Here is a 62,337-nt window from a genome sequence, read left to right as displayed (position 1 = left end):
ATAAATATAAGAAGAGAATAAATATACACTTAAGACTAATGTAAAAGGATCAATGTGGACTGCGAAAACAGGGGGCAAACCATGACACATTTTAGTCATGTGATGCAGTCATGTGACCAATTAAACTAAGATAGCAGAGGGCATAATACAGCAGTTGTTTTGTTTGTGCTCAATTTTGACAGCCCTATTAAAGATTAATATGCAATGTACATGCTCCAGATAGCTTTTCTTCAGATTCTTTGATAGTCACTCGCTTTTGCAACTTTGTACTTTTGTGTTACTCGCAGCAACAACTCCACCTCAATGTCAGTCCATTTAAAAAACTCGGTGCTTTGCCTCCACATTTTGCTGCCATGTTTCAAAGAGCCAGAAAGTAAATAAACGTCAGACAGAAATGACGCAAGTCGAATCGTCTTATGTTTCACGCATGGCACGTAAGCGTTTTCAGTAGTGATGTGCGATACCACTGATTTCCTTTCCGATCCGAAAAAAAATTCAGGGTGGTATCGACGATACTGATCCGATACCGATACTTTGTACAAAAACTTACTTTATTTATTGTATCTTTTATTGTATCTCAAATTATAGCATCATCATGATTACAGGACATCATATTACTTGCTCTTATCACTTAATAATGCAGAATTCATCATATAGAAATAAAAAAACTGAAGTTGTGCGCTATTTGAGCACGCTGCCTACCTGCAGCACTAAAGGATTCAGTGAGAGACGTCTGTCTCGCCCTAGCAGCACCTGTCCCTGTCCTCCTCTTCAGTTCGCCTCAACATAAGCTCGTCATATTCTGTGATCTGATTTACTGTGAGGTATTTCACGAGGTTAGTGGTGTTGCCACAACACCTCACTGTCTTGCCACATGTATTGCAAACCACATCTCGGCTGTTTGTGGAGGTAAAATACGTCTGCATGTAACTCCAATTACACTCAGCCATTGTTGTGAGTGCACACGCCAAGGGGCTGGACACATTTATACAGCTGTATTTTGCACATGACTATGAAAGGCAGAAGAGGAAGTAGTTCCTTCCAATGTTGACAATCCGAATGATATAGTTTCTTTCCACTGTGTTCCTGTTAATGATAAACTACAAATTTACCCTAAATTACTAAAATATTGATATTTTAATGTGAGAATCGATTATAGAACATAAATGACTGGTATCTGAGGAATCGATATTTCAGTATCGATCCGCACATCACTATTTTTCAGTCGTTTCAGTGTGGATGAACAGCAGGTGGTGTTGGTCATCCAGGCGAGGTCTGTTATGAGCGGCTGTGTGCAGACAGGAATAGGACCCAAGGTGCAGACCCCGGAGACAGATGTGAACTCAAAACAGCTTTAATGTTAAACTCAAATATAACATAACTGGAAAAAATCAAAATAAACTTACACCGGAGGTAAACGGTAGATCGCAACACAGACACAGAGAAACACAGGGCTTAAATACACAGAGGGAGCAATCAGGGAATGAATAACAGGAGGGAAACACAGCTGGGGCAAATCAGGCCTAACGAGACAAGGGGAAGCGAAACCAGATACATTAACCTCAGACAAGGACCTTCAAAATAAAACAGGAAACATGACACTGACTGAACTAAAGACACAGACTCGCATGCACTGCAACAGAGGGAACAGAGACGTGGGACCAGGGCAGACACAGACACTGACTGGACACGGAGATATAGCAACTAAGGATACACAGAGACGCGAACTAGACAAGGGAATACAGCTGACAGGGGAGACAGAGCAACTAGAGAAGACAGAGACATAAACCATAAGACAGAACTCAAAGAAACCAAAGACTAGAAATTATAAATATAATAAACTCAAAAACCCTGGGTCAACGACCCAGGCATCCTAACAGAGGTCATTTGAGATGTTGAGATGCTGAACCTCATCTCTGTATGCCGTTGCTGCTGATGAGTCCAACCCCGGTTGTGTCGTCAGCAAACTTGATGATGTGGTTAGAGCTGTGTAGGGCGGTGCAGTTGTGTGTCTGGAGAGTGAACAACAGTGGGCTGAGAACAGCCCTGAGGAGCTCCTGTGCTCAGTCTGATGGTGCTGGAGATGTCACTGATTCGGACAGACTGAGGCCTCTCTGACAGGAAATCTAGTATCCAGTTGCAGAGAGAGGCGCTCAGTCCCAGCTTGCTGAGTTTCTCAAACAGTTATTGGGGGATAATGGTGTTGAATGCTGAGCTAAGGTCTATGAACAGCATTCTGACATAAGTGTCTTTCTTGTCCAGGTGGGAAAGGCAGAGGTTAAGTGCAGTGGCAATGGCATCCTCAGTCGACCTGTTCAGCCGGTATGCAAACTGCAGCGGATCCAGTGAGCAGGGGACGTTGCTCTTCACATGTGCCTTGACAAGTGTCTCAAAGCACTTCATGATGATGTGGGTCAGGGTGATTCGACGGTAGTCATCAGGCAGGATACTGAGGATTTCCTTGGCACTGGGATGATGGTGGTGGACTTTAAGCATGCTGGGACGATCATCTGGCTCAGCGATGAGTTGAAAATGTCTGTGACGACATCGGCCAGCTGATCAGCGCAGTCGACCTGGGATGTTGTCTGGTCCAGCAGCTTTCCGTGGGTTGACCTTGGTGAAAGTTCTCCTGCAGGCAGAGCTATGGTCTGGTTGGGGGCGTGGCTTTCTTCGTTTGTGTGTTGTTCAGTGCATCAAACTGTGTGTAAATAGGGAAGTTGCAGTCCGTTTGGCCTCTCAGGGCCACCGTATAATAGAGAGAAAAGCCTGTCCTTTTGCTGAACCTCGGCATCAGACAGAACAATATAACTTTTGTTCTGGTTGTGGAACACTGGACCAGCTCTTTATCCTCTCAAGGATCTTTGAAGGTGTATGGGTTTTTGCTCAAACAGTCTACATATTTTTTGCACATTTGTAAAAGGCATTTGATCACGTCCCTTGGGTTGTCCTGTAGATCAGCGGTCCCCAACCTTTTTTGCGCCACGGACCGGTTTATGCCCAACAATATTTTCCCGGACCGGCCTTTAATGTGTCGCGGATAAATACAACAAAATAAAACTAGTACCGGTACCGAAAAAAAGAAGATTTATTCATAACACATGTGAAAGGACCCAGGAAAACCGAGTAAACGATAAAAACGATAACAAAATAACGCTGAAAACCATACATTTCACACCTGAGCCTCAACTCTCGCGACTCACGGACCGGTACCGGTCCGAGGCCCGGGTGTTGGGGACTGCTGCTGTAGATGGCACTTTGGAAGTGTGGGGTATGAGTCGTTTTGAAACCATACTAAGAACTGGGTTCATATTGATAGCAATAAGTCAGACCTGTTCGGTGGAAGTTGGACTTTGCTTGGGCTGACTCAGTGATTATATTCATAAATTTAATGAATTTCAAGGTGAATGGGTCTGATGCGCAGATAAGACTTGCATTCTAGATCATTTCGAGCCAGAATAACAGCAACCACATCCAGTGCTTTTGAGCAATTGGGGTGCCGGTGTAAACTTACCACTGGAGACAAAAGAGGCGAGGGGGAAGGCATGTTCAGAGGAAGTGAGAGAGAAGGAAAGGTAGGCATAGGGACTTTAAATATAGGGACACTGGCTTGGTAAAAAGAGAGATCTGGTATGATATGATATAAGGATATGATATCTTCAACCTTTCCCTCTCTCTGTCTGTAGTCCCAGCCTGCTTCAAAATGGCCACCATCGTCCCTGTACCCAAATCCTCCACCATCTCCTCATTGAACGACTGGCGACCTGTAGCCCTGACCCCCATCGTGAGCAAATGCTTCGAGAAGCTGGTCAGGGACTTCATCCGCTCTGCACTACCCGACTCACTGGACCCTCTACAGTTCGCATACCGCCACAACAGGTCCACCGATGATGCCATAGCCCTGACACTACATACTGCCCTGTCACACCTGGAGAAGAGAGACACGTATGTGAGGATGCTGTTTGTAGATTACAGCTCAGCATTCAATACCATCGTTCCCTCAAAGCTGGACAGGAAACTGCAGGATCTAGGACTGAGCAGCTCCCTCTGCAGCTGGATCCTTAGCTTCCTGTCTGACAGACGCCAAGTGGTCAGACTGGGCAGCATCACCTCATCCCCCATCACACTGAACACTGGTGCTCCACAGGGGTGTGTACTGAGCCCTCTCCTGTACTCACTCTACACCTACGACTGCACAGCCACTAACAACTCCAACATCATTGTGAAGTTTGCGGACAACACTACAGTGGTGGGTCTTATCACCAACAGTGATGAGACAGCTTACAGGGAGGAGGTCAGCGCCCTGACCCACTGGTGTCAAGACAACCATCTCACCCTCAACGTCGCAAAGACAAAGGAGTTGATAGTGGACTTCCGGAGGTGCAGAGAAGTACACACCCCCATCACCATCAACGGCGCTGCTGTGGAGAGAGTGAGCAGCTTCCGGTTCCTTGGCGTACACCTGGCTGAGGATCTTACGTGGTCAGTACACACAAACAAAACAGTGAAGAAGGCGCAGCAGCGCCTCTTCTTTCTCAGGAGACTGAAAAGATTCGGCATGAGCCCCCGCATCCTCAGGACCTTCTATCACTGTGCCATTGAGAGCATCCTCACCTCACCACCTGGTATGGCAACAGCACCGCCTACAACTGCAAAGCTCTCCAGCGAGTAGTGCGGTGCTCTGAACGGATAATTGGAGGTGAGCTTCCCTCCCTCCAAGACATCTACAGGAAGCGCTGCCTGAGGAAAGCGGGGAGGATCATCAAGGACTCCAGTCACCCCAGCCATAAACTGTTCAGACTACTTCCATCAGGAAGGAGGTTCTGCAGCATCCGGTCCCGTACCAGCAGACTGAGAGACAGCTTCTTCCACCAGGCCATCAGACTGCTGAACACGTCATAGACACCTCAGCTTCACTACTGGAACTTTAACATTATGCACTCCATACTGTACAGTAATGCCACTGTTTTGCACATGTCTCACTCTGTATATTTTTATATATTTTATTTATTGTTTACTCTATTTAATTTGTAAAATATGTGTATACACACACACACACACACACACACACGTAGAAAAATATTTAGTATACACATCCAGAAATGCATATACTATTATATATTGTACATATATTTATTAGTTTCAGATGTAGCCATTCTTGTATTTTGCTTGTTTACATTATTGTATTTTGCACAACTCTGTTGCTTGTGAAGCTCGCACACAAGAATTTCACTCACATGTACTGTACCAATGTACCTGCACATGTGATGTGACAATAAAAGTGATTTGATTTGGATGTAGATATATTGTATTTGCAAGAGACCAGGTAGAAGGGAAACAATGCACAGGGGAACATTAGTAAATTCAAACTCTTCTACTATTGCTTCTTACTATAGATAAGAAGAAAATTTGATATGGATTGGATGAAAGAGCGAGAGTGTTCTCAGGGGGAGAGAGTGATACCTTTAGCAGGCATATAATAGAAGAGAGGAGATGAGGAGGTGTGGATTATAATTGTTGTTAAGGAGAGAAATGCAAAAAAACCCCCAAAAAACCACATGGTAGCAGATTTAGCGGAAGGAATCAAAATGACTATGGTGAAAATATATTTCAAGAAGACAAAGGAACATAAATGAAGGGAAGTACACACAGGTGGATTATATGCAGAAGGTTCAGTATGAAAGAGGAGCTGTGGTGACCCTTAAAGGATCGAGGTGTAAGAAGATGAAAAAGAACAAGAAGAAAGGAGATTTATATTGCAGTATATAATAATATTATTATGGACAAATTTTAAATTGCAGGACTGAATTTGTTTCAACAGAGGCAAACACCATGTCTTTGTAATACAAGTGATGTTTTTAATAAGGCACTACATACCCTGTTTCATAGCACCTCAATTTTCAAGTCCCACTGAACTTATTTAGTGTCAAGGTTTGCTGTGTGGCAGGCAGGAAATGGGACCCAATTGCAGGACTCACGAGATGGAAAAATTAAACTCAAAACGCAGCTTCATTTGCTGGCGAACTTGAACATGAAACTAAAACTCAAAGCATGTAGCACTAACCAGAAAAACTGGGGAAACTTGAAACAAAACTGAACAAAGAACTAGACGGTTACCAGAAACACAGAGGGGAAACCACAGCACGACAAGGGTACAACACTGCCAGAGAGAAACACAGGGCTTAAATACACTGAGTGATAAGGAGGAAATAAGCCACAGGAGGACAGCACGGCTGGGAGTGATCAAACATAACAAGACAAGGGGAAGCAAAACTGGATATATTGCACGCAGGACTGAGACTATCAAAATAAATCAGGAAACATGAGACAGTTCACAAAGATGCAGACATGACACTGAGAAACAGGCTAAATATAACATCAAGAGAACTTAAACCATGAATACAATTAACAAGAAATATAAATTAAACACAAAACACTGGGTCACACCCAGGACAATGACACACAGCATAAGAAATCTAACTTGAAACATTGAAAATGAAAGATTTTTATCTTAAGAGATCCTTAAAAGAGCCTGACATGCAGTTTACAGATGTTAAGTGTCTGTTGAAGAGTTTACAGTAGATTAGAAATGTTTTACAGCAGAATAGGAGCCAAAAAGAAACAAATTTAGGATATTGCCTCTTGGGCTATTGAGCCTTATACTGATGTTTGCTTGGTTGGACTATTGTTATTTGTTAAGCTGTCCCAAATGTTATGTTGTGTTAAGGTCCTGGATTTTGGACTCCTGAATCACGTAGTTATTAAGAATTATGAAGTACTCTCTATCTGGTTATGATCTCTATATTCTGGATTTTCCTTACTTAGTCTCATTGTTTTTGGTTCTTGTTTTCTTGCTTATGCGTACGTTTCATTTATTGATTCTAGTTCTATGTAACTTCCAGTTGATTCATGGCCTCCTCTCTTAATCCCTTTCTCTTTTGTTTCTCAGTTTGATTCAGGTCTTTAGGATTCTTAGTCTTTAGTTTCTTCTGTTTTCTCTTTGGTGTTTTTTAGTTGTTACTTGATTCCTTCCTTTAGTTTGGTCTAGACTTTCTGGCATGCCTTTCTGTTTTGTTTCGAGCGTTTGTCACTGTGTTTCATGTTCCTCTGCAATGCTACTCCCTGTTTTATTTAAATAGACATTTGTCTTTTGCGCCTTGGTTTTGGTTTTACTTCCCCTGGCCTCGTCTGGTTCAGCTGTGTCTGGTTTCCCAGGTGTCTCCACTCTGCCTTAATTACCTTTCTGTATTGTCAGTGTGCTTGTTGTCTGTTTATATTCCTACCTTGTATGTGTTCTTGCTTTATGACTGCATGTCATTTTATGTTCTGAATTTACCTCAATAAAAGCTTTTCTGTCTTTTAACTTCAGCCTGATTTTGAGTCCTGCAGTGGGTCTTCTTTTCTACAAATTGTGACAGTTTCCCTGAGGAGCCTTCAACTGATTCAAAAAGTTCCTGTGAGAGTACTGATAGGAACTAGAACAAGAGGTTATACTCTTCCCATATTAGCCTCTCTTCACTGGCTTTCTCGCATACAAAGCCCTGAATGATCAGGCCCCATGATACTTTAAAGAGCACATTAATCCAATAGAGGATCTTGCTCTCAGAGTGGAAGCTTAATTGTGATTTCTGGAGTTTCCAAAAGTAAAATAGGAGGCAGAGCCTTCCACTTTCATTTAGCACTTATTCACAACGCTTTTCTCAAGGCAGTTTTTTTTAAAGGCTCCTATGTTGTGAAACCAGTTTTAATTCAGGCAACAGAAAGACTATGCTTTTAAGATTAAGTGTAAAGCTGTCATCTTTGATGAAACTTAGGCTATGCTCACACAGCAGGTCTTAATGCTCAATTCCGATTTTTTGATCAAATCCGATTTTTTTGTCTGCTTGTTCACACTACAAATAAAACGGGACAGCAAACACACTCTAGTGTGAACCTTCAAAGCGGTGACACTCAGTGTGACCCAGAGCAAACAATATTGTTTGACTGATGGCCCTTAATATAAAGACTTCGGACTTTACGTTTCCTAATTTTTACAGTTTACAGTAGATTATTAATTATTAGGTTATAACCTAATAATTATCCTTATTGCTGTTTTAGAGAGGAGCGGTGCTTCAAAGGATAGTTGCAGATTTCTGTCAGATTATACAGTACAAATAAAATGTTCACGTTGTCTTCCCAACAGTTTCACTGACATCTACACGGGACGGCCAGGAAGCGTTCGCGATGTCTTCTCCGGCGCTGATAATTGGCGTCTGTCTTGTGTCAGTGACGTAAAAGACGGATTTAATGCGACTTGACCGTTCACACAGCAGTCGCTTTCTAAAACATCGGATATGTATCGGATTCAGTACCACATACGAAAATGACCCAGATCGGATTTGTGCCGTTCACACTGTCATACCCTGATCAGATATGGGTCGCATGGGGTAAAAAAAAATCGGATTTGATGCGCTTTCGCCTGCAGTGTGAACGTAGCCTTAGTTATGCTGCATTAGATTCAGGCTGCTAAAGGACCTCATTGTTCCCTAACTGTTTCTCATGAAACGAGATGGGCGTGTTCTTTGATACCTTTATTAATCCAGGATATGCTCTGTGCTATTCTTCCATTTAGGTACTGAAGTCTATCCCGCTGCAATAGTTCCATGGTAAGCGATTGTGTAGTTTCCTTTCATCCACAAGGGGGCGGCATCGTGCTACTAGTTTGCAAAAGCCTTTCCTTGCACAGTCCCAGATTCATTTAAAACTGCACTAATACGAAAAAAAAAATCAAATACAACTAAATAAAATAACAGTACTGCTTTTATCTGCCTTCCCTAACGTTTTTAAACAGTAAGGTGTTGTGTTATTGCTTTCTGGAGAATGTATGTTTATGTGAGCCTAAAATCCATTATTTCATTTTCAAAACAGACACCTAAAGGATATTTGGAGAACAAAGCTTCAAAGAGTCTTAGTCAGGAGAAGTTACGTTTGAAATGATCTTTTCTCAGATGTCATCATCACCCAGGCTGGTAAGGGGCGTTTTATTTAGCGTCCAGGAACTAGGTAAATTGTTTCTGTGAAACAATGAAAATTCCTGAAGTCAAAGGCAGTGTGCTGCTACTTCCTCTCTGGTCACTCCTGTTGTGTTTGCTTTCATGATTTTCTTCAAAGACAGCGTAGACCACCATCCTGATGCCTTTTTGATTAGTTTTTTTTTAAATGCATGAAAGTGCTTGGGAATGACGACAGAGAGGCCTTTAGCATCAAAGTTTGCTTATTAGTTCAAGAATTAGTCAGTTTTCTCCTCATTGTGTCGAAGTTCTCAGATTTGTCGCGCTGCTGTTTACACAGCACAGATGACTATTGTGAGGAAGGATATTTAGTCTGATTCAGTCCCAGCAGACATCCACTCCCTGCTGCACACAAACTTCACAGAAAAGGATTACAAGCATCCTGTAGTTAGCCCTCTGCAACTGGACCCTTAATCATGATGTGGCTGAACTACTATTGTTCGTATTTAAACTTATTATTAAAGAGTGTTGTGCAATAAGAGGAACTCTCAAGTCAGTATGAAACAAGAACATGTAGCAGGTTCACTGTACACTCACCCAGACTTTAAACAACCTCTTGACCTTTACAGTTGTTTTTGTCAATGTATAAAATGATTCATTACTCCTTTCTGGCATTGTGGAATATGTTTAGAAGGATTTTCTTTGTAAAATGTCCTTTTCTGCTCTGTCACCTCCACTTGAGAATAGCTGCATTTATTCTCCCTGTATTGATTTTTCCCCCTCCCCATGGCTCTTTAAAGTGGCATTACTGGACTTACAGAAGCTTAAATTGTCTCTGCAGAAACTGAATGACCAAACACACTCATTACTTCAATTCTCGTGCACCCGATCAGAATAATAGGATTTTTGCCATCAACATTATGACACGCTGGGTTGTGTGCAGCGATGTGTGTGGAAGAACAAGGGTCCAGTGTTTTCCAGGGTTCCTATTGCAAATTAGCGGTCTATCAGCTGTTTGTGAGGCTTGCCTTTTGGCTCAGCTCACTTTCATCATTTTCCCTTGTAGATGAAAACCAGGACTGCCAGTTCCCACAGAAACAGCTAATATTGGGATTGAGCTATGTTAAAAAGAGAAATATAAACCAAAGTAAAAAAACAAAACAACAGTGATTTAATGTGATAAGTTTACTTGCTTGTACTATGATACCATCTATTCTAATAATAGGAATTTCAACATCATGATATTTAATGTGTCACTGCTTCAAGTTTCCTGGATAAATGACAAACAATTACATTAAATCCTGTAAAAGCATTTTCATCCTGGAATTCCACTTAGAGATTAGAGCCCAAAGGCCATTTTTAAGTCAATGTGATCCTGGCATAGGACCTTTCTGTGTGTTAGCATGTTCTTCCCATGTCTGTGTGGGTTCTCTCCAGGTTCTCTGGCTTCCTCCCTCAGTCCAAAAACATGCATTTAGTGGAGTTAGTGAGTCACAGCTTTTGATTCTGGATTGCCCATAAATGTGAGTGAATGGTTGTCTGTCTCTGTGTTAGCACTGTGACAGTCTGCGTGCCCTGCCCCTTACCCAGTGACAGCCCCAGCCTATCCTTTGATAAATAGAAAAACATTTATGGTAAGTAACAAGTGAGCCTTACTCAAGAAATTTTAGTTTTTCTATCTTACAGAAAGTCTTACGAACAAACATTACCACAAGCAATGGAGGAATAAATGTGGAGCCTGATTTAGAGGTCTTGGCTTTTATTATCTAAACTGAGTAAAACAAGAATCTTTTGCAGGGATTATATTAAGGTAACCACAGTGGCATGACTGTCAGTCATTCCTTGCTTCTCAAGATGAAACTTCATGTCTCATTGTGAAAATGGCATGCCAGTCAAAGGCTGCCCAAGACGTCACAGACATAAATCACACCTAAAAAAAGAATCAGTGCCTGAGGAAATGACGCTGAAAGTACGAAAGAGAAACTGCTCATAAACTCAACTTGCTCTGAAGACGTTGAAAACCTTGAAAAGGAAGCCAAAAATACCCCCTTAAACTCAATATCAATGCAAACCTTTATTTCAAATAAAGAAAAATGAAAAAAAAAAGGGGTGAAAAAAGAGGTACATCCTCGACAGGTTACTGTCACGGTCTGGGGGGCAGACCGTGGGGGATGTTGGAGAAAGGACCCAAACGCTGGACTTAATGAAATGAACAGTGGGTTTATTTACAGTGAGGTAAATGTACACCACACATTGAATCTCCAAAAGTGCTCCCTCGACTCCCGTGACGTGTCTTCTCCCAAGTGCTGGTATCCCGTGCTCTCTGCCCCTGTGCCTTCACACACCCCGTGTGTCTTGCAGTCCTGTGTTCCACTCTCCTGAGGAAAAAACACAGACACAGCCGTTATGGCACCAACTCCAGCAGGCATACACTGACCAGCACTACCAACACTGACATGGAGTCTAACTCAACGATCCTGCGCCGGAGGAAGCTCCATCGCTCTGTTAAGTAGCTCCCCCGACGATCCTGATCAGAAGCAGGTGTGTGGTAAGCTAGGCGTGACCAGCAGCTGGCAGGGCCACACCCATCAGGCCTGCAGGTGGCTGTCCTTCATCCTCCAGCCTCACACACGTACACACACCAGCATTGAACACAAGAACACAGTGCAGCAAACATACATCCAATACACTAATAACAATAAAGGTCCACACTGTTCACGAACCCCGAGTCCCCGGAACCGGGTCCGTGACAGTTACTGGACATCTGACATCAGCCTTTTTTTAAACTTAATTAGTTTTCTGACTGCATTTTTTTTAATTGTATTTATTTATTTAATGTTTTAGAAGGATTATAAAAATCAAAATCACAATATTTTTTTTATGATGATGCAAGAAGAGAACAGAAGCAATAAACAAAACTAGTTCCCTTGTAGACTGGCAGAGCATATTAGTTTGAATAAACCCAAATATGGCTGTGAGAATCAGTTTCTCCCTCTTCAAACTAGCCAAACCAAACATGATACTGACTGATTGAAGATTATTATTATCTGCAAAGAACATTGCTTTCTCTTTTCTTGTGTTTTTTGTTTATGTGTGTGTGTCTGTCTAGTTAAGGTTAACTAAGGTGACTTAAAGAGGAAGAGTAGGCGGGGCATGCAAAGAGCCACTGTAAAGCTTGCTGTAGTTTGACCTACATTCAGGCTTGATGGTCTAACAGGAACTAAGTCATGTTAATTGAATAAGGAAACTGACATACTGGTAAAATAGAGTTCACATCTGCTTTATGACATCCACTTCATTTACAGTATAGTTTATTAAAAGCTGCAGGTTACTGACACAGTGTCTGTCTGCACGCACACATTTTCTATTTCCAGTAAGGCAAAAAAAAAAAAAGTGGGTTAAAACCACAGGGGCTTGTGATCTGCACAGAGGTAGATGGTGAAAACAAGTTTCAGCAAGCTGGTAACCACTGAGTGAGTCAGAAAGAAAAAACGTCAGAGTGTAGATGAGCCTGAGTGCACGTATGCCATGAATGGCTGAGAGAATGAGAATTGAAAGAAATGTAAAGAAAAAGGAGTCTCAGTCACTGATGTAATGAATTCAGTGGAACCACTGCAGTTCTTAAGAACTGTAAAATGTCATGTTGCATCGCCATTAACACTCAATGTTTCTTTGGAAACAAAACAAACTGTATCATACTAATATGATAAACCAGACTGAACCTCTCTCATTGGGCAAGAAGTTTGTTGCACAGCTGGTTGGAATACAACTGTAGACTTTTACATTTCAATCAAAACTCAACACACAGATGTAATCCAAAAGAAAATGAAAGGTATTCACAAGCTAGCTGAGCAACTGTTCAGTCTCAGACTATCACAAGTGCTGAATCGATCAATAATGTTTTGCTAACATAAATGTTAGTAACAACAATACTTTTTTTTGTTTTGAGTATATTTAGGCTACACCAGTTTTAATGAATAAAGCTGTTGAGAGAGGAATTAGTAATTAAAGAATCAAAAACCACATCAGAAAAAGAGAAAGAGTCATATGTGTGATTCATGGTCACATGAGAGGAAGGACTAAACCGGTGTAGTCCTGAATTGGCCGGCCAATCCAGCAGTGCTAGTTTACTAATGCTTTAATAATGCATTATTATCCTCAAGCTCATGTGACTTCATACTCTTATCACCAAACCAGATCACAAATTGCAATTAAAGAACAAGATCCCTTCACAGCACCCCAACATGTGCTGTAAAGTTGAGTACAGATAATATGGATGGTTCCTAAAGCATGATTAATTTTGTTCTACACTTAACATTTTACTGTGTTCTGTTTTTGAATTTTTCTTTTTAGCAAGATGAATGTAAAATGTAAAGCAGCACAATATTTTTTATTTTCTTCCTTTAAAAAGATAATTTTTATTAACAGATTTAACAAACTGCCCAATTATGTGTCTTTATACTTCTGTAATGAAAGGTCAAAGTATGAAAATGAGAACCGTGAGGTAATTACCTCTAGAGATGACCGTGAACTAAATCGCTAACTGCGTGATTTGTCAGAAGGTGATAGGGAGAGCAAAACTCCCTTTCCTAGACAAGACTGTGTCCTTCAGGAGGGTCTATTTGAGACTTGATGTGGACTAAACTTCCACTGGAACAATGTCAACATTGTGGAGATACTTTGTAAATAAGGAACAGCATGTGATTGTCACAAATTCAGTTTCCTTAATGATATCCCACCAAACACCAGATGCTATGAACATTGTGTTTTTGGTGAACCGTGGTCTGCCAGTTGTGATTTTTATTTACATTTAATTCACATTTGGCGCAAAGACACACACACACACACACACACACACACACACACACACACACACACACACACACACACACACACACACACACATAAACCTAATTTAATCACACCTAGCATAAAATAATTTAAAAGATGTCAAAAATAACGTCTTAAACTCTAAAAAAGTGAAAAAGAAATATTTTCCAGTTATTGAAAGATGCGCCTTTGTTGTCTGAATTTGGTTGAAACGTAAGACAATGTTTTCTCAGAACATTTAAAGAACAGAAAAAAGCACAGCTGTCCTGTTATCTTGTATCTTGAGTATCAGACTTCGTTCTTAGGCTTGGGCGTCCTGTGATAATGCAGCAGACAATAGCCCAATTTTATTACACAGTAAATGAGCAAAAGAAGATTTCTGAAAGAGACAGCAGACTTGCATGTCCTCCATATTTGGCTTCAGTCCCTTCTTACCTCGTTTGGCTCGAGCTGCAGACCTCAGAGATGCTCCAGTGAATTTTTGTAAACGGGGCAGTACCACGCTAATGCAATTTGACATTCTGTTTTTCCATTTTGCCCAGTTTTGGAGGCAGCAGAAGGAGTGACATTTTTATAATTGAACATAATGATGGAGGGAGTGGAGACTGGATTCCCACTTGAGATTACTGTATGCCCAGTTTCCTTGGGCAGTGTACACATTTGAACGTGTCTTGTGCTGCCACAGAATTGATAGAAGAATAACGATCTCGTATCATTATCCACAGCTTCTTTTGCTCTTCTTGTACGTGTATGTGAGTCTGACTCTTGAAAAATCTGAGCAGGATATATTTCTGGTATTTCTTTTCTTGTGGACCTTGAGAATACAAAGTGGGTGTCCTGACATAAGCACATGCATTAAACCGACAGTAGTGGTTACTGGTATAGGAATCCCTCTTTAACCAGTGAATATAAATTAACTCACACAACAGATACACAGTGGAAACCTAAATGCATTAACCAATAACTCTGGGTAGTGTAAATTTCAGACAAGGTGTTACAATGGTAGAAGGGTCATGGGAAAGTTTACCACTAAACATTCACGACAAAGTGTAATGTTTCACACTGCCCCCCTTTGTTTCTGGCTGCTCAGTCACTCCAGGAGTAGATACATTTAGCATCCTCAGCTCTCAGTCCCCTCTGCGGACCTCACGGGCATCTTATTGGGGCACCAGGGGTGCAGAGTTTCTGAGCACAGCAAAGAATGTAAAGGAGTGTGTCAGCGAATTAGCTGAGCGCTAGAGCCGTGTTTGGCCTCTTGCCTGCCGCATGGTCAACTGACTTTCTGCAGGGGCACTGGGCAAAGTGCCAGAGCCAGTTACAGTGAATCAAGACCTTGTTAGACTTAGGTGTGTTTTCAAAGAGGGAAGCGGTACAATAGAGAGAAAAAGAATGGGTCTTTGGTCCTTGTGTCGGGATTCTGGCTGCTTTTGAGCCAGCCGGTTCATTCTGGTTAGTTTTTGTGTCGTATTCAGCGACCACAGTGCCAAAGACTGAGAAATACTGGAAGCTGGTATTTTTTTGGGCTACTTTACATCTTCTAGTTTGCACAAAACTGGCATGAAGCACTACATTTTTAAGTTAGTAAAACATTATCAAAAATGTATTTGATTAAATAGCAGTTAAACATATTTCTGCATTTTTGTAATGTACCCAATTTAAATCTGACAACATAAGGCAGAAGAATTAAAGTATGAAGTAACAGTGTGACCTATTCCTTATAACAAATACTATGAGGGGCCAATATGTAAAGCTGATAGGATTGAGCATTTTAGTTAAATGCTACGCACTTAACTGTAATGTTTATTTTTTTGCCAGATGCAATCTTTTGTTAGCCAGTCTGCTTTATCTGTCAGTTTCACAACCTCTCAGGCAATGGGTGAGATGAATGGGACTGAGAGATGTTAGAAACATGCCAACTGTTGTAAAGGCAACCGTGCACTTTGGCACACTGCAACACTCTGTTGTCCATAGCCTAGGTGAATGTTAATGCAAGAATCACATTTTTACCACGCCTTGTTTGTGTTAGTGTAGAGACATCTTTTAAAACCAGTTTATCAAGATATTTGTGTTGCTACACAAATGCTGTTAAAATCACATGTAGACATTTATAATTATTTCAGTTATGCTTTTTTCCAGGTCTACATTTACTTCTCTATAGTGCTGTTTGCAATCACAAGACTTTCCAAAAAAAGAAAGAAAGAGTTGAGCAATCTCTGGACTATGGCCATGTTGTTTCGAGATCTGCATCAGTACAAATATGTGCTGCTGAAGTCTTCTCAAATCGATCTTGTAAACTGAGTCACATATATATATACGTACGTGTGTGTGTGTGTGTGTGTGTCAGAGGATTATTTGTAAATTATTATAATGATTTCTTCATAAATGTCATCATTTGGGGTAGACTGTTAGAGAACTGAAAGGTCTCTGGGGTGTTTTACTTGTTTACTTATTTTGAGTCATTTGTTTTGATAATGAATGAAAACAGTTAATCTCCTTGACCCTTGCTCTGCAGAATGTAGCAAATGTTGCATGGTTGTATTATGAAGTGTTTTCAGCAACAAAATAATACATACATCTCTCGAAAATATGGATATTAATGCAGATTTACCCTATGATGTAAATAGCCATCATAAGGCTCTGCAGAGACTCGTCCAAGAAAGTTATTCAGAAATGCTGACAAATGTCTGAAGACAATGCTTTTCTTTGTATTGGTGAAGTAAGAGCTTATCAGTCTTGGAGAAACAATGTGCATGTGTTCTCAGTATGAGCATTTCAATAGTCCACACTGCACTAAACTGAAACACAGGCACTGATATAGAAACTTTTGGAAAAAGTCACTTTAAAACATTGATTTTAGTTTTGACAGTAAATCTTACGCACAAAATTTTGTGCCGCTGCAAAATTCTTTTGGGCGTCATCTTGAAAAAGGTGGTGCCGGAAGCTCGTTGCAGTAAAGATTTACATTTTAGGCAATGTCTATTTATTTATCGTAGCTCTCCCCCCCCCCCCAAGGCACCACAAAGGAGACCTAATTAATCAAACCAGGTGATTTAACAAATGCAACCAGCTTTGTTTTTCATATTTGACAGAAACAAATGTATTTGTTTATCAAAGTAAATGTTTAGCGGTAATGTAAATATCATTAACAGGAAAGTTATATAAAGCATAATGAGCTCTCACTGAGACTGATCTGTATTTGTTGTTAAAATGTTTGCAAAGGATTTCCAGCAGACGGATCCACAAATGATTCAGAAGAGGAAGTGTTACTTTATGATGAAATATCATAAAGAGTGTTGAAACTGAAAATATTTGACGCTAATTCCAGGAACGGGGGACCTGCAAATCTGAGTGCCCTCTTCCCAAATTCACCTCAAATTTTTAGGATTGACAGGAGAAATGCGGGGCCAAAAACAATAGTCTTCACATTTTAGACTTCTTTGATGAACGTAAATCAGTAAGTGAGCAAGGCAAGAATCCATCCATCCCTCCCTCCATCCCTCTCACTTCTTCAGTTCAGGATTGTGTGAGCCCTGGAGTCTATCCCAGCTACTATAGGGTGAGAGGTGAGACATACCCACGTCTGTAGCAGGACTACCACATAGAGACCAACAACCATTTCCCCTAACATTCACAACTTTGGCCAATTTGGAATCACCAACTAATCTAACCTCACTAACTGCATGCCTGTAGGCTGTGGGAGAGAGAGAGAACACACGCAGACGTGGCGTGACCATGTAAATGTTCTGTAAAGTAAATGCCACACAGAAAGGCTCTGTCTAGATGGTGGATTTGAACCCAGGACCTTCTTGCTGTGAGTGCTAACCACTGGCCTTATAAATAAGAGTGTACCACTGGCCGAGTCTACAAAATGATAAAGCAGACCATCTAAACAACCGTGGATAAGATCTGTAATAAATCTCAGTTCTCTGTGATAAACAGTATACAACACATTCATATAAGCACTGAGGAGATACATGCATATAGTTAACCTCACCCTAAGCCAGCACTAACATAAAACTGTGTCTTTTTGTCTCAACCGGCAAACACGACTTGATTCTAAATTTAAAAACAATGTTTCAGTTTGAGTTTCAGCATCAGTATGACTGTTAGGAGCAGAAGGGTCAGTGTAATCTATTATAATACTTACATTGAGACACTAACCCAACCTTAGAGCGTCAGAGTGTGGTAACATGCAAAAGGTTCAGCGGTTTTGATTTAACATTCAAGAAATTCATCAATTTTGTCAGCATATAAAATAAGTTTTAAACCACACAAGCTATAAAAACCCGATCGTAGCTGACAAACAGCCTGTTTAGGAGTGGGTGCAGAGCGGTACATCAAAATGTCATCAGCATAAAAATTAAAGTTTGCTCCTGTGACAGAGATTGACCGATGATCAAAACTGCTTATACATAAAATAAATAGCAGTGGTCCTAGAATTGAACTCTGAGGCAACAGGCTTTACAGCTCTTTGCATCAATGATGCCACAAAGCAATCACCTGACTTGTGTGTTGCCAACTACTTACCAAAGACTTGGCAGTTGTTCTTTACTAAAGTAGAGATGAGAAGCTCTGCCAGAGAGCAGCTCAAGCCAATAAACTGTGGCAATGGCCCAAGCCCTCACAATCAAATGATTTGTTAACTGCTGATAAGTGAATGTAACATTTGTAACAAGATTACTATCTCCTCCTTACACATGTAGCATTTTCAGCTGTTAATATTAATGGAAGATCATTAACGACAGGTAACAAATGAAATTGAATCTAATGATTTTAAACATAAATCAGGGTTTCAGATTTTTTTCCCAGTCATTTGAATTCCATCTTGATTATGTAACATAGTTAGTGTTAATCCCTAAAGTTGTATAATACCAACATGAATACAAACAGTGGAAGCAGGCTTTACAAAACCTATGGTTCTCACTCCTCCTCTCAGCATGTTTGCTCCCACCAAAGTGCTTGCTCATAGGGGGTCATATGATTGTTGGGTTTTTCTCTGTATCTATTATTGTGCAATCTACTGTACAATATAAAGCGCCTTGAGGCGACTTTTGTTGTGATTTGGCGCTATATAAATAAAATTGAATTGAATTGAACTAAAGGTTAGAAGAAAACATCAGTGAATATATGGCAACTTAAACACATTATCGCTGATAAATTGCATGACTTATTTAACATGGAGTTTTAAGACAAAAGAACAAGGCTTTATATTTGTGGCTTTGGCTGATGCTTTAGGAAGCTAAAAAGAAGAATTTGTCACAGAACCTTGGCATTAGGGTTCTTTTTTACAATGCCTCCGGTTTCACTTCATTATTACTCTTTTTAGACATTAGCTGTACTAGCTTGGCTTTAGGGAAGGCTGTGTATATGTTTGACACTTTGGTTCAGACTAAACTACTAAACGCCTTGCAGTTAAACAGCACACACACATTCAAAGTTCCTAAAAGATAAGGTGATAGTGCAACCATACCTTGATCTTACCATTAATCTGAGCATGTCATTTTGGCAGGGGCATATTTTATGGCTTTTTTGGAGAGTAGATGGTAGATAGTAGAGAGTGGCAGGAAACTGCAGGAGAGAGAGGTGGGGAAGGATATGTGACATAAGGGCCCAGCTGGTAGTCCTCACTGTCTGCTGCATTTACAGCTGCATTAACCACCAGACCAAAAAATTGCTTCATTTCCTGTCGTTGTTTCAGTAATGTTCTACAAATAAATTAAAGAAATCATAAACTTTTTATTTTTTGTTATACCAGAAGGACTCATTCTGATCCACACATACTAAACAGCTGCATTTGTATTTTGTATTTCTATTAAGGGACAAATTTGATTGATACTGTGACTTTAGACTCTGTCACGTTGACTGGTTTTGTGTGTCACTTTCCACACTGGAAATTCCCTTACCAGGCTTTACATATTATTAAAATGAAGACTGTTTTTTTACTTAAGATTTTGTGAAGTGAAAAGGCCTCCTAATAGCACTATGAAAACAATCAGTGTGGGATTGTTGTCAAGAAATTTTCCTGCATATGCGAATGTTAGCACCCACCAAAGTTATACAGAATATATATATATATATATATATATATATATATATATATATATATATATATATATATATATATATATATATATCAAATTCAAATTCAAATTCAAAATTCAAATTTTATTTGTCACACACACACAACCATACACAGTATGACATGGGGGTGAAATGCTTGTAGCTGTGCAATGCCCGACCATTAAATGACAGAAAAAAGTTTTACAGTATTTACAATTTACAGGTTACTACAAAAATTTACAAATTAACTTAGAAATTTGCAGTATAAAATGTGCAAATAGCAGAAAGAGATTATAAAGATTATAAATTATAGGAAGTGTGCATAAAGAAAAAACAGAGTGCGTGTGGTGATGTGATGTGTGTGAGAGTCCAGTCTATAGGTCCCTCATCCTATTCATGTAGCCCCTTCCGCCGGGGTTCCGCCACTGACATAAAGACAAGAAAGCTCCTTACCATGCATGGAGGGTTTCACCCCAAGTCCAGCACCCTGAGGCTGTACGCTAAGCGGAAGGAAGGGGGCCGGGGACTGGTGAGTGTCAGCACCACAGTCCAGGATGAGACAACGAACATCCAAGAATACATTGGGAAGATGGCCCCAACTGACCGAGTGCTCAGTGAATACCTCAGGCAGCAGAAACCCAAGAAAGAGGAGGGAGACGAGGAACCATCATGGAAGGACAGGCCGCTGCACGGTATGTACCACCGGCAGATAGAGGAGGTGGCTGATATCCAGAAATCCTACCAGTGGCTGGACAAAGCTGGACTGAAAGACAGCACAGAGGCACTAATCATGGCAGCACAAGAACAAGCTCTGAGCACAAGATCCATAGAGGCTGGGGTCTATCACACCAGGCAAGACCCCAGGTGCAGGCTGTGTAAAGATGCCCCAGAGACAATCCAGCACATAACAGCAGGGTGCAAGATGCTAGCAGGCAAGGCATACATGGAACGCCATAACCAAGTGGCCGGCATAGTGTACAGGAACATCTGTGCCGAGTATAACCTGGAAGTCCCCAGGTCAAAATGGGAGATGCCCCCAAGGGTGGTGGAGAATGACCGAGCTAAGATCCTGTGGGACTTCCAGATACAGACGGACAAAATGGTGGTGGCTAACCAACCGGACATAGTGGTGGTAGACAAACAGAAGAAGACGGCCGTAGTGATCGATGTAGCGGTTCCGAATGACAGCAATATCAGGAAGAAGGAACACGAGAAGCTGGAGAAATACCAAGGGCTCAGAGAAGAGCTCGAGAGGATGTGGAGGGTGAAGGTAACGGTGGTCCCCGTGGTAATCGGAGCACTAGGTGCGGTGACTCCCAAGCTAGGCGAGTGGCTCCAGCAGATCCCGGGAATAACATCGGAGATCTCTGTCCAGAAGAGCGCAGTCCTGGGAACAGCTAAGATACTGCGCAGGACCCTCAAGCTCCCTGGCCTCTGGTAGAGGACCCGAGCTTGAAGGATAAACCGCCCGCAGGGGCGTGCTGGGTGTTTTTATTTATTTATTTATATAAAGAATCTGACTAAAAAAATGATTAAAGAACAATTTTACCCACTTTTGTCCACAAATAAAGGAAACCTAGCTCACTCATTGCTGCATGTGAACGACATCAGCTGTGATTTAGTATGCATACATTACTTTTTCCAGAAATAAATGTACTGATGTGTCTCTCTGTCTTCCTTATCACTTGTGTGTGTGCATAGCTGCACATACTCTGCTCTGATGTTTTGTCTGCGCCACGACACAATTATGTTTTAACACTGTAGTGCAGGGGTCCCCAGTGGCCTCATGAGAAACTGGGACTGTTGTGGTTCACCAATAAGCTTATAAATATAAAAATTATTAAATTAAATTGAGCAGAACTGAGTTCAACTTACTGGTGTGACTTTTCACAGCAGTCCTAATGTCTCGTGGTGCCTTGGGAAAAATAATTGCCCACACCCACAATAGAGGGTGAATAGCACTACCTGAAGTGATCCAATTTAATTGTGTCAAATCACCCCCTCACCTGCTACAACCAAGGAGTCATCCTGTAATGTGCTTCAAAATTCTCCCAAAGAAAGTCTCTTATCCATGGAGCCCAAGGTTATTGATATAGTTGGAGAGCTGTTATTGGCATAATGTGCAGGAGTTTTCTCAGGTGGAGCGGTGGTTGGGCTTAAGGGGTTAAGTATAACCGCTGTTATGAAACAGAGGCTCCATTGGAATGCACTGGAAAAATATAAATCCAGCAGGCATGGCTAAATAACTCAAATGCATGTCCTGTTGACTGTAGATATAACCTACTATGTTTCCTAACAGGCCTGTGACAACACTGTGGATAGGTTTATCTATTTTTCACTGACAGATAGTGTTTCAATGAGAATGACTGAGTGTGTGCTCACAAATAGGTTAGGTTATCAGTCACTGCTGATATGCACAGCACAATGGCGATTAGCCAAATAGATGTCCCAGTTTTAGACGTGCTGCCCTGCAGCTGCTCAGGTTTCAGTGTTTGGGGAAGCGTGATGGAAGTGGCAAGGTACTGAACTGAGGGATCATTGTAGACTCTGGACAGCTGTTATACTTTATGTGTGCAATGTTAGGGTAAAGCCAGCTATTGTGTGACTGAATGACTTTCCTGTTCTGTGCTAACAGGGTGATGTAACTTGCACGTAACTTTGGCTCACATGTCCTGAAACAAATTGTTTCCCACTGTTATGTAATCGATAAAGTGAAGATATGTAAGAAGAAAAGTCCGAATGTGTAGATTAAAAAGTGTGTGTAAAAACTTTCTCTTTATCTGAATAGGGTTATTGCAGCAATGTATAAAAACATGACTGTTGACTAGTGAAAAATCAAGTTGGCTCACAATAAGGAAGCGAACATTTTGATTGGATTATCAGTTTAGTCAGCGTTAATAGGTCACCAAAGTCGGACAGATTTTCGCTCCTCGCAGAGTTTCGTCTCTATAAAATGCCACTGCAGTCTCTTACCAGTCGCTGTTACAACATTTCAGTCTGGAACAAAGGGGCGGACCAATGTTGTTGTCCCTAGAGACATGCTGGTAGCATGGCTAAAATAAGTAGTCCTCTTTGCACCAGTTCCTTTGTACATTTCACTGGACTGGTTGTACCCATGGTTTTGCACGCATCGCCTCAGCGGTTAATGATACCACGTACAGTCTCACTCATGGGATTCAAGGGATCTCTTCCAACTATTTGAACAGAACAGTAATAGGCAGAGCAAAGCATTAGTTGATTACATTCCAAATACTTAGAAAGATGAATGACAGGTCAGCCGGTAGCCATGGCCTAGCAGTGCTTTCAGTGATGAGCCAAGGGAACGGTTCAAAAAAAAAACAAGTCCAAGTCTATAACTCTTTAGCAGCCAAAGAAAAGCAAGGTCAAAAGGAAGGTCACTCCTTTGTAAAAATCACCAAATTGGCCATCAAATCACTGGCCTGTGATGTAAATATCTGGAATTTAAAGTTCATTTAGTTCCTGAAATGTTTAGATGATCTCGTCATTATACAAGATTTAATTCAATCAAAAAATGTATTTTGTTTAATCTGCAAGGCACCAAATTACAACAACAGACATCTCAAGGCACTTTATATTATATATTAATATAAATAAACCCAATGTAACAACAACAAACCCCTCAACGATGCTGTGTGAGCAAATCCTTCCATTTATCTTTCTTCTAACCACTCATCTGTCTAAGGGGTGGAGCCTCGGTTGGGAGGAAGGGTACACCCAGGTCATCTCATCAATTCATCACAGAGCTAACACAGAGAGACAGACAAAAACTCACACTGATATTCACTCCTAAAGGCTGATTTAAAATCACCGGTCAACCTAAGATAAATGTTTTTGGACTGTGGGAAGAAACTGGAGACACACAGAGGCCCCAGCCAACCACGGAGTTTGAACCCAGAACCTTCTTGAATTGAGCGAACAATGCTTACCACTGCACTGCTACTGTAGCAAGGAAGAACTCACCTTTAACAGATCAGCCTCAAGAGGAAAAGTACTTGGGGCGGGCAGCTTTCTGCCAGGTATGGGGAAGCGCAACAGTGAAAATAGAGATTACAAAACAGACAAAAAGACTAAAATTTAATGATACGCAAAAGTGGCTCATGAATAGTTAAAGGAGAAGAAAAACACAGGAGTTCTCCTGGCGGCCTGGGACCAGAGAAGCTGTAATGTTAAACTTTATTATTATTATTATTATTTTTAAAAAGAAGTTTTAAGCTTGTTGTTACAGATGAGAGAGGGTATCTTTTTCCTGAACCCAAACTGGGAGCTGGTTCCACAGGAGAGGTGTCTGATAGCTGAAGGATCTGCATCCCAGTCTACTGTGGAAAGTCTAGGAACCTCAAATAACCCTGCTCTCTTAGAACAAAGGGCTCGGTTGGGATAATATAATATGATGGGTACTGGGACATATAGGAACATTACTCTTGAGGATTTTAAATTTAATTCTGGATTTTATAGGAAGCCAGTAAAGAGAAGCTATTATGGGAGAAATGTTATTGCTCTTTATTGATCTTGTTTGCATGATCGCCTTTAAAGCAGGAACTTCCTAATAACAATATTATTCAGGAGAAAGAAGGCAATTCTTAATTTAATTTTTTAATGTTCAAGTATATGAAATGTAATGGTTATAAAATATTACAATTTTTAAAACTGTTTGTAGTGACCTCAGTGTTCACAATATAACCTTTGTGATGTGATGTACTGCTGTGACCCCACGATGAAAGAAGGCCTTTGAAGCGTTTGTGTTTTGCTTGAGCACAACGCAGGGCGTGCAGATCAGGAAGCAAATCTGTTTTTTGATAGACCTCAGGCCCAGGCTCTGGGGAGTGTTGATATTGCATCTTTTTGTTCTGTTTGCGTAAAAAGCTCCAGCAAGATGCAAAGTTTGCCGGACAGGCAGAGAGTCGTCCTGCTGTCGCATTTCCGCTAATAGGCTGGCCTGCTTATCTTTACGTGTCATCAATAACAGTATTAATACATCAAAACAATAAAGCAGACTTATAAATTAAAATAACATTTAAATGCAAATCACTGCTGATATAAAAGCTGTAATACTTTTATATTTTGTACTAGTCCTACTAAACTGGCCATCTTAGCCCAGACAAGACAAGGCGTGTAGCTGTAGTCTAGTTTTCGAGGTAAGGCCAGCTACCTGCAGTTCTAACATATGGATCAGTCAGGAACATAATATTTTATTAATGATCTTTTAATTATATATTTTACATAATTGCCATTATTCCTATGATAGCTGATAATATCCTCATTTCTAGCACTGGAACAAAACTATATTGCACTATAGCACAGTTCTGAAGTACTTTGCAATTAATAGCTGCTGTTGCATTTCATGTTCTACACAATGATTCATAAAACAAGCTTTTAAGTTACCAGACACTGCTAAATATGTCTTAAAAACACTGTCTTTGAGTTATTAGCAGTTAGTTAGTTAGTTAGTTAGTTAGTTAGTTAGTTAGTTAGTTAGATTAAATCAGGTAAATGTTCATTAAAAAAAGTAACTCGTATCTTCAGGGGTACAGTGGCTTGCAACTGGGATGGTGCTGCTGGTATACAGTTGATATGTGAACAGTGGGCATAGTGGTACCTATTAATGTAATGTATACTGTTATTTACTGTCACTAATTGCCCTAACACTAATACACTACAGAGACAGAATATCCCTTTTGGGAATATATACATACCTTTCTAGCTCTTAAAATGGTACAGTTAATTACCCTGGGGTTCAATAATTAACCCTATGGGGAATATATAGCAAAGGGGCCTTTAATGGTATAATAAGGTAATAAGGTAAGGCTTCAGAAGACAGAAAGTAATATCTCTAGACTAGAAAGAATCATGTTGCTTATCAGAAATTATTAGAACAATCAAAAATAGTAGCTTAAACTACTAATTTCAACATCTACAGTGGCAATACACTGCTTACACATCCAGTGATGTCATTTGTAATAACATACTGGTCAGAGAGACCACACGAGTGATTTGACTTTAAATGCATGTTGCTGCCAAAATGTATGTACTTTTACTTACGTGGGATTTTTAACAGAGGCCTTTAATTTGTAGTGGGGTATTTTTGCATCCCTGTAGTGGTACTTCTTCTACCACAGTGAAAAAAACAAAAAAACAAAAACATAACAGACAGTTTAGCAGAGAATACATTTTAAATTGTACTGTTAGGCACTTTGTTACTAGCAGCCTTATAACCCCTTAACAAACAAACAACTAAACCACATCATTTGTTCTAAATTCTTTAGCTAAATCTATGAAAAATGCAAAAATAGCAGTCTGACAGGTATAAAACAGTATTTTGCACCAACAAAGTGATTCCCAGAGAGCCATTAGCTTAAAACTTGCCATATCTTGGCAAGGTGTGTAGGGTGTCTTAAAAGAAATGTAAGTAAACTGGACAAATGGAGGGCAAAAGAAGAAGTAGCAGACCTATAAAGCTATCTAGAGCAAATAAACAGTATCTGATAAAGTTGAAATTTGTCATCAATATATACAGAAAAGGTCAAGAAAGAGGCAGAAAAGTGACTGTCTATGGTCATCTCTAAAACACGGTAGAGGCACTATCATGGTTTGGGTTTTCATTTCAGCCAGAGGTGTTGGAGGTCTTGTTAAAAATGGGAGTGGATGTGAACTTCCACATACTTCCCCCCCATTACTAGCATAATGTAAAGAAATGAGGGTTGGCTCAAGACTTTTACACATTACTGTAAGTGTAGAGATTAATAAGAATCAAATTGGTTTTATGAGGAAGAAGGGGGTTTGGTCCTGTGTTAATACAGCGAGGACAAAGATTCTCAAAGTGTTTGACAGAAAAACTGTGGGCTGCCATGCAACTGTAGGCTTGTCCTGCGGAGATTAGCACTGGCACAAAGGCTGGTGATGGACACTGACTCGTGAGAATAACAAAGCAGGAGAGCCTACGTGCACAAGGGCACAGGCAAGCTCTCGGGCCTTCATTGCGACCTGGAGAACTTGATCCGCCCATTTATTCAGGTGAAAAATAGCTTCGGTTTCAATAGAGGTGCTGTCAGTTGCATGCAAGGGCAACAAATGGACCAGGCTGCAGGAGAAGACGTGGAAAGAAATGGACCAGATTGGACTTTATTGTATGAAAAGTAATGGTCAGACAGAAAGCTTTCATTTGCTTTCTTGTGGAGAGGAAGATGAGAACACTGATACCCGCTTCATGTTTGTGTGGTAAATACAGAGACAGGGCTGGCAGGCATCTAATAGTTCAGCACCAGTGCTGAAACCAGGCGGAAACAACCAGTCCCAAAACGACCGAAATTTGCCAACATTTTTATGAAGATTAATACAAGTTTCATGGTAATTTATGAAAATAATAGCTGACCTGCTTTTTTAGATTCTGGATGACATAACCTGTTAATTGGGCATGTATTTACAATTGTTGATTTTGACCTTTTCTTTTGTACCTCACTTTTGCCATAAATACATTCGAGCAGCAAGAAAAAAAAACTGGAATATATTTCGAAATGTGATATTTCTTTGAAACTGGTCACTACTTATGCCAAAGTAAGGAAACAATGAGGAAAAAAAGAGGAAACCGATTCTTTTGGCCATAACTTGAGGCTTCAAACCTCAAAGAGAATTCTTGGGAAAAAAAGATTAATAATGTAAAAATTCTTCCAGGAGGTTTATCCTCCTTTATTTTTTTTAATAAGCAGAAACAGGATGACACTCAGACTCCTTGTGACTGGCATCCTGAGCGTTTGATTTAGTGCACAATACCATCCTTCAGAACATTTATTCTTTGTTCCAGAAAAATGTCTGTTATTGTTTTTATTGGGCTTTCAAAGGATTTGCAGGTCAAAACCAAACAATAACAAAACTGTTCCATAACGTGTCATTTTTTTCCCAGCTGTCCCGACAGTGGTCCTTCCTCCTCTACAATCATGATTATTTTTTTTTACATTCAATATACTGGGACAGGATATCGGCGCCAACAACTATAGAAAGAGGCATGTGCATCATATGTGTCTTTGCTTGTACGCTATGCAATAAAGTAATTCTGGACAATGTGCTTTTGGAAAAGGAGTAGGATGTGTATTTGCTCTGCACTTTTATTAAAAATCCATATTTCAGTGTGTTAAAAAGTGGGAAAATGTCTTTGTTGTCATTGTTGAAGTGTTAGTGACAATGACAAGATTGTTTCCTGGATATACTGTTGTGACAATGTGACATTTTGCTTACACATAAACTCTCCTTTGCTTCAGATTCTGTTTGAAAAACTGGGTCAGTTCATTGGGGATCACTCGGCGTTTTCCTCAATATTTCCCTGTTATTGTTTTCCCAAGCTTTCAATGGTTGAAGACAAAATGGAAAGGGAACAAATTTTGACTATTTCTCTTTGCTTTCAAGCACTGTGCAAACACATGCATTTCCCTTTGGTTGCTCCTAATTATTTACTTAATTTTGTGGCGCACACTCAAACCGGACACTTCTCCTCAATCCCAGACAAAAGATAGCACACAGCTTTCCTCTTCAAAAAAAAAAAAAGTTTCAGTCCTTTGACAACAAACATCCAACATCACAGCAGAGGGGTTGAAGAGAGGGCAGCCAAGACATGTCACCAAAGTAGTGGAAGACAAATAAGTCATAGATGATAGACTCATAGTCTAGACATCTAGGCTCATAATACTTTCCAAGAATAAATTACACAATTTCAGTACCACATTGTTTTTCTTTTTTTGTATTTAATTTTCTTAATTTCTTAATCAGTGCAGTGACGCCTTACTGGTCAGGTTTTCAGTTAATCAGATTGTCAAAGAAAAGGCTAAATAAAGAAAAGAAAGTGGTACTTGGCAACTGGTGAGCAACATGAAAATAAGCATTTGATGCCCATGAACTGCAGGCCCTCAAACAACACTGCATTAAAATACGGTCATGGAAATCACTACATAAGCTCAAGGACAGTTTCAGAAATCACTGTCTGTGAACACAGTTCACCATACAATCCACAAATGCAAGTTAAAGCTCTATGATGCATAGAGGTTATTACTGTGTTACTTATGTACCTACAAGGTCACTGACATCTGTTGACCAGCTACTCTGTGTACCACAGACTAAAGAACAAGATAGAGCTTTCTTGCCTGTAAACTGAGGAATAAGGGGCTAGCCACAATAGGCTAGCCCCTCGCCTTTCACAATTCTTATTCTTTGGCTTTCAAACCACAGTGAGAGCTTAGGCAATTAGGCTGTTTCAGTATATATGCATGCATGTTGCAAGTCTTGTTTTATTGTGTAGCCTTTTCCTTTGTGTGCAGCACTTTGCCCATTTTGTTGTTTTTAAATGTTCTTTGTAAATAAATGGAGATTGGATTTGGATCAGAGAAGAAGCCACACGTGAACATGATCCAGAAACTTGGCCCGATCTCTGATCTCGAGTTGCATTAGTTCCTGTGAAACTTCTAGTAGCTTCCACATCTGGAAACAATCTGCTACATCTGGCACAATCAATGCTGAAAGGCATACATACAGGTTTTTGAGTAACATTGCTCGCATCGGATGAGGCCTTACATATTTCAGCAAGACAACCGTCCTACATACTGGATCCACTAATACAGCATAGCTTTGCACTGGAAGAGTTTGGGTGCTGAACTGGCCTGCGTGGCAGTCTGGAGCTTACACCAGCTCAAAACATTTGATCCATCATGAAACAAGGACTGTTGAGCTGCTAGAATCCTATGTCAGACAACAGTGAGACATCTATTCTTCTCTTAAAACCAGTAGCTAATCTCCTCAGTTCCCAGATGTGACAGATTGTTGTTAAATATGAGGGGATGCTACACTGTGGTAAACATGACCCTATTCCTGCTTTTTTTAGACATGTAGCTTTAATCAATGAGTCATCAGAGAGGTTCCTCAAAGAATCAATAATTTATATTAAAATTAGTATTACTAATAGTAACATAGTATTTATGTATGATCAAATGTAAAACCATACAGACTGTGTCTGATTGCTGGGATATCAACACTTAATTAATGTACAGTGAAGCATTTTGTAACCGTTAATAAAGTAAAAGTGCTATCAAAAATACAGTTATTATTAGTATTGACATTTCACACATGTTTCTTTGGGTTTATTATTTTATTTGAACAGAAATCACGAAACAGTGTATTTAAAAAAGTAACTGAATGATATATACAGTATAATAACAAATAAACATCCATAACATGGAACAATACTATTCAAAGTACCAAATAAAGCAATTTGCATGCATGCAAAAAAAATCCCAAAACACAACAACAACACATATGAGTCGCTGTGCCAGGTGTCCCACTTTACACAGGCACAGCATTTTATCCCTCTCAGGTTCAGGTAAAGGCTCAGGTTACTTTATTTTGAACTGCAGGTAGATTTGGTTTGCAGCAGCTCATCCACTCAGAAGCACATTTCCAAAACAAACACAGACAAGAGAAAATGGTAAAGAATAACTGCAGCATTAAAACAAATAATAATACACATTCAACAGCCCCATCTCACAGACTAATACAATGTAATATATGTTCACTGTCTGGTTCCCAAATGTTGATATGTGAGTATAACAAGAAGACTGTGATTTAAAGATTTTAAGATTCATTCCAATTGAACCCCAGATAGATAGAATGGCAGATGAAATAACAATTGACAGTCATTGCAATAGAAAAGAGATTATGTGGGTATCTAAAGAGCAATAAAAACAACTTCAGACTCCATTTATACTTTTTATAATTTCAGGGAAACAACCATCCATCATCTATCCATCCATTTTCTTATGTTTATCCAATTCAGGATTTGTTTCTTTTTTTTCAGGAGATGTGGTGAGCTGGAGCCTACCAGCTGTCACCGGGCGAGACATGTCGGCAATATATTGCAGGGCTAATTCATGAAGACAGACAGCTACTCTGACATTCACACCTGCAGTCAATATGTGCAGTGGTGTGAAAAAGTGTTTACCCCCTTCCTGACTTTCTATTTTTTTGTATGATTGTCTCACTAAAATGATTCAGATCATCAAACAAACAGCCAGACAGCCACGATTTAAGCCAGACATCATGCTACAATCCAAGGAAATTTAGAACAAATGAGAAACAAATTGATAATTGTGAGATCTCTCAGTCTGGAAAAGGTTATAAAGCTATTTCTAAAGCTGTGGGACTCCACAGAACATGGAAGAGTGTAGAACCTTCCCAGGAGTGGCCAGCTGACCAAAATTACCCGAAAAGCGCAGCGACGATCTACCAAAACATCCTGAAGGAGAATGTCCGGCCATCTGTTCGTGACCTCAAGCTGAAGCACACTTGGGTTCTGTTGTAGAACAATGATCCAAAACACACCAGCAAGTCCACCTCTGAAGGCTTAAGAAAAACAAAATGAAGATTTTGGAGTGACCTAGTCAAAGTCTTCACCCTGTTTGGATTCAGTGGCATGACCTTCAAAAGGTTCATGCTCAAAAACCTTCCAGTGCGGCTCAATTACAAGAATTCTGCAAAGAAGAGTGGGCCAAAATTCCTCCACAGCTCTGTAAAACACTTATTGCCAGTTATTGCAAACGCTTGATTGCAGTTGTTGCTGCTAAGGGTGGCCCAACCAGTTATTAGGTTTAGGGGGCAATCACTTTTTCATTTAGAAATCGCATTTTGTGTTTACTTGTGTTATCCTTTTCTAACATTTCAATTTGGGTGATGATCTGAAAAATTTCAGTGTGATGAACATACGGAAAAATAGAAAATCAGGAAGGGGCAGACACTTTTTCACACCACTGTAATCACCAGTTAAACTAACATGCATGTCTTTGGATGGTGAGAGTATTCAAACCCCAGACAGAAACCTGCTTTTAAATATAATGCATTGGTTTATTTTTAATAAATGTCAAAATTTCAGACAACAGTGTGTCCCACATAAGCACACATTTTGTCCCACGTTTAGTTTGTGGGGATCTGATCAACCCAGTATAAGTAATATTGCCAAACTGGTGCTTTAAATTACTGCAAAACATTTTTACTTTTACATATAGAGACAATATTTCACATCTTGATTGGCTCTAGTTTCCAAAGGTCAACATCATAGGATGTCACTTTTCTTAAGTTTGTTTTTTATTGAACGGGTGTCATCATGCAACCATCAGCTACGTCTTGATGCATTCTCAAGTTTTGTCACTCATCCAAGTGACTTCTTCAGTCTCAGCTGACAGACTGAAGAAGTCACTTGGATGAGTGACGAAACGTTTCTCCCACAAAACGCTACGTCCAGATTAACAGAATCAACTTTTGGAAACCATCAGCTACGCTACAACTAAGGCTGAAAATTATAAGTCACTAAAAAGTCACAATTTATGAAGATTTTTGTGGACTATGATAAAAATGACCACAAATAAAAATAAATGTAGCTACAATCAAGTCTAGACTGGAAGTCTCCTAATCTAGCATCAGGTAACCATCAGGTTACCATCACCATTTAAAGGCTACTGTAAAAAAAAGTAAAAATACTGCTGCATTAGACTAAACTTTAACTTTCTTATATTTGTCTCTTTACAAAGCAAAGGAGTTCACATTAGCAAGGAAGGTCACATTTTGGCTTTCAAATTGCTACCATAGTGGTATCTACTAAATATATCCGTTGAGTTTGAATCTCAGTGACCTTGGGCTCAAGGTCACAGGTCAGAGGTCAAGTTTTCCAATAATCTTGTGAATGTGATAAATCAAGAATGATGACACCTACAATTTTGAAAAAGATACCAAAGGAGTATCTTCTAAAAATCTTGTATGAGCTCAAATCTCAGTGACCTCACCCTCAAGGTCAGGCTGTCAAAGGTCAGGCTTTTTTTTGAAAATCTTGTAAATGTGATAACTTTAGAACGAAGTGAGAACGAACAGACAAATTGATACCATCGGCATATCTAGTAGATTGAGGGATACCACTGGCCCCTGACAGAATTTTTGTTTTATATTCTTTGTTTTTTTCCAATGTTGTGTATACAAAATTCACAATATATGGCCTGCACTATGAGCACATGGCACTTTTACTTTAAGTATTTTGTTTGCTTATCATAGACTGTACGATTTTATATTTATTTGGGAATAACACAATACTATCTATCTATCTATCTATCTATCTATCTATCTATCTATCTATCTATCTATCTATCTATCTATCTATCTATCTATCTATCTATCTATCTATCTTTTCATATGCACTTCATACGTTAAAGAAAATATTAATTTTGTAGTTATTGGTAAAAAGAGCTGAAAGAATTAGCACTAGAAACTTACATTTTTGATCTGAAATTCAACAAGAAAGTACGACAGTCATAACTCAACCTCCACCACAGCGTGCGTGCAGTCTCACCACGCGTCCTCCCTGCCTGTGATGCCCATCATTGGCTGCAAACAGGACCAACCTCCTTCATTAGCGCCACGCCTACTACTTATTGCATCAGAAACAATTTGTATATGAACACTAAACCGGCTCATGTGCCTAAGAGCTGTTTTCATAATCGTGACAGCGGCACTACTCCAGCATCAAAAGACACTTAGGATTCATCCTGGAAAACTTTACTCAGCACAGAAGCTGTAAATTTTGTAAAAAAGCTGCTGAAGCTCGTAAGTTACAAAAGAAGCAGGAGGCAAATAACGGGAGCGGGTCTCCAGCCACAGCTTCCCCGGCTTTTTTCTTTTTATATCACAGAAAGACCTCTGAATAATTTCTTCATAGGAAAGAAAGCAAAAAGAACTGGACTGAAGTTTGAGGTCATTTCCGCGGAACAAAAACTTTTGGGGATGACTGATTTGTGAACGAAACCCACCGGGACACCCCCAGGAAGTTGTTCCATCGTATTCAGCTCCGACAAAAGAAAAGCCGAAACAAAGAAGAAGAAGAAATAGAGGAGGAAAAAGAAGAAATAACTCCCTGCACTGCCATGGATCAAGGAAAGGTAATTACACTTCACTGGTTCACTCCTTGTCAAACCTGTCCGGTCTGTGTTAGCTTCGTTCAGTCCGTGTACGAGAGCTTCAGCGCTAACAGGGCGCCTCTCCTAAATGTGGCGTCCGCGAGAATGCAGCTAATATTTACATTCTGGGGTGAACCGGGTGACCTGCTATACTGCTACAAGTCACCGTTTTAAGTGCATTTTCATGTTTCTATTGGGTTATTTGCGCACAACCTTAGTTATGGTCTATTATGTTATTACTATGATATTAATCAGGGGCTTTTAAGGGTTATCGCGCTCTGTTGTGCGTCACGTTGCTCTTGTGGTAGTCATCGCCATGTGGTATTTTGGGGCATTCAGGGTCCAGCCCAGTTTCTGTGACACTTTTGAGCCAACATAAACAACCAAATAAATAATAATAATAATAATAATAATAATAATAATAATAATAATATAATACTACTTGTGTGTGTGTATATATATATGTATATTTGTGTGTGTGTGTGTGTGTGTGTGTGTGTGTGTGTGTGTGTGTGTGTGCGCGCGCGTGTGTGTTAGGGCCTAAAATATTTGTGCCAAGAGGTGTCATTTGAAATATGGTATTTTATCTGAATGAAGCTTTTTAACTTTTGCAACTCCCTCACTTTGTCACTTTGTAAATGCAAAAAAGCATAAATGGAAGATCATACTCTCCTTACACTCTTTTATTGTGTCTTTCTGTCCCAATAACTACAAGACAATTATACACTTGTAAAAGAGCTGATAAAAATAATCATGCTTCTGGTAATTTTCCTTTAGTGGAAGGTCAAAAGCTCCCCGGGTTGTGTCAGTTTTTGTATATGGAGGAAAAACCCCAATCCACGTAACACTATACTGCAAAATTTTCCAACGGGAACAAAGAAAAAAGCATTCCAAAGTAAAGGCTTGGCAGTGTCTTACACCCCAGGAAACAACTTTGTTTTACTACAAATATCAATATCATAATATTGTTCCTGAACTTAAAGTCAAAGTTGATTAATATTTAATATAAAGTATTTCTTTAGGTACCCGCACAAAATGTGGATTATGATTCAGTATTTGATGCCATAATTTTAATAGGGGATTTTTTATGATTGAATTCTTCCTTGAAACAAGATGAGAGGCACTGCCATGTGTCAGCCTTCCATACGTGTGTGTGCAGTTGTGATGCACTATTTGTCACTGCAGTCTGTAGCTTAGGGAGTCTATTCCTGTAAAAAGCCTACTTGAAATACATATATACACATACATGGACATTATACATTAAAATGTTTACAGCAGAAAAAGTGATAGCAAAATAATCTCAAAGCAAAAAATAATTCATGTCAACATGCCATGTGCTCTAGGTCTTGAATCAATTTAGCCGTTGCTACTTGAGGCTATCTCCAAAAAGTTGATTCTCTTCATCTGGACGTAGTGTTTTGTGGGAGAAACGTTTCGTCACTCATCCAAGTGACTTCTTCAGTCTCAGCTGAATGCAGGTTTCCCCAATCTTATAAACAGTACATTTGCATAATGACTGAAACCAGCCCACTGAAGGAACATTGGGCTGGGAGGTCACTTAAGTCACTTGGATGAGTGACGAAACGTTTCTCCCACAAAACGCTACGTCCAGATGAACAGCATCAACTTTTTGGAGATTTACTTTCCTGGATGATTGAGAATGCATCAAGATACTTGAGGCTATAATAATAATAATAATAACGATATTAATGTTATAAAAATAAAAATCTAACATGTAATATAAAGTCAAACAACAACTGTGTAATCAACAATCCTGTCAGCTGAATATTACATATAATTTACACATTATTATTCATGTATCCAGATGTGTGAATTATTTTCTCTCACTAATTATCATGCTGTCGTACAGTTTCATTTTTTACAACCTGTCAAATTTTAAAAAGTGTCTCAAATAAATGTTATTGTGTAGGTATCAAGTCATTGCTTTTTGGATAAAAAGGACCAAATATGCAAGATCCGTTCTCAGACAGTCATATGCTGATTTCAGACTTGCTCCATCTTCAGTTTACACTGATTAAAAGCAAAAAACTAACAAGCACATTTTGGGTACTCAACTTGTCCAGATTGGTGACATGAGTGATGAACTCTAACTATTGTCAGTATCTACTAATTGCCTAATCAATTATCAGCTCATGTTTTTGGATTTCAGACTGGTGATTAGACAGTCTAAAGGTATCACTCAGTTTTCGTTATAGACTGTGATGCTCATTGTTCAGGAAGTAAGCCGGACTTATCTGCCGCCTGATAACCTTGTCTCTGTCCTCGTGTGGCTTTTTGGTCACCATTTGCATGCAACACAGTGAGGCACGTAGGCAAAGGACTTCAATCTTCTTCCCCCTCCTACTTTCTCATTGATATAAGCCCATTTAAACCCAGTGGAGCTGCACCAGGGCAGCTCAGTCTGACATGGTGGTCAGAAAATGTTTCCTTAGCTGTTTGTTCATATCTTCATGCTTTTTTTCCACTGCTTGCTTCGTGCTATTGTGGCCCATCAGCTGGATGGGTTGCAGTTGACATGATGGGAAAAGTTCTCACTGTTCCCACTTTCCACTGTGACATGAACACATCAGATTTCCAGAGAGAGTGGGAGCTCACCAAGGGAATACACAGTTGCCAACTCCAGGGTTGTGAAGCTTGGAGCTTTCTCCTCACAGACGCTTTTCACGTCATCTTTGCGATTTGTTACTTCCAACACTGTAGTTGTGCACATGTGGGCTTATCAATAGCTCGTGCTCAGGATTTTCATGCCTGGCTTAGCATTGCGTTGGACTGTTTACAGAAATAACCAACTGTAGAAAGAGTTATAAGTACTCGGTGTGGTCCTGTTGATTTCGCACATTGGACTTTGTCATTGATTGTGAATTTGTGGTTTGTAGTTCCAACTTACACAACTTCATTTTATTTTATCTCCTTTTTTAAAATCTTGATTCAGTTTTACTCTTATCTTAAATCAAATTTTGGTTAAGCCGGCAACTAAAGCACATGAAATATGTTGGTTTTCCTGCCATCGTCGTCATCTAGAGAAAAAAATCCTGAATGACAGGTTTGTTTTGAACTGAAAAGTCTCCCCAGCCTTTTTATTTCTCTCTACAAAGAATGCAATGCTGTTTGGGAACAAGTATATGGCTGCTCTGGTTTAAATGAGAGGCCCTTTAAAATGTCAAATTCCTGACAGCCTTAACATAACAGCAGGTATTTTGATTGGGAATCCAGTGCCAAAAAACAGCCTCACATTGTACAGACTTAATTGCACTCGATTGATTCCTCTACGTCCTCAGCCTTTCAGGCAATACCCAGTTCCTGCTGTCTTTAAGACAGTCCAGTAGATTAACTTTCATCTGCGTGACTACTTCTCTTCAGTATGTCTTATAATGTAACTGTCAGCCATGTATTAATGGGGCATAATGAGGCTTTACTGTAAAACTAGGGATTAAGAGATCCAGGGGGGGTTTAATTGAGATGAACAGGGAAGCAGGAGTTCATGTTTAATTCACTTCATTAGTGCTCACTGTACTGCATCACTCCCACCTCTGGTCACTCTGCAAATTACTGTTGAAATACAGTGTACCTTTGGGTTTCTTTTGACATCATTTTTCCACTGGGATTAGCTCTATTTAACAAATCAGATCTGACCAAGGGCATTACTTTTATGTCTGACCTTTAATTGTCTGGTGTCACCTCTGACTGTCCAGCAGAAACAGCACAAACTGTCTGTTGTATTCATTTATTTATGCAGGTTAAAAAGATATAGGACTAAATTATGCAGTATTTACTGCCCAGAAATACACTTTTATTTCTTTGTCTAAGAATTATATCATTAATACCCATCCAGCATCAATATTTGTGTATTTATTGTAATTACTATTCTACCTATTTGCTTATTCCTTCTTTTAAATATACTGATGCTGACAATGATGCTTAGTCTTTGGAACATGTGAACAGTTATTTAAACTTTGACTCGTGTCTCCTGGTGTTTATTTTGCATTTAACAGCTGACATCCAACTTAAGATGATATAGTAAATAAAGGACCACATACACATTATTAGTGTACAGCTTTCAGTGGTGAGACTAACATTCCCAAGCATAGAGCACAGCTATAAATACATTTTTATCTGATCTCACTTGAGCTTGGCAGAAATTTCATTGGTACTGGTAGATAAGGCATTAACGGGCACTCTTGAAATGTTGTTTACTTTAAGTGTATACAGCATTTAGAGGTAAACAATTTCTTTAAGGATGACAGTAAAGGGTCACAGGACAAACATGTAGGTGACTAATATCTCACATGACAACAACTGTAACAGAAACAACAACAGTAGAGTATACTCCATATTAGGATCTGCTAAGCTAAACTGTTATTATTGCAGTATTTATGTCATGTGTTATTAATTGCATAACATGCATAGAATGAAACTACTTTGGAGTTTACATACCATAATAAATACAGTGCAAGCATCTGTGTCTGCTATAGTGTCTGGGCTGTGAGGTCCAGATTATAATGTCAAGGGTGTATTTTTACTTTTTCTCCTTATAAGAAGCATGGAATTTATTTGGAAACAGTGCTCACAGAGCACGATGTGCTGTTTCAGTCAGGTGACTTTAGGAGGAGGGCACATATTGGGTTCCCTACAGCAGTGTAAGCTGAGACTGCCGCGGTGACCTGGAGTGGTGGAGGGACATGATGGTAGGTGTGTAAACCAAACCATGACTCTAGCACGTACTGACGAGAGAGAAACCTCTTGGAGTGCGCCTGTGATGAGTTACAGATTCAGCAGTGTACAAAACACCTTATTGAGTTTTGGCACGGAGTAAAATGTTACAACTGCCTAGATGGATTTTTTCAGATGGCCCCGTTTTTAAAAAAAAATGCTCAGGGCTTCAGACTTCTGTTGGGTTTTTTTTAAGTGAAATTATCTCCTCATATTCGGCACACACATACCTGCTTCTGAAGAAATTCCGTCTGATTTGAGTTTACACTTCTGCTCTGCTACATATAAAAGGGAAATGTACTTTTAGTTCAGTATCTTGTAACTAGGTCAATAAGAAACGATGCACTATTTAAAAAATAGTGTGATATGTTTATAAATTATAAATAATTGCTTCTGCAGAACGCATATTTTGATCGCTAACTTTCTTGTATCTGTAAAAGGTCTTCTTCTTTAGCACTATATAGAACTGGTTAGTATTATTTTTATAGTTGTTGCAGCTACAATAGCTGTAAACAGTTACCTCGTTGCTTCAGTGGTTTTTGCAGCACTGTTGGATTTCCTGTTGACACTATTTTGTGGCCAAACCCTAGATTTTCTTTAAATATTTATTTTATCACAACGCCCTGCGGTTTCAAAGTTTTACGTCACCCTCATGTCAGCTGGTTTTGTTTATCAGAGCTCAAGTTTCCTTTTCCTCCTTTGGCTTTTTGTGTTTAAGCAGATTAGATGCTTAACTGAACAAAGAGACACTATATTGTTTAAAAAATAGTTGTAGGAAGTGTAGATTCAATGTCATGATTCATGTCTGTTGAATTTCAACTTTTTAGAAGGTTCTGGATGTTGTTGTTGTTGTGTGGTTGCATAGATCCTAATTTGGGGAACAAATCATTATGTCTTTTAGACGTTTATACAGTGAAAGTGCCTAAAGGTTTTCTAGGGGCTAAGAAAAGGAGCAGCATGGTTGAATGGGAGCTGCTAATGTGCTAATATTTGCTCAAATCCACATTTTGTGCTTTTCCATTTCAGCAGTTTGTTTTAATAATTCTTTATGAGCTCTGATGTCTGTCTGTTTACACTCAGGAAGAGCAGCAAGCTAAGGGCTGCTAAGCAACCAGGGCTACCATAAACACAGCCATGACTCGGCAGGTTTTTCCTCACTGCACATGCATTTGGCTGCTTTACTTTGTCCATGCAAAGAGAGAACATTTGCATATATCTAGACCATATTTAAGGGTGTGGGAGGAGGAAAGTAATGATACTTTGACCCCTGGATCCATGTTTTGTGTTTTCTTTGTAAGATTCCTTCTTTTTATACTTTCGAAAGTTAAAAAAAAAAGATTTATAAGCATTTAATGGCATACTTGTAAACTCAAAACTTTTTCATCTATATCTGAAAAGTGCATGTTAAGTTCTGTCTGTCTTCTGTTAATGTCACAGACACAGTATTATCTTTTCTACATTTTCTTTTACAGTTCTTTGGAATTGCTTTTGAATATTCGTGGTAGCACCGCCCCAGAGTGTGAATTCCTGTAATTAGAGCCGACTGTTAAACGCTGTGGTATGCAGTAGAGCAGGGCAATATGACCAAAAATATTTATCACGATATACATTTGAAAATTTGCAATAATGATATAACTGACGATATAATTGACACTAGACAAAATACTTTACAACTCCTCAACTTTATTAGTGCAAAAAAACCCCCATCAATGTATTTTCACTTAAAAACAAGCAGCTGTTTTTTTTTATGTGCATTAAAGTTATATATAAAAATTTAACAGTGCAAATGCAAATTGCTTGCTGACAGTTTAACCAAAAGGCATTTCCAGTGGAAATTGGCCGACATATCCTCAGCATAACCATGTAGAATATCCACAAAACTTAAAAAGAGGTTATACACACACAATACGGTAATATTATGTTGAAGTTGGAGAGCTGAAGCAAGAGCAGAGGAGCCATCACCACTGAGGTTCTAAACATAGAGTAGAGTTGTTTCGGATGTGACTTCATTGTTTCCTCTTTGAGAAAGTCATCCATTATACTGCTCTTCTCGTTCCTATGTGCAAGTGATCTCACCTATAAGAGATTTAACTGAAACTTGCATCAGTCATTTTGGGCTAAGCCAATTAATCAGTTTTATTGAACAAATACCTACTTTTTAATTTCCAGCATGATAAAATGATGTCAAGTATATGTTTGGATAAAAATGGCTGGCTTGCACAGAAACACCTATAAGCTGAAGGTAAAGATGTTACAGAGAAGTTTTCAATTTCACTTGGACACATGCTGCTCTCCGTACTTTTTTGTTGCAGCTCTACATTTTTTTGCAGATAATTGCAGCTGTTCCCAAAAGGGGACATAAACAAGCTCAAAGCATGACTTTCCCCAAAGGGGCCAGTCAAGATTTAGCTGTTTAGAGTAAAAAACAGCTGGTAGGTCACTGAATTGCCTCTTGTCTTTTTTGTAGCTGTAACTGAGAGACATCAGTCATGATTGTTCTGATCATTTGCCCACAGTGTTGAAAAGAGCGTGTATATCTATGTTTATACACACATATATGAACCTAGTGACCCTCTCTAGACATGCTCCCGAGAAGAGCTGCTATTGGCTCAGAGGCGTAGGCTGGTCTGTAAATGACTTCAGCCAAGCCCTCATTTTTTTCTTTTCTTCTTTGCTTTGAGCAGAGCTTAAGTTACCGCCTCTCAAAACACACACAGACTTTTTTCTTCTTCCTGCTCTGGAGGAGCATAAAAAACAGTTTTAGATGTAACCAAGCTGCCTACAACACAAAGAATACCTGTGTTTAAATACCTGCAGCATTACAGAGCTGATTACAGGCGCAGTCCTTTCAAATCCTTTATGAGGAATGTTTTGTTTTTTTAAAAAGAAACCTGTTGGGCTGTTTTCTTGTTTTTGGTTTTTTTTTGTTCCTTTAAAAATGTTCGTCATTGGAAAATATTGTGAAATTAGGCTGGAATAACTACTGAAAGCTTCTTTTACCAATCTGTTTTGATTTTATGACCCACAAAGATGCTAAGATGCAAAAAAGCCAAAAAAGAGCTCATTAAGTAATCACAAACTTCTGCAACTTCATTTGTCAATTTGATATATATTTCTATATCAAAAAGATTAAATTCAGGAGAACTATTCTCTGCTTTTCAAGTCAAGTATCTTTGCATAAGTGACAGTTTAAAGATTATCAATGTTATACTCAATCTTGGTGCCATCTTTCTCTTCATCCCCCTTTTAAACCAAATTTTCTCTGATCTTGATGCATGCTCAGTCATTCAAGCAAGGAAATTCCAGGAAGTCAATTCGGTTGATCTGGATGTTGCACTTTCTGAAGAAAAGACATTTTGTAACTCATCAGTCACTTGGATGAGTGAGTAAACATTCCTTCCTCTCACAACGTCTAGATGAACAGAATCAACTTTCTAGGAAACAATATCTACTTGGTGGCAGGATATGATCACCTAAGTTGTAAGCAGATTATCTCTGGTCACCTGCTGTTTAAACCTAAGCTTTTGCAAGCGGAAAGAGAAGAACGACTTTAAGGAAGGGGATTATTAATCAGAGAGGATTATTTAAACAGTGAGTGTAAGAATAATGTATGAATGAGCAGACAGGCAGGCCATGTGAGGTTACACTTATACCAGCCAAGAGAAATACTAGGCTTCAGCAGGCTGAAGTTAAATGAAATTGGGCAGCTATGATATCAAACCAAAAACATAGGCTTATCAGAAGAATCTCAGTTCTGAGGCATTTCGCTCAACAACACAAATCAATGGAACCAATCAGCCTTGTGTTAGCAGTTCAGGTGACTGATGGCACAATCATGATTAAATCTTTTCTTGGCAACTCTTGGGCCCCTATTCATTCACCTTTAAATGCCACAGCTTATCTGAGTGTTGTTGGTTATGTGCTTTCCTTTTTGGCCATAATTGACAGTCTTCTGATGGCCACCACCAGAGTGATAAGAATAGAAGTAATCTGAAATGTTAGTCACGAAACCACGATTGATTTTCGGTCACCAGATCGGAATGTTGTAGAACATCACTGAGATGTGGACAATGGCACATTATTATGGGTTCCTCATAAAAGTTCTTGGTAAGAGCAATGTGAAATGTATTTCAAATTTTCTACCTGATTAGCTTTGAAAATTCGCTGGCCGTGAAATTAGGAACAAATGTCATTCTGCACTGCTCCATGTTAAAGACTTTAACAACCTTTAGACAAGGTGATTTTTCACCTCCTTTTTACCTCATGTTTGTTCATTTTACGAGCTTGACTTCTTAGACTTGAATGGCCATTGGAAACTTTTTCTGCTGGTGTTTCAAGGTGGAGTTGAGATTATTAAAAAATGTAATAGCTAAGCGAAGGGGAGATCCTTGATTTGTGTCATCTCTTAATCAGTTCAGTGGGTTTGAATATAAAAATACTTCAAACTAAAACTAGGTTTCTTCAGGATACTCAAGTTAAAACAATGACACTTTGAGGTGACATCTACTCTCATAAAGGTCAGATCCTTTGTTGCCAAAATACAAGGAAGGTATCTGTTATGAATCACTGTACCAAAGGATTTGGCATGAATCACGCGGGGTAGGAAAAAAAAAACATTAATCATCAACAAGATGACTGCTTTTAAGGAAATGAAGGATTGGAATAGTAAGCAACACTGGATTTAATCGAAGTTTAATCTTGAGTATGTGAAGCCTTTTGAGATAAATAAGAAAATGCAATGTTAAGGTATACAGTTTAACCGATGTTTTCAGAAAACTAGCACTCAGAGGTGGTCATATGCACAGTTAGCTGACGCAGAAATGATAAAAGGGGTCAGTGTTGGTTAGGGCTGCCACAAACGATTATTTTGATAGTCAACTAGTCACCGATTATTTTTGCGATTAGTCGACTAATCAGATCATGCATCCATTGGACGTACAACGTACAGCTTATTGCACCAGCATGCATCTGCTCTTATATAACTATCATGAGCTTACAGCTTTAAGTGTTTACGGTATGTGCTAACTAAAAATAAAGACAAGATGATAGTTTATTAAATTTTAATGAAATTTGCAGATTGTTTCGGTAAAGTTTAATAAACTCCTTGCTATCTAAAATATAACAGGACACTGGAGTATATTCTCGAGCATCTGATAATCAGTTGTCTGCTTGATGTTTATTCAGCTGTGTAAAAACTATAACTTTAATCTCAGCCAAACCGATTTACTCAGGAACAAATAAAATACAACAAAAAAAGCCAAACAATAACATTTTTAAGTTATCTAAGTGACTTATATATCATGTTTAACCTGAGTAGCGAAAGACGGCAGTGGGTTTGAAAACGATTTGCCGGGAGTCCGGTGTTCTCACGGGCTCTAGTGAGCCTTGCCCCTGGCTAGCTATCGAGCTAGTGGGTAACAGACGTCTCTGAAAACGTCAGAGCGCTTCCGAATATATGTGGTGTCTTGATAAACTGAACAGATATTTGAGGTTTACACAGCTACATTATCGCCTGAAAAAATGCTAAACGTTTATTTTGTGACCCAGAAAGAATAATAAGAGTAATATTAAAACTAACTAGCTGCCGCCATTGTTGGAAACTGAGCTGGGCTGCGCTATGAATTTTGGGACACAGCTTCTTCTTCTTTGGGGTTTAACTGCAGCTAGCATCCTTGTACATGCAGTGCTGCCATCTTCTGTTTCAGTCCGTTATTTCACTCTTAAATCCTACTACTTATTCCTGCGTCTTTTGGGATCTTACAAAGCTTCAAACGACGTGTCGACTATTAAATCAGTCGACGACGATTTTGATAGTCGACGTAATCGTGACTAGTCGACTAATCGTGGCAGCCCTAGTGTTGGTGGACAGTAGCTCGAGGCATTTGCTTCCCTGTCTGCGAACTGGAAACTGAGAGCGACATACCATGCACTGGTTTGTTAACTTCTTGGTATTCTTCTAATCTACTGGGCTCTGGTGAGATCAAGCTAAAAATGAACTCTGTAATAACAGGAATAAGAGCACAGACAATAAGATCAGTAGACCTGAGTCTGACCTGGACGTTTTTCACAAGGCAGCTTTACTCAGAAATCTGGAAAGCTTTTGAAAGGACAAACCTGTGACCCCCCTCAGACCTAAAAATATTTGTATGATCCATTATTCATCTCAGTCTGTTAATAATGTCTTCAACAGACATAGTTACAGCTCGACGGTGGATTTCTCTTTTTTCTCTGTTTGTCTGTTTGGAATGAACATCTTTTATGCTCCATATTCACAGTTTTATGTACTGTAGCAGTATATTAAGTGTCTTTAAAATATTTCAGGAAATCTTAACAGTGTGTTCATTAAACATTATAATAACTACATCAGGGTGGAAAATGTACTTGTCATCAATTCCATTCTTGGTCAGTAAACTGAGATCTGTGGGATTTTCTGTGCCAGCTCATGGACACATGGCAAAATGTGATTAACTGGTCAGACTGGTATCTTTACTGACAATATTTTCCCTGTTCTCTTTCAGCAAATAACGCTTCCATTGTTGATGAGTGTTGGAACTGCGGTGATTGGCTCCCTGCAGTTTGGCTACAACACAGGTGTTATCAACGCCCCCCAGGAGGTGAGCTGTAAACTGTCTTATTACAAAAAGCTAAAGGAGAGTGAGGCATGAACAAGAGGCTGTTGTCATAAAGGTTCAAATTGAAAGTTTTTGGTTTCAACAGGTGTTCGTTCAGTGTTTATTGTCATATCAGACGAAGGAACACAAAGTACAGCCTTCAGAATAACCATAAAATAACCAGGGTTTCCAAAAAACTTCCAGAATCTCTGGGTCTGCAGAAATCAATCAAGCCAATCAAGTGCTTTCCAGCTATCCAACTTTGTTCCACAGTTGGCTGTTAATTCACTCGCTGCCTTGAAGAACATCGCAGAAAAGGGAGGGTGTAGGTTAAGAGGTGAGGTAATAATAGCTGAATTTAGGCCTAATGGGTCCAAGGACATCTGGATCAACAGAGAGCAACAGAGAGTGTCTATGCCCAAACATGGACCTCTTTTGACCTGAAGCCAGCTGGCAAATGCTTGAGAATGAAATTTAGAAATTAAATTTAGGAGGCAGACAGTGACTTATCCCCGTAACAAAAAAGATCACAAAAACAATGTTCCAAAGCCCCCCAGAAGACTAAGTCAGACAGTCGATTTATTAACAGGAAGGTACAGCAAAGACATTCATTTCCTAAGGAATGCCTGTGTCGCATTGCGTGTGAGAACTACTGTCAGCTCAGTTTGCGTTGGTCTGAACACACCCTATGGCTACTCAGACTACTCTCTGCAGGTAATAGGTGTGTCTCCAGACAGGCTAGAGCTCCACTCCTTTTATGTTATCTTTGACCCACACAGAGGTACTAGGAAGGAGGCCCAGACAGACCCTCCTAAACTGAGCTGTTCTCTGTTATGCTCAACCTTGATATGAAGGACCCTTTTCAATTAGAGAAGCTTTCAGTCCACTAAATTCCTTTAATATTAATAAAAGTGTGACGTGAAATAAAACTAAGAGTCTGATTATCATATTAGGTTATCATGATAGTAATGTGGTCTAAAATATGTAAAAGAAAAATAATTAAAGCGCATAAACTATAAAATGTGTTAAATCGTCACAACTAAGAAGCTGGGTGAAGGATTTTAGCTGAAAATTTGCCTGAGTTCATCTTCTGTTGATTGACTCTGACAGACGCAAGCTTGTCCTTATTTGCTAAAAAGTGATCTAGACCTGCACACAGTCTTATGTTATTTTCAAGAATAAAACGTCACAAATTGTTGCTAATAGTATTCAAATCTTTCTATACACTATTAGCAACACGTGTTCATCATCATATAATCACCTACAGCGTGTCACCTAAAGCCTTGTACTGTGTTGGAGTGTCTCTGATTAGATACGCCTTTTCAAGGGCCTTGTTCAGGCTGTCCTGTGCTCCAGCCATTGAATGTTTGCCTGATCAACACTTGAATGTAGGCTCATTGGATGTATTGCAGGAGGGAGGGTGCTTCACTTTTCTTTAAAGATTTCTCCTTTTGAAACAATATAACTATGTAGTTCACATCTATTTTAGTGCTTTTTAATTATAAAGGTCTTAAAACAAGAGAAACTATATTATTGTTGCCTTTTTCAGTATTTTTGTGTGTGCTGAATACATTGCTTACCTTGACAGCCTGGTCCCCAACCAGTTTCATCACCAAGGCTGAAGGCCAGTCAGTATGACTAGACAGTTTTCACAATGTGTACTTTAGGCCAGCTGGTGGTTTGGATTGTGTAGCCTATTGAGATTAGAGAACAAGAACCAATTATGTAACTTTTCAAGGGCCACCTTGTAATTTGTCGCTAACAAGTTAAAGTTAGTGAGAGTTTTAAAGTAACCATTAAAAGATGGCAGTGGAAAAACATGTATAAGATGTTGTTTGTAGAGTTGAAAACACTGTTTCATTACTTAAACCTGGAGTTTGCTTTTAGTTTTGCAGAGCTCTTTCTTTGGTTTTTCAGATCAAACTGTTAATGCAGGCAGTGATGAAGCTTCAAAAACCCACAGAAAAACTACACGGTCCAGCACAAATTTCAAAACAAAGTTAGTTGACAGTTGTTTGAGCATTTAGGAGCCTAATGAGCCAGATGCTTTCCTTTAGGAGTTGGTAGAGATCAAATCGGGAGCCTTGCAACTTAATGTAAGATTCACCTGTGCCCAGGATGTGCCTTTCACTCTTCAGCTCATACCTAGTTCATACCAGTTTACCTCTGGTTTTTATTTCTGTTCCACAGGTTTTGCGTTTTAGTGTCTGTAGCTTTAAAAGCAGATAGGCTGGCCACACCCCCTTTTAGGGAACAGTACCTTCCCTGATGGTGTCATGGTGTCCTATTTCATGGACCAGTGAAATAGGAGAGCTAATAAAGCTGGTAATACAAACACAACCGTGCTTGAAACAAAACTGGAATACAACGTTTCAGAGGAATTTTACAAAAGCAGCAGTTTATTAAGATATTCGTTTATTAATCCAAGGATAAAGGAAAAAAAGTTATACTGTGTTGGTCTTTGACTTGCGAATGTAATGAAAAAACCAAAAAGAGATGACTTTGCATAGTACATCTCCTTTTAAGACAGTGAATAAAGTCTTACCTTAAAATGTCTTACTACCAAATGAGAGATTGTGTTGCTCTGTAATTCTGAATGCATAAGTAAACAACTGTGTGCAACCAGCTTCATATGAACGTAAAAGCTGATGGAGATCATGTGTAAATACATACTTTTCTCCTCACACTTTTGCTCTTTTCCATCAGCTTTGCTAAACTACAGCACTTAAGTAAAGTACTTATTTATGTTCGATCTCTGCTTGCATAAACTCTGTGAACGTGTTCTTTTTAAAGGGCAGACGTGATGGGATGAAGGCCAGGGGGACAGTACAGTATATGATACCATACATACTTATCACCAACAAGGTCTTGTGAGTGTAAGTTGATAGTGGATGTGACCCAGGCTCTGTGTTAACAGTGTCAGAGTGTCATTTAATATGTATCCCTCCACTACAGAAAAGCCCTTGACAAGCCAAAGCCTCCTATTCATAACTGCTAATAAGGACATCTCAGAGTTTGTTTGTTTTTTCCACATGCCGTCACTGATCTCTAGTACATCACGATCTCCGGGACTAGATTAACTGCAGAGTGCCTCAAAAAATGTGCTGCACGAGCTCGAAGGCACATGATCCAGATGATCCAGACTTAGATTTTGGTTGCAGTAGAACTATACTGGTGAAGTCATTTACTTGTTGTTGTTGTGGACTGGGTAGTGACCTTCTTGAATCATGCCAGAGGTGTCAGCGTGACACACAGAAACAGAAGCAGGCATTGCTTTTTAAGCACCGTCACCCGCACTCCTGGGTGTGTTTGTCAACAAAGTTGTCTGGGATGTGGTGACACAGTGAAGGGAGGGGATGTGAAACCTGACACCCGAGTCTAATAAACTTCCTGGTGGCCAGGAAATGCTGGTGATTATACAGTGCTGCCATCAGCTGGCTGTAAAGTGGCATTTCAGCTATGTGGCAGGGTTCAGAAGAGGAAAATCTCAAGCGTGTGATCTGATGCAGACATGGAATGATCACATTACAACTATGACAACAGTGGGACTTGTGGATGTGTTAAATGATTAGATTAGATTAGATAGAACTTTATTAATCCCTCGGGTGGGTTCCTCTGGGAAATTCGATTTCCAAAAAAGCACAGCACCGACAGAAGTTACAGAGTTATGATTCTGTATGATAGATTTTATCCTGTTTATAATCCTTGGAAACAAAAGTAACAATGAAATGTGTCTTTCTTAGGTTATTGAGAACTTCATCAATCAAACGTGGTATCACCGTTACAATGAGCCCATTCCCAAAAGCTCCCTGACAGCTGTGTCGTCCATCGCTGTTTCTGTCTTCTCTGTCGGTGGCATCTTTGGTTCATTCTCAGTAGGACTCTTTGTTAACCGCTTGGGAAGGTAAACAACATACTGAGTCACTGCTAGTATTAAACAGCATGTTAGTCCTTTGCTGAGAGCCTGCCTGCATTTAATTTTTCTAAATTGTATCTTGTTCTTTGATGTCTACAGGAGGAACTCTATGCTCATGGCCAATATTCTGGCTTTTATCTCGGCCGTTCTGATGGGTTTTTCAAAGATGGCAAAGTCGTGGGAAATGCTCATCGTTGGCCGTTTTGTGGTTGGGCTGTACTGTGGCCTCTCCACAGGTTTTGTGCCCATGTATGTGGGTGAAATTTCCCCAACAGCCCTACGAGGAGCCCTGGGCACGCTACACCAGCTGGGCATTGTCATTGGAATCCTCATTGCACAGGTTGGTGAATATGTATTTGTGGCATTCGTTGTCTTGTGATATGTCTTATCCTGTGATAAATTGTTTCTACTGGTGGTTGCTAGGAGCTATGCAGGTGGTTCATTAGTGTCTGTGTGGGTTTTAGATATTTGGATTGGAAGTGATCATGGGAAACGAGAACTTGTGGCCTCTCCTCCTGGCTTTCCTCTTCATCCCTGCTGTGATACAGTGCGTCCTGCTGCCTCTCTGCCCAGAGAGCCCCCGATTCCTGCTCATCAACAAGAACGAAGAGAACAAGGCCAAATGCGGTGAGCACATACATACAAGTCATACAAGCTGGCATATGTGTAAACATAAGTTCATTTTAAATCATCTGTTGTTTTTTTTTCTTACATGTTTCAGTGCTGAAGAAGCTCCGGGGCACCACTGATGTGAGTGCTGACATGCAGGAAATGAAGGAGGAGAGCCGGCAGATGATGAGGGAGAAGAAGGTGACCATCCTGGAGCTTTTCCGCTCACCCCTCTACCGTCAGCCCCTGCTCATTGCTGTCATGCTGCAGCTCTCCCAGCAGCTGTCTGGTATTAACGCTGTAAGTTTCAAGACCTACATGTTTTTCAGATTATTCCCTCTAAAGACTGCCACTGAAATTGTGAAGTTGATATCAGGAGGTGATATCCTGAACCAACCTACATGTCAACTTGTTTGTTTTTAGATTTTCTACTACTCCACTAGTATCTTTGCGAAAGCTGGAGTTGAGCAGCCCGTTTATGCGACCATTGGAACCGGTGTGGTTAATACAGCTTTCACTGTGGTGTCGGTGAGTACAGCAGTACACAAAATAGCATTATAGGTGTCAAAAACATCAGATTGTGTTCTACCAAAGCACAATTCAAAAATTATTCTGGTCCCTTGTAATCAGATTTGTGATACAAAGCATGTATATGGTACACTGACCTTTCTCCTCATTTCTTTGTGTTTGTAGCTGTTTGTCGTAGAACGAGCAGGACGCAGGTCTTTGCACCTACTGGGGCTGCTGGGAATGGCTGGATCAGCCATCCTCATGACTATTGCTATGGCTCTGCTGGTAGGTGTATTCCTGACAAAGGCACACTTCAGTGTCACCTGATTTATGACTTTGACGTACAACTTTCAAAAACTTTCCTCTTTTATTTTTGCAGGAGCAACTCAAATGGATGTCTTATGTAAGCATTGTAGCCATTTTTGCCTTCGTGGCATTCTTTGAGATCGGGCCGGGTCCCATCCCTTGGTTCATCGTGGCAGAGTTGTTCTCACAGGGACCCAGGCCTTCAGCCATTGCTGTCGCTGGTTTTTCCAACTGGACTGCAAACTTTATAGTGGGAATGGGCTTCCAGTATGGTGCGGTGAGTAAAAGCACATAACTATCACAAAAACATTGTCACGGCGGGGTGCGCCGATGTGTGCGGAAACAGGACCCAAAAGCAGATGATGACGAGGAATAGTAATGATTAACAGAAAAGTGAACCTTTATTGCGATGACGGCAGGAAATGAACCAAGAGACCAAAGCAAACAGGCAAAACACTAAGAAACAAAACACTGAACTGACAAAACACTAAGAAACAAAACACTAAAGGTACTAAGACCAAAAACTATAACTATGACCGAGGTGGAAAAATAAACAGGCTATGACTATGACTCTGGTGAGAATAAACAGACGAACTGACAATGGCATGAAGAAAACAAAAGGCTTAAATACAGACATGAGGTGATCAGGGGAAGTGGCGACACATGAGGAAACAGCTGACTGACATGAATCTAATGACAGGACCAGGAGGAGTGAAACTAAATACAATGACCAAAGAACACATGACACTGTCAGAATAAAACAGGAAACACTAAAACTAGACATGACAATACAAACTTAACATACCAAATACGTGATGAATAATGCAAGAACTCAAACAGAAAACCCAGGAACAATAACTGCCTAAACTAAAGGCAAATAGGAAATACCACAAAACTAACAACATCTCAAAAAATGAGAACAATACAAAGAAAGCTCAAAGTGCTGGGTCGGAGCCCCCCCCTCAAGGGCAGATTCCAGACGCCCTAAAACCTCGAAAAACAAAACCAAAAACAACCCACCAAGGGCGGGCGGTGGGGGTCCAGGACGGAGGGCCAGAAACAAGGCCAAAAAAAACCAAAAACAAAACGTCCATCAAAATCACAGGAGCGCAGGGAACAGTTCATGACTCCTCAGGGGGCCGACCCGGAGGGTGACGGTCCAGAAAATCATAGTTCATGTGATCAGGGGGCCGGCCCGGAGGCCGACGGCACAGAAGTCCATGGTCGAACAGTTCCGGGGGCCGTCCGTGCGGACGGCAATGGTGGCGACATGGAAACCGTTCAGGGGGCCGACCGTGCGGACGGCAAAGGTGGCGACATGGAAACCGTTCAGGGGGCCGACCGTGCGGACGGCAATGGTGGCGACATGGAAACCGTTCAGGGGGCCGACCGTGCGGACGGCAATGGCGTAGAAACAGTTCAGGCGGCCGACCGTGCGGACGGCAACGGCGTAGAAACAGTTCAGGCGGCCGACCGTGCGGACGGCAACGGCATAGAAACAGTTCAGGTGGCCGGCCGTGCGGAAGGCGGCGGCGGCGCCCAAGTGTCAGGCGTACCGGCCGAGGCTTGGAGGGCACAGGACCAGGTGACGCTAAAGCAGAGGCTGAGGCCGGACCAGGCGTAGCAGAAGCACAGGCAGAGGCCGGACCAGGCGTAGCAGAAGCACAGGCAGAGGCCGGACCAGGCGTAGCAGAAGCACAGGCAGAGGACGGACCAGGCGAGGCTGAAGACTCTGACGAGGACGGACCAGGCGAGGCTGAAGACTCTGACGAGGACGGACCAGGCGAGGCTGAAGACTCTGACGAGGACGGACCAGGCGAGGCTGAAGACTCTGAGGCTGAAGACGAGGACGGACCAGGCGAGGACGAAGACTCTGAGGCTGAAGACGAGGACGGACCAGGCGAGGACGAAGACTCTGAGGCTGAAGCCGAGGCCGGACCAGGCGAGGACGAAGACTCTGAGGCTGAAGCCGGAGCCGGACCAGGTGGAGCAGGAGCAGCTGATGCCGGAGCCGGACCAGGTGGAGCAGGAGCAGCTGATGCAGAAGCCGGACCAGGCGAGGACGAAGACTCTGAGGCTGAAGCCGGACCAGGCGAGGACGAAGGCTCTGAGGCTGCGGCTGACGAAGCACAGGCTGGAGCTGCGGCTGACGAAGCACAGGCTGGAGCTGCGGCTGACGAAGCACAGGCTGGAGCTGCGGCTGACGAAGCACAGGCTGGAGCTGCGGCTGACGAAGCACAGGCTGGAGCTGGTCCTGGCGTAGCAGAGGCAGAACCAGGTGACAGTGAGGCAGCCACGGGTGGTGAAGCAGAAGGTGGCCAGACGGGCTCCTCAGGCCCTCCAGCTGACGAAGCATGAGGCTGAACGGGCTCCTCGGGCCCGCCAGCAGACGTGGCGTGAGGCTGGACGGGCTCCTCGGGCCCGCCAGCAGACGTGGCGTGAGGCTGGACGGGCTCCTCGGGCCCGCCAGCAGACGTGGCGTGAGGCTGGACGGGCTCCTCGGGCCCGCCAGCAGACGTGGCGTGAGGCTGGACGGGCTCCTCGGGCCCGCCAGCAGACGTGGCGTGAGGCTGGACATGGCGAGGCTGATGTGGTTCTCCTGAACCTTCAGCAGACGAAACATGAAGCTGGCTGGGTTCTCCCAAACCTCCAGCAGACGAGACATGAAGCTGGCTGGGTTCTCCCGAACCTCCAGCAGACGAGACATTAAGCTGGCTGGGTTCTCCCGAACCTCCAGCAGACGAGACATGAAGCTGGCTGGGTTCTCCCGAACCTCCAGCAGACGAGACATGAAGCTGGCTGGGTTCTCCTGAACCTCCAGCAAATGAAGCATGAAGCTGGCTGGATTCTTCTGAACCTCCAGCAGACGAAGCATGAAGCTGGCTGGGTTCTCCTGAACCTCCAGCAAACGAAACATGAGGCTGGCTGGGTTCTCCTGAACCTCCAGCAGATGAAGCATGAAGCTGGCTGGGTTCTCCTGAACCTCCAGCAGACGAAACATGAGGCCGGACGGGCTCCCCGGGCCCTCCGGCTGACACTGAAATTGGCCGCACCAGCTGTACCTCCGTCTCTGGCTCCAGACCGGCCTGGATAGCAGTACCACAGCAGCTTAGCTGAGCCTGATGGCTAGCTTTTCCAGGGCAAACAGTCTCTGTATAGCCGGGCTCATTAACCGGAAAAGTAGTGTCAATTTCAATAACTTCCTGAGAGAAAACATGAGGAGCCAAAATGTAATCACTCACTTGCGTTTGTGATACGGAGCGTCGGTGGCGCGCACGCCGCTTTTTCTTAGGAGTGGAAGACGGCGGAGCGATGGGTGGAAGTCCCTGGTAACTCCGAGGTCCCCCGAGAGCCAGTCGAGTTCCCCGGAAAGAGTGCTCGTGCTCCGGAATGAGCCACGGCTTCCACCGGAGCTCCTCCTCCAAGAGAGCGCAGAATATAGACTGGCGCTCGTCGTCGTCCAAGTCTATGGTGTGCGGCGCTTCCTCGCGCTGAACTGTGACAGGAGTATGGCGAGACTGTGATGAGGGCGTGGAAACTGGTGAGCTGAGAGGTGGTGACGCTGCGGCGAATCTCAGCGAACCGACACGAACACACTCAGGTTCCGGAGGCAGCAATGGAGATGACTGATTGTGGGGTTGTTGTGACTGGTGGGTGCTGGAAGCCATTTCCTGACTCGACAGTCCCTGGGCCTGCAGCATCTCCTTTATCCTCGTAAAGGCATCAACGATGGCAGGTGAGTCCGGGAGCTGGAGAAGGCGGGGATCCCTCTCCATAATAGCTTCAGCAGCGTTGATCATTACTAGCTTGCTCTTCAAATTGGGCGCTGTAAAGAAGCGGTCGAGGATCGCTTGGATCCGAGCAGTCTCCTCCAGACACTCGGTGAGAGCAGAATCCGCTGGGTCCATGACTGGTCAGTTCGTTCTGTCACGGCGGGGTGCGCCGATGTGTGCGGAAACAGGACCCAAAAGCAGATGATGACGAGGAATAGTAATGATTAACAGAAAAGTGAACCTTTATTGCGATGACGGCAGGAAATGAACCAAGAGACCAAAGCAAACAGGCAAAACACTAAGAAACAAAACACTGAACTGACAAAACACTAAGAAACAAAACACTAAAGGTACTAAGACCAAAAACTATAACTATGACCGAGGTGGAAAAATAAACAGGCTATGACTATGACTCTGGTGAGAATAAACAGACGAACTGACAATGGCATGAAGAAAACAAAAGGCTTAAATACAGACATGAGGTGATCAGGGGAAGTGGCGACACATGAGGAAACAGCTGACTGACATGAATCTAATGACAGGACCAGGAGGAGTGAAACTAAATACAATGACCAAAGAACACATGACACTGTCAGAATAAAACAGGAAACACTAAAACTAGACATGACAATACAAACTTAACATACCAAATACGTGATGAATAATGCAAGAACTCAAACAGAAAACCCAGGAACAATAACTGCCTAAACTAAAGGCAAATAGGAAATACCACAAAACTAACAACATCTCAAAAAATGAGAACAATACAAAGAAAGCTCAAAGTGCTGGGTCGGAGACCCAGCCTGTGACAAACATAGGCTCTTGCATTTGTTACTGACTTAATTTATTGGACCGGTTGTGTCAAATAGTAAAGCTGAACTAGGTTCTTCTTTATGATGACTTCCTTATTTTATACCAAGAGTCTGTCACTGTAAATGAAACACATACTTTGTAGCCAGATTTGAGATATGAGTTGAGCCCTTTTTAAGCAAAACATTTCATTCGTTCTACAGACAGGCACAGTTAAACCCAACATTTAGCTTTATGGTTATTAGGATTTTTATGCTTGAAATTTGTGTGTAGACTTATATAACTGTATGTAATTATACATGTATATTGTATATTGAGGTAGGATCAAATGAGTTTACCTTTAAGTCTATGTTTGTAGCAACTCCTCCTTTGTTTCGTTATTGTTAAAGTGTATTTTGTTGATATTTTAGTCACGTTCAAATTCAATCAATCAGTGCTTATGTATGATACTGAGTTCAAGATACAAAACAGAATTGTGAAAGATGAATTGCTTCCAAGTACTAAGAAATAAGTTGATCAATCTAATATCTTTTGTTTTGCTTCTTGTGTCTCTTCGCAGAGCGCGTGCGGTCCCTACGTCTTTGTCATTTTCACTGTGCTACTGGTCATATTCTTCATCTTCACTTACTTCAAAGTGCCAGAGACCAAGGGCCGGACATTTGATGATATCGCGGCCGGCTTCCGTCAGACTGCTGCCATGGCAGAGAAGCACACACCGGAGGAGCTCAACAGCCTGGGAGCCGATTCGCAGCTCTGAGCGTCTGGGACTGAACTTTCCAACAAACTCTTTCTCAGATCAACAGCAAAGGAGAAGAGTCTGCTGACTAGAAGTAGACGGATACACTAATAGTATATTCTTCACACTGTCACCACATTTCAGGTGTCCTCACCACCAAACAGAACAGACCTGTGTGATTCGCTCTGCCACGACGTCTTCTGCTGCTGCTTTCATGTCACACATAGAAACGAGAACTCGATGGGCACCGCGTCGCCTGGCAGAAAATATACAGATGAGAGATTAGATGGTGGGGAAGGTTTTAATATTTTTAAAGATATTTTTACAGAAGGAAAAGCCGAATCTGCAATCAACTGGCCTCTTTTAACATCTTTTTTCCCCCTCACTAAATATTTTACTGATATGTGCTGTTCTGTCACCTGTTACAGTGATTTTTTTGCGACTATCTGGTTAAAGAGCGCTGTAGCTTAAGTTCACTGTGCAAAAAATGTCTTTTTTAAATGATCATACTGTATTGCTGTGTTACTGTACACTCTGGCACTGTTGATGCTGTACAACTTGACTATGTCACTCCACCAGATGGGGCACTGCCCTTAGAAAAAAGTCCCAATACTCTGCTGAAAAGTAATAAGTTATTTATGTATCTTTTACCGAGAACGTTACTGCATACAAAAACTGTGATATTTGGGTGTGAGATGATGAGAATGTTAATTTTTGCATGATGAAATTTAAATTAGCAACAACTCTTCACAAATGATACATATATGTAACTACTACTCTTTTTACTCTTTGTTGGTAGAAAACTATAGAACAATGTATTTTTTTGTACAATATTTTTGCTCATGAGGAAATGATATCTAGATAAATATGCAAAAAGAACCAAAATTTATTCTCCATTCCTGTATTTATTTATCTTTTTACACCATTCCTTTTTCACAGTTCAAATGAAGAAATTGGAAATAGGGAACAGTATCTACACAGATCACTACCAGAGAGCTAAACTTGGCAGTAATGTTGAATACATAAATCATCCATCCATGACACAAGTGCCCACTCGCAATCAGCAGCCACAAAACCAAAAGTCTGCCCCACAAAACCCAGAAAATGTGTCCGTTTAAGTGCCTGTCTAATACAACCATCAGTCTTTCAGCCTTATCACTTTGGTACAGCTTCAGGTTAGACTAACCTGATCCAGACAGAGAGCTTCTTCTCTCTCGGTGTAGGATCTTCTCTCTCTGTATCTTTGTGGTGAGATTACCTCCTGAGCTAACATAGTCTGGTGAATTGGCTTCAGAGCTGTCATGCATTCGAGTGTTACATGCTGTTATTCAGTGACAAACAAACGTTTTTTCATAAAAACAAAAAGAAAGAAAAAGAAAAAATGTGGCCTAAAATGAATGTCTGTCTTTCGTTGTTCAAAAACCGCTTTCATCTTTCTTGGGTCAAACATTCAGAACAACTTCATTATGGTCTGTGTTTCTGCAAGGTCTGTGTTTTTGCTTTTATTTCTGAATTCTGCAGTATTGAGTAGCTCAAACTCTCTTTTGGTCATCTATTTTACTTAACTTACCTGTGCAGCTTAGGTAAATTCCCAAGTTGCTGTCAATTACTGCTGAATCATATGTTTAAATGCATAATTAGAGGAGAATTACCCGTTAGCAGCACTTTATTATTCACATTTATATTATACCTGATTTTACATGATATATATCAGGCATAATGAGATTCTTTCAACATATTTCTGACAGGGTGGAGTCTTTGTTACTAAAAACAGACTGAAGTACTGCTGATGGACTGCTCAATGTTATGTGAATGGAAAGAATTGCTGTTGTACTATTTGTTTATATTCATTACAGTTTTTGTGTACTCACCTAGAAAACCTGTGTGTAAATATGATAATATTCATTGGTAGATGAGAACACTGATCCAACTCAAACACAGTAGTCAAAATCCTGAAAATCATTCCATAAATCGTTGTCAGTTGTTGTATATAGTAGCTCTTTAAAGCACACATTTGCCTTTTCATTCACATAGAAAGCATTCACTTTATTCACTGTGTGCCTTTGTGTTGCTTTCACACATCTTCAGCAATAAAATCATGTAAAGGCACCAGCAGATGCACTTCCCCACGCAAACAGATGCCTATTGCAAGTATAAAAACTGTATTTTATGTACATAGTCACATATCTGCTTGGGCATTGGATTTTTTTATGTGGCCTTTCAAAAATCTTGTGGCTCAGGTTGGTGGACTGAAAACATGGGATGTTGTAAATATCACTCAGTTAACCTTCACCCACTCCTACTGTCTGAAATCTTTACCTTTTAGAAGACCTTTTGATAGTTAAATTATTAGTACTATAGTGATGAACATTGTTTTGCACCTAGATATCTTTTACTGTATCTGTATTATTTTGATTTGATGGCTGAATATACTGTTGTGGCCTCATGAAACTATCATACTTTTCCAGAATTTACATGTTAGGATTATTTTCATTAGTGGTTGCATTTTAGAGCACAGAGCATAATGTAATTTTTGTAATAGTGATGGTGTTGGAATGCTACTTTTGTTGGAGAAATATAAATTGTGGTGGTTGGTGCAGTGAGTAGTTTAATGGATGAAATAGTGTTGGCTTAATAAAAGAAATCACAAGTATTAAACTGAAGTTTTTTGGCTCAATTTTTAGCTCTTTTTTGACTTAACCAGGCAGCAACCTCAGTGGCTGAAAAATGAGGCAGAGATACCAAAAACTGGAGTTCCTCTAGTGGCCACTTGAGGCTTGTTCATTTCCCATAAACCCCCCAACTTTACCCAAACCCTGCCCCTTGGTTACACAGGAAAGTTACTTGTTTGGTTATTTGATTTACTTGTTTGTTGGCCTGAGTCTCATCGTTTCTCTCTACAGTGAGATAAATGAAAAGGATATGAGCTGCTGCTAAGTGCCATGGCTAACCTCAAAATGGATGCAATTACATTTGTGATTACCTGCGACATGCCTGACTTCACTCATTTCTTCTAGCCATCTGTAAAGAGCGAGAGAACCACTTCATCATTTAGTGCCTTTCAGAGACATCGCTTATTTCACCTTTATCAGATATAGTTTCTCTCCAAGGCTGCAGTCACACACCCACAAACATTAAAATGTGATAATTATCAATCATCTTTGACCTTTAACATTTAAACTGTCAGCAAAAAGAACTTGAGAACAAATAATGCATTTTGAAATCCTGGTTTGTTCCTGTGAATGTTTTCTACAATTCTCAAGGTCACTCACAGTCAAATACAGACTAATGAGATACAGGAGAGGCCTTGGAAAATACAAGTATTTGAATATGTTTGATCATGCCCTGGCACATGGGCATTCATTGCCTATCAGGCAGCTAGGCAGCCTGACCTTCAAGGTGGAACAAAGCACAGGGGCCCTCAGTCCACGGGACTCTCGGTGCAACTTCGATATCTACCTCCCTTGTTATTATGAATATAAATCCCTCACACTCCTTGATGGATTAGATCAGCCAGTTCACAGACATGTTTGCGGGTAAATAAAACTATGACATTGCTTCTTATCCCGCTGTTATTGATTACAGCGAGAGGGAAGAAGGGAGGGTAGGAAAATCCTCAGAGGTTAGAAGATGTTCTGCACACAGGGTTAGCTGACCCCTGTTGTAAGCAAATTTACACTTTTCCTCAGATCAGAGTTGTGCATGCAAATTTGTTAGCAGCCTCTGTGTTTGATGATCTTCTTTGTTCCCTAATCCACTGTATTTATTCATATTTATATCCTTTATATGTCTTAATCTATTGTAAAACCTGCTCTCACAGTGAGACAGAAACAGATGGTTGGAAATTTAAGCTCAGCTCATATCTTTACAAAACATTATTGTGGCTTTAAAAAAAAACTATAATAAAACCCAAACTGTAGTTTTGAATCAGCAGCATGTGGCTTATGTAACCAAACCGCAAATCAATAACAGGCAGCAGATGGTTTATAACTTATCTCCAAAAGCTATAAACTCACATACGTGAGATGAATCACTAGGATTTAACTGATTATGAAAATGAGACACAAAGGAAATTGATACATGGATAGTGAGAGAAATGCGGAATTGGTGTTGACTTAAAGTCAACCCAACAGGAGTACTACAAGACAATCAGATCAGCTGTGGAGCTACCATTAGAGGCAAGGGTGGTGTCTCTGTAGGCCAACAGCGCCAAACTCTCTGTGATCTCACCGCATCAGTAGTCCTAAAAGGTTTCTAAAGGGTGCCTGGTGCTGTTTTAAAATGAATAAAAGCTTGGCTGTGAGCAGAATGGGATCATCAGCAAACCTAGAAAGTCAACAAGAACCATGTTGTGTTGATTTGGCTTTAAATAAGATATTTGACCCCTGGCTGCTCTGAGGCAAACTGCTCAGCAGCCAATACTAACACAGTGGTGCTTTCAGAGGAGAATGGACATCAAACAGGTGGATCTGGACAAGGAGATATACAGCTCTTCCCCGGAGAAATAAATGTCAGGGTGAGAGACAGCTGAGAGAGTGTATGAAGAGAGGTTTTAACGACACACAACAATCCAGATGCAGTATGACCGATTAGCTTGCAGGATCGAAGTAGGATGTTTTTGTATGGAGCTTCTTCCTAGACTTTTTCTTGTATTTGTTTCAGTGTTGATGGTATACTTGCACATAAACCACTACATTGGACACTCCATACCAAATTCATAAGTCAAAATGTATGTTGTCCACCTAAGTGGACATGTAAAAAAAAAACTCTTTGAAAAGTACATGTTTAAAAAAAATGAAGTTCAAAAATCTTTTTTTCATGCCTAAAGATGAATAAAAATACTTAAGAAAAAAATCCTGATTGAGGTTGTCATAATTCATGCATGAAAGGTTTAAAGAAAGCCCCCTTCAATTGTGAAGCTGTTACTGATGTTATTTTCGGGTGGACATTTAAAAGAATTGCCTCTGGTTCAAGGAGGAAAAAGCTTTGTCCTTTGCCTCAGGGAAGTATTGTTGTTGGGGGACAAATTCATTCATTCATTTTTTTAGTTAAGATGTGCTTGAGGTGAACAATTCTCCAAAAAACAGTTTTAATCCTTAAAGATTTAAGATTAATTACACTTTGTAACTTTGGAAAATATCATTGCTCCACTTCCAGGAATCTTACACTTATTTTGGGAGCAGGACTCCTGATACTCCAGGCTTTTCATGCTGTGTTACAGTATTTTCTTTATCTTATCTCTCTCTGCAGGTTGTAATTTTCATACCAGAAGCAGTTATAAAAAACCTGCACACACAAATTTGTGTGCAAATCATGCACATGAAGGTTTCCCTCACAAATCAGTGATTTTTTTTAAAAAAATTTCCATACCTGTATTTGTTTGTATTAAACAAGTAAATCTAGAAGTGACCATACGTACAAACAAATGCATTGTTTGTACGTATGTACGTAAACATTGACTAATATACGTTGTATTTTCTATTATATGGTAATATTAAATATTGCATGGTTCTATAACCATTATTTTTAATTTCTTTTGTTGTTTCTTCATAGCAACAGCTCAGTATCCAATCTCTGGCCAGCACAGCAGTCAAGTCAGTCCATTTCAATACCCCATAAAAATCCAATCCAGCAGCAGTGTGACTGATCAGCCGGCAGGTTGGGAGTGTACTTTTTTTATTTGGATCCTATTTCTAGAAAAAAAAAAACATAGTTCTTATACCTTATATTTCCTGACTGTACAAGCAGGTTTTATTGTAAACAAACTAAGATCTGCCATCTGCGTTTTAAAATGTTTTCTTTTAATATTTGCAACTGAGGCGGGCTTACTGAAAAGATTTCCTACTTTGACTGAAGTGGATGGAGGACTCTTGGCTATTTAATTTTATAGAGTTGCAGTTAATGTTGAGAACAGACTCAATAACATCAGTGCTGACTTCAGTGTTTTAAAGCGGTCTCAGTTTTACGTTTTTTATAAGGCAGAACCTCTTTTGTTGGATGGGTTCAAGGTGACTTTTTATTTCCTTTATATTTTTGGAGCTCATGTTTGTTCCACTTTGGCTTTACAGTTGCAGAGCTCTTACTGATTTTATTTTATGGTGGACATAATAGCCTCAGGCTCAAGCAGGAATAATCTGTGTCCGTGACTCAAGGCAAACATCACGAGTGGGGTACAAAGCTTATCCAGTTAGTGTTTTGTTTACCAGTTCTTGAGATGAACAATTCCCCAAATAAAATCATTACCTCCCTGATTCTATAATATAATTTTCTTACACGTATCTCAGAAACAGGAAAATTCAAATTTTTCTCCTCCAGGCGTTCCTCATCTCATGCTGTGTTACAATATTTGCGTTATCTTATCTTTCGCTGCAGGAAGTAATTTCAGACAAGAAACTTGTGGCTACGTGACACAGTTACATAAAGTCTTTAGAGTCAGGTGTTTGCATTCAGGCAGAACTTTTAGATGT

At 40.4% G+C, this 62,337-nt stretch overlaps 2 protein-coding genes across 2 annotated transcripts; one reads left to right on the top strand and one right to left on the bottom strand.

Moving 5' to 3' along the window:
- The first annotated feature begins 33,369 nt into the window (after nucleotides 1–33,369).
- Nucleotides 33,370–58,528, top strand: slc2a1b (solute carrier family 2 member 1b). The gene is made up of 10 exons (XM_086293307.1): nucleotides 33,370–33,850; nucleotides 45,118–45,213; nucleotides 48,954–49,114; nucleotides 49,226–49,466; nucleotides 49,591–49,753; nucleotides 49,848–50,035; nucleotides 50,159–50,263; nucleotides 50,429–50,530; nucleotides 50,625–50,828; nucleotides 55,694–58,528. The coding sequence occupies exons 1-10, from the start codon at nucleotides 33,836–33,838 to the stop codon at nucleotides 55,889–55,891; spliced, it is 1,473 nt and encodes a 490-aa protein (XP_086149433.1). The 5' UTR covers nucleotides 33,370–33,835; the 3' UTR covers nucleotides 55,892–58,528.
- Nucleotides 50,869–55,118, bottom strand: LOC147331178 (uncharacterized). The gene has a single exon (XM_086293306.1). The coding sequence runs from the start codon at nucleotides 54,457–54,459 to the stop codon at nucleotides 51,673–51,675; it is 2,787 nt and encodes a 928-aa protein (XP_086149432.1). The 5' UTR covers nucleotides 54,460–55,118; the 3' UTR covers nucleotides 50,869–51,672.
- Nucleotides 58,529–62,337: the final 3,809 nt, after the last annotated feature.

This window comes from Aulonocara sp. 'chitande type north' Nkhata Bay, linkage group LG5 (genome assembly GCF_057382095.1).
Source record: "Aulonocara sp. 'chitande type north' Nkhata Bay isolate Kocher_YH1m ecotype deep benthic linkage group LG5, A_spYH_male_GT1.1, whole genome shotgun sequence".
NCBI lineage: Eukaryota > Metazoa > Chordata > Actinopteri > Cichliformes > Cichlidae > Aulonocara > Aulonocara sp. 'chitande type north' Nkhata Bay.
The sequence above is the reverse complement of the archived record's forward strand: the minus strand, read 5'-3'. Positions and strand labels throughout refer to the sequence as shown.

Excerpts from the sequence above, each read along its gene's own strand:
- slc2a1b (XM_086293307.1), top strand. Across the intron at positions 49,754-49,847 it reads AGAGAACAAGGCCAAATGCG|TGCTGAAGAAGCTCCGGGGC; the intron begins GTGAGCACATAC and ends TACATGTTTCAG. Across the intron at positions 50,531-50,624 it reads CTATTGCTATGGCTCTGCTG|GAGCAACTCAAATGGATGTC; the intron begins GTAGGTGTATTC and ends TTATTTTTGCAG.
- LOC147331178 (XM_086293306.1), bottom strand. The coding sequence starts at position 54,459 with ATGGACCCAGCGGATTCTGCTCTCACCGAGTGTCTGGAGGAGACTGCT.